The sequence below is a fragment of the Phycodurus eques genome, chromosome 12, assembly GCF_024500275.1.
Source record: "Phycodurus eques isolate BA_2022a chromosome 12, UOR_Pequ_1.1, whole genome shotgun sequence".
Lineage (NCBI taxonomy): Eukaryota > Metazoa > Chordata > Actinopteri > Syngnathiformes > Syngnathidae > Phycodurus > Phycodurus eques.
The window spans coordinates 17,081,783-17,153,871 of NC_084536.1; positions in this window are offsets into that span (position 1 = coordinate 17,081,783).

Sequence of the window (72,089 nt, forward strand, 5' to 3'; positions counted from 1 at the left end):
AATATTTTACATGAATGGAAAAAAAGAATTGCACTCCCTCCACTGTTATTGGTGGAAAGACTATTTTTATTTTATTCAATATTCAATTTACTTTTGCTGTGCAGCTGTATATTATTATATTATTCAAATACGGAAAAAACTGTCCATGCTGTTCCTTAAAACCACTGTGCTGTTTTGACTTAACTTTTAGCTCTATACAACTTTAAGAAAATATTTGGATATGATTTTTGGGCCATATCAAGCCCTAACAACTATACATTTTTAGTTCATATCTGAGGAGTGTCAGAAAGGTTCCGGGACTTGTGTCACAGAATATATATTTCTAATCCACACTGCAAATTAAACGTTTTCTCCTTCGAAGTATCCCCCATGAAGACTAACGCACTTTACGAGCCTTCTTCGCCATGCTTTCATGTACTCCTTGAAGGATTCTTCCGGAATCCTCTAACATTTCCGTCGTCACTGCAGTCTAGATGTCGTCCACGTCTTCAAAACGGGTCCCCTTGAGGACCTCCGTGAGCTTGTGGAAGAGAAAAAAAATTCACACAGAGCCAGGTTGGGTGAGTAGGGAGGTTGCTCCAGCACATCGTTGTTCTTCTCGGCAAAGAAACTGTCCGTTGCTCTGGGCATTGTGTGCAGGCACGTTGAAGCCCCCACGAGTTGTCCTGCCAGAACGCTCACCTCTTTTCTCACACCAAATGAAACAAACCCCACAAAATGTATTTGCAGACATGCCGGTTGATCGTCTGGCCCACATTATAGGGGAAAATTCATTGTTTGTCATTTTGGTTTAGTCTTTCGTCACAAGTCTTGGAACTTTTCTGACACACCTCCAAAACTTCAACCATACTGACCATCTCTTACCTCCATGTGGAGGCTTCACTGTGAGATCAAGACGGAGATTATTTGCATGCATTCATGCTGCGACTCAGTGGAGAATGATCACTGTCATCCCGCAACAATGGCGATGATTTATGAAATGTGACGAGGCTGAGACGTTCACCATTATTGATTGGTATTGTTAGCAGCCTTAAAAGAGCCATATGTCTTCATCTACTGTAATGGCATACTCGCTACAAATAAGTTTACCACACTGTGTGAGCTCAAGACCCAAAGCGAACATTTTAGCGTTTTGATACACACCACATGGTTGCTTTATTACATCTTATGCCATTATAGGGAGGTTCTTGCATGAATTAGCAAAATAAATGAATATAAAGCTCACACTTGACAAGCACATCAATAAAAACCTATTAGACAGGTGTGCACGTGTTCTACTGTTTATTATATCATAATGCACTTTTATAGTGCCGCTTAGTGAAAGAAACAAAGTGTGTGGTTTTGAGGCACATGCATCTTAGTCAAGCGTCGTTCCTCTTGGAGATGTGTTTATGAAAATGATCTAGTCTCTATTTGTTTTGGGCTGTCACCAACAGAGGTTGCATCAACATCCTCTCAAGGTTAGCGCCGTGTCTCAGATGAATGGCTGCCTGAGACCACGCTCGTATGTCAGTGTTTTGCCCATCCGTGACAGCTCTGAGGCAGTCCGCCACTTAATACCGCACACGCTGCCCCAACTGTCCCCAAAAGCAGAGGTCAAAAGTTTAGCCACTTCCTCAAGGGCCTCATCACATTCTCACCACATCTTGATTTTCAAAGCTTCGCAGAAAGACCCCACCTGTCAGGAGAGATACCGCAGGAAAAAAAAAAGACATATGATGGAACACAGGCTGAGAGTCAGGAGGTCTGTCGGCTGACGTCGCCTCCTGGCTCTCCGCACAATAAAACTCTGATTAAAAAGGTGGTGTTGTGGTCCAGATCCCGGTGGCTCGCGTCCAGCTGGACGGGGAACGGATCGTCGTGGATGCTAATGAAGCTGAAGCGCTATTAGATTGCGAGGTGAGAGAAACTGACTGATGGTTAAATAACAGCAGCTGTGTGTTAATATAGTATAGCGTCGATACTCATGGTGCCCAAATAACCTGGGAGAGTTAATCATATTAGTGGACTTGAAGATGAATATCCACTTTCATGCATCTGTCAGGAATCCAAAGAGGCCAAAATAAACTGCCTTTTAGTTATAGCCTGACGAGTACAATGGAGGTATCTGATCATTGGCCCATTGAAAATGAATTGAAATGCCATTAATCCATTGCAGCTGCCAAACACCACAAAATGTTTTTGGTTTGTTTTTAATAAAATAAAATAGTAATCTTGGATAAAACGTAATAAAAGACAATAATAATAATAATGCATTACACTTAGAGAGCACTTTTCTGGGCAATGTAAAATGTAATGCAATGTAAAAAAACTGTACTGTCTTCATGTGTTGGATGTGATGTGTAGGTGTGCCTTCAAGAGGCGTGGCCTAGTGAGTGACGTCAGGAGCTGGAGTCAGCTGGAGTCGTGAGTGTTCTCGTTTTCTATTTCTGTTTGACTTTGTATCTTTCGGTAAACAGCTAAAGGCGACTGTGGCTCTTGACCACCTGCGAGTGCATTGCAGCACTTTCATCGCTATATATTTTTTCGACTGTATGGGAAGTTTCCTTGTACGTCAGGTTTTGGCACGCAACAAAAGCAAAAAACAAAATTAACCAAGCAACGGCTCATAACTTGAGAACACCTAAGCCACTGAAAAATCTCTTGGCACAAAAACAAAAATGCAACAAAGAGTATGTATACTGAAATAATGATGATCTTGTCACAAATTCACTCACTCAATGGGAAACGTTGGCCTGTTTAGTTGAACGCAAAAGTTAAAATTCTGTCATATCAATGGCAACAGGTGGATACTCAAGCTAATTTTACATTCTGCCATCGAGTGTTAGAGCTTTTAATTACACTGCCCGTCACTATATGTTGCTGGCATAGATGGACAGACAACGATGTAATATTTGAAGTAAATAAACAAGGCCTAATCTATCATGGCACACAAATGTGCTGTGGAACAGTGTTTAGGAATCACTTCACTACACCATCCATCAGTGACCAAATATGTATTACTGTGGTTGTACTGTCTGATAAAAAGCTACTATTAGGTTTTGACTTGGCTGTTGTGGTTTTTTTGTACCCATGTCAATCAAAACTGAGCAACATGCATCTCATTAGATTGTACACGCGTACCTAATGAAACGTCCCATTCGTGTATGGGACTTCGATTAGTGGAAATAAAATGGCAAAAGTGCTAAACAGTCAATATTTGTTTTTTCTTCTTCAACATGTGATTCCCAAACTATTCTCTCTCTTGCTCAACGTGTGTAATCCCGCTGGTCATTTGTTAGCTGCTGCATCACCCACGTGGAGGAGAGGCCGCTGGCGGATCGTCGGGGAGCACGGGAGGTGAAAGCGTATAGTAGCGTATCAGAGCCGGGGGATTTGCGCTCATTTATCTCCATTTCACCGCACACGGTGTCTAGTAATAAATGCTCAAGTGAAAATTGTGTTTATCACTGGAATGACAACATCTCCCAGATGCTGCAGGAGAAATCTAGAAAATAGATAAGGCATTACTCTGCAGAGAATCCAATTAGAGGAGCCTTACATCATGATAATAAAGCAGAGGTGGACTGGTTCATTGAGGCTGCTGGATAACAGCACAGAGGGAGGTCTGGTAGGGGGAGATCATGGTTACTTGCAGTTGGACCTGCTGAATACATCAGCAGCCACTGTGGGGAGCTTTACCATCTTGTGGTTCAGGGGAGGATTACAACCTTGTGATACTGTTTCAATTAGAATTATAAGGCAGGAACAACCACGAGTTACCCATCTGAGCCATTTTAATATGCAGCTAAACCTGGCAATGTGGTGTGGTTACGGTTGTATTTGTATAAAATACAAAACACAGAGCACAGAAAACAGCAGTGCTCTATCAGACATCATTTGGTATTAAACTTGACAGATGAACTCAAATATTAGCTTGAGACATGGCAACGATCAACAGAATTTCTGTTTTCCTGGTCATATCACACATTGCAAAGCCACGTGTTGCCAGTACGTATTCAGCGCGCTTAGTCAGAACTGTCCCATGCCCATGGGAAAAATGGTATTTAGCAGTCATGTCCAATTGGATGTTTGAATGCAGGCAAACTCGGGCTGACAGTGTCCTCGAGGCGACCAGCGGAAACAGGAAGTCAGACGCACATTAATGGAATTATAGTGGTTCCATGACTTACGAGTGCCCCAATTCAATTCAGTACTAGCAAGCTTTGAATACACTGACACTGAAGTGAAGTATTCAAAACAACGGAGCAATTAAGGTACTGTAATGCCCGCACATGTGGGCAAGTTGGGCCGCAGTCGGTGATGCATTTTCAGCTGTTTATTTAACTGAACAAACGGTTAAACACACAAACACAAACTGAGAACACTCGCAAGGACAAGCTGACTCCAGCCCCTGACTTCTTTCACTCAGCCCTGCCCCTTAAAGGCACACCAGCACACCACACCTCAGCCACCCATTAATATCTTTACATTCATAAGTTTGATTTGTTTTTATACAATGCAGTGATATTCTTTTTATATGGCGGTGTTTTGGGAGTGGGGCCTGGAACAGATTAAATGCATTTCATTTCATTTGAAAGGGTAAAACTGACTTTTATACAGTGGAACCTCGATAGAACGGCCTAATAGCGGCAGGGGGTAATTCGATATAGCCGATTGTCCGTTACATTGAAGCAGTTTGGGCCTTATGCACCCATATTACTGTAGAGTACAAAATTATTGTTTGTAGGTTTTTTTCATGGCCTAAAATGCCCAGTACAGTACAAAGTTATTGTAAATAAATATAAAACAACCTTGCAAATGTTTGAATGTTTGTTCATCCAAACTTACCACGCCGGTGTGTTTGGTCACGGTGGCATTGTTGACGTACAGTACTCATCGTAGGCAAGTCGCTTTCATGAGCCGCGAGGAATTAGTGTGCTTTCTAATTCCAAATCCGTTGCCAAAGGCGAACGGCTTGACAAAAAATAACTGTTGCTGTACCAAAAATATCATGTTCCAGACACACACAAAGACTTGTGTTTTGTGCTCATAAGAGGTAACACCACAGCCAGGCCGCTCTCTCTCTGCCAGTGCTCTACGCACAATAGATTTCCCCCCCTGTCCTGTTCAGCTGCATGCACAATGGATAATAGATATAACCATCGTCACATGGCTGCCACGTCAATGCCACACATTCAACATGGCCGCCATGTAGGCACAGGAGGCATGTCTGTTAGAATTGGATCTAGTCATATTTAATGTCTGTGACCCCAAAGTATGTCAGTCCCATTCTCTGCCTGAACAGGCCCAGTAAACTGTCTTTTACAATTCTGTAACTGACAGACTTTGTCAGCGGAATTTTGAGTGACAAATGGAAACTGTTTATTGACACATTGTTCAGTCCCGCCGGTCCGTTTTGTCCGATATATACCGGGGTCCGTTTTATCGAGGTTCCACTGTACCTGTAAATTGAGTAAAGAGCTTGGTCAGAGAATGAATTCAACTTGCAAGTCAAAGTACCACTGTATTCTAAGCCAGGGGTATTATGATTGTGAAACAATCTTTTTTGATGGATTTATTTTAGAATTTATTCTGCTCACTTTCCACCGTGTGGTTGGTGCCTCGGTGCAGCGACCACCAGTGGAAATGTGTTGCTGTGTGTACTCGCATGTACAGATGTCCACCGGAGAAGAACAGCTGTTATGCTCGCTTGTGTTGTGGCATTCCGGTGGAGTGGGAGCACCCCTGGGCCAGGCTGTTCTGCTATGCTGCTTTTCTGCTGCTCAGCATTTCCCGAGTCCTCTGGAGGGGTCGACGCAGGAGACAAACCGTGTGAAGTATATAGTTGTATACATTTTAGTAGTTTATATAGTTGTATACATACATCGACAGCCCTTTGGCATTTGTCTGTGTCTTCATCACCACAATGTTCCTCAATTAAAGGTTGACACCGGCGTGATGTTTTTCCCAATGTTGATTCCGTCACATCCGTCACCTTCAAAGCGGGCAACTGCTTGCAGCAGGTGCACGTGTGGCCGCAAGGGCAAAATGGACTTTTTTGCACTCAGCCAAGCTCTCTGCTGACATCACAACTTCACGACACCCTCTATAGGGCAAGCTATGTTTCGGTCATGCTTTAACATTAACGTGAGGATTAAATGTTAAAACAAATAGTTCCACAATTCTGTGTTGTTTATCTCTTAGATTGGAAACTGCATTGACAAGAATCGAACAGTGATACTGTACGAGATCTAAAGGGTAACAGTTATTCACATTAGCTATATGTACCTACATGATCTAATGACATTCAATATCCAATACAGAGTTAGTAATGCTCATAGAGGAATTATTTTAACAATACATTTTCATTTGTGGTTGTAGTTAGTAGTGGTGATTAGCAGCACTGCATCTAATACATCACTAATGAGAAGATAATATTGTGGATAAACGCTCAACTTGATCTATGACAAAATTCAGCCACAATCACAAAAGTATTGTGAAGTTAATGCATCCCTGACGGTCCCAGTGGAACATTATCTTTTGTAAAGGCTGCAGTTTTTGACTGTACGTATGTACAATGTTTCAGTCAGTGTTGGGAAAGTTCATTTTCCAAGTGAACGAGTTCAAAGTTCAATTCACCATTGCAAAAATGAACTAGTTCATCGTTCTTTTTTGATTTTTCTCAATATGTTGCTGATGGGCTATTGCCCTTAAAATGCTGCCATTTCACTTCCCCATCTTTTCCACCCATTCAGTCCACACTAGTAGCCAGCTGCAGCTTTCACCCTACGATCTAAAAAACATGAGGAAAAATGTGTTGCTTGAATGGTGTTTTTTTAAAATGAGGAATTAAAACAAAAACGGGACTTTTGTCCTTAATGTGCAAACAAAAACACGCAACACAGTATGACAGGAACGATGGTGAAAGGACATTGATATTGATAATTTTGCATTCCTCGCAGCTCTGGCTGACTATATTAACCAAATATTTTATTTAACCTATTCTTCTATTACAAAACAAAATAAATTATCATCATGATAGTGTGACCGTACAGAGTTTTAACCAAAGACTTCTGATACAAATAATAATTTTCCAATTTTTACAATTATGTACTGTATTACAAAAGAACCACCGAAGAACACATTCGATCCCATTTACGCAGTGTCCCTGAACGCACCTCGTGTTCTCACGCAGCTGCGACGTGCCCGCCATGATTGGCGGCCGTGGCCGCACTGAATCTGTTACCAAATACAACGTTTATCTTCCGACATATGACGTCTCATCTCTAGTGTGTTCACACAGATTTAGTCCGAACAAAACCTGGCACTGTTGAATGAAAATGAACGTTTGTTCGAAAGCCGTTCTTTGACGCCAGAATGAGTGCATTCTCAATTACGTTCGACCAGGCTGAAATGAACTAAGTTTAGTTCACGTTCGCACATAATATGAACTAGTTCATGAAATTTCATTTATTGAATGAGTTCGGGTACAACACGGATTTCAGTATACATGAATTTCAAGTATTCGTGCCTATCTCTCGATATCCCAAAATATTCAGAAAGTTTTGACTTTGACTGGCCATTGGTAAGTCCTTTGACCTTTGTGAAACGTATGAGGCTGTTGGTGTGTACATTGCGACTTCGCTACCCGTCAAATACCAATTACTACTTTAGTCATTTTATTACATTTCTGCCTCAGTGATTCAGAGATACTCTCATATTTTCAATGCATGAATGGCAAAAATACTCTTATCTTTTATTGTGCAATTATTGTACCTTACATTGAGCGGCTAGCCAATACCAACTGGTAACTTCCACCACAGCAATTTGCAATTATTTGCTATTTGCCACAGGTCTTGGTCCCTAACCCCCAGGAAGTAATTGAGTTGACTGTATAAAATTGAGGTATGGTATCATATGAGCATCTAGCAATCTCTTGTGTGTAGGACTTCATTGTTTGCGATAAGTACGCAGCCTGACCTTCCACCTCTCCAGCACCCTTCTAACCCCACAGAAAGTTCACTGGAGGGTCAAAGAGTCCCTGTGCCTGCACAGACACTGTTGATGGAAGCTGTCCCCCAACCCCCTGCTCTGTAAGACTGAGACACACACACACACACATGCAGACACTCACGCACACACAGAACAAGCAAAAAATAAGCAGAACGTGCATGGCTATCATGTGAGCATGCAGGTTGAGGAAATTATTTCAGGTCTGACAGCTTTGTATCTACATCTCAAGAGTTCTCAGTCTGAACGCTTGTCAATACATGACAAAATGTCGCATGGGGGAATGATCTGCTCGTTTGTTTCTTCCAAAAAAATGACTTGATTCTGCATTTCCTTCTGTGGGGTGAGACTGGAACAGTTTAAGTGAGAGGTTAAAACAATAGCCAAACACAGAATAATTTAAAACTAAATACAAAAATCAAACGTTCACAGGGTACAGGGATGAAATTCATTATTATTATTATTGTAAGAGTAGTAGTATTGGTGGTGACTGACTTACAATTGTGACTTTCTTTCTTTCCTCATTGAAATAATTGGAAAAGCCATGAATCCATTCCAGCCAATTTGCTATCCATTATAATACATGTGGATGTACTACAAGTAGATTTGATGATGAAAAACAGAAGACTATCGCAACTAGGCTGGAGTAATATAAATGGCCTGTGAGTATCGTTATAAAAACTGTCTGCATGTGCTGCTACGGTTTGTGTTTAAAACTACCCACACCGCAATACTGATGCTCGTTTCAGCAGCGGGTCTATAGCATTTTCCTTTACGTGTTAGCATTAAGCTAGCTGACTTTTGTAAGGCACAGTTATATGGTTGGGTCAAATACACGTGTAACTCTCTTTGGTTTATGTTTAGTTATACAGTAAACGTCAGCTGGTAGTGGCAATTAACAGCTTCTTTTTTTTTTTAAGAATTGTTTGCTATCTGCCAATCTGTTGCATGGTGTGAAGTTCCTCAAATTTTTGCTCTTAAGTCAAACCGAACAAAAAAAAAAGGACCCGTATCTAAAAAATGTGTAAATTGGGTTACTCGTAAGTCAAGTCACCACTTTATTAGTACAGTAATAGTATCATCATGAATGTTTAATTTTGTTTCAACATTTAAAAAAAAAATATAAAAAAAATATATATAAAAAATATATACTGTGTGTGTGTGTGTGTGTGTGTGTGTGTGTGTGTGGTCACACAGATATAATCAAGACTAGCTGTGTTTCCATCCACTGAAGGTTTTATGCAGTTTTAGGGTACTCTGCAGCTTCAGGCACCACTGCTGGCAATGAGGTTAACATTCTTCACATGAGGGGGTCACATGCTGCTGCAAGGCAGAACATTCTAGCATGTCCTCTTAACATGCAAAACTGGAATATGGCCATCATTTCTTAAGAGATTAATACGGTTCTGAAGATATCACGGTTTCACTGCGGAGATTATTTTATGCAAAGCCAGTGCATTGACTTGACTGCGATAGTTTGTGTCAAGATCAGATTAGTCCCGGTGTCATTTTACAGCGGAGATGATAATAATGGCCGCCAGTGCCGAGATGCGTGTTGACACAATTACTCATGTGTTCTGCCACGCGCATCAATCTTCACACGCTGTACAGGCGCTCCTGAGGTGAATGAATTTTTCACTTTGGAGTTCAGAGCGAGGTCACCCAGACACGCATGCTCGGGCAGCGCAGCAGGTAAAACGCAGGACATGCGCCACTCATTTTTCTTTCTTTTCAAGCTTTCCTTCTTTCTTTCCACACTTCTTGCTTTGCTTAATCTCCTCACTTAGCAGACTGATGTGTTTTCGTGACGAGAACATCTGATTCTTGATACAGATGTATGATGCGGGCAAATTGCAGATGTTTGATCTGTGATGTGATGCCAATAAAGAACTTTAATGCAACAGTGCTCATAATTGCATGCATCTTTCATAGAAAACCATTTTCAAGCATGGATGAGAGAGTAGGTAGTACTATTTAACATGCTGTAGCCCTGAGGCATTAATTTCATGCTTTATCCTCCCAGTGTCACAGGATAAACCAATCAAGTCTTTGCATTGCAGTGGCTCTTTCCCAGTTGTAAATAAAGACAAGGAAGTAAAATGTGATGGGCTATCAGGATCTTGACGAAGGTACAGCGCACCAATATTTACCGTGGGCTATACAGTATGTTCCAGACCCAACCACGATTGATGAAAATCCACAATACATAAAGAATTTATTTGCCTCTAACACATGCTTTATACACATTTGAACCCATTAAAACCCACTTTTCAACATATTTATTAACGCCTGGTCTCAATATCTTGCTGTCAAGAAATGGGAGACAGTCGTGTAACATCACTTTGAGGAAAACGAAAAGACATGCTGGTGTACAGTAGTTCTCCAAATAAAAGGCAACGTGTGCTTGCTTCAAAGTGTTTTATTTGTCATTCCCAGTTGAAGTTTACTATAAAACTGACACATAAAGCAAAAGAGAATTAAACATTGTATTTAAATGGCCAAATGATTAACCATACAATGTAGTTTCATCTAACAAAAGTCCACTTACTTAACATATTTCAATTGTATCCATTTCTCCAGGTAAGGCAATTGAGAACAGATTATTATTTGCAAAGCTGACCCGGCAGCAGACAACACGGCAAAACAAAGCAAATACAAATACAGTACATAGATTACAAACTGTACCGTTTGATATAGTTACATTATAAATGACATTACATCATAGCACATGATAAACAAAAGGTTCAAGACAGGCAAAAAAAAAGGTGCAGCGGTTGTGTGACGATGTTATTAGGATGAATTATGTGAGATTTATCATTTTTTTGCAGTGTGTTCCAGGGTGTTGGGGCAGAAAATCGAAAAGAAAATGGACCAAAAGTGGTGTGGACTGTGGGAATGAAGAGGTCAATGAAACTGCTGAAATGGAGAGTGCGGGTGGTGGTCTGAATGGTGAGCAGTTATCGATTTATAAACATTCAAACAGCTACAACATACAACAATACAGGCATATATTCTCTCTGCTGTGGGAACAACAAACATTAAAACGGCAAAAAGTGGTACTGTATTACATTTGTACTACTGTTAATTATGCTGCATCTCATCAAGTAGAGCTAAAAAAAAACAATTGCTTAAAAATGTGCGATATTGTGGTGGCGTGAACAATGAACCGTGATATAGCGGGGGTTTACTGTACTGTATACCCGCCTGACAAGTAGGTTAAGGTGTCCCAAAGGCAGGGTTAAGTGCTGCCATCTTTGTAAAGTATGTGCAATGGGTGTGAAAAGAATCATTAGTTGTGTAGCAGGAGAATGAGCCACGTTGTCAGCTACCTGCTATTTACTTCCCCTCGTTACTGTACCGTGGCTGGCGCTGGTGGGAGTGTCAACATCATTAACACCTCTGTCATTAGTACAAGTTGGTCCTGGGGAGAAAAATGAAGAGTTATTCAGCATCAACCACTCGACTGTAGCAACCGTTGCCCCGTAAACACCTTTCACTTCGGCTTGATAGACAATATGTTGACTAAGAATAAAATGCAGAAACTCAGCAAAGGATAGGAACATTTGTGCTGTTTAGAGACAAATATAGTTTCATGTGGCAGTATAAGACGGAACGTAACAATTTGGTAGGAAATCATACAAAACGTTTAAAGAACTGGACTGTTTTTCAGCATCATGATTGTCCATAACAATGGCAGCAACACGCGCCACAAATTTGGCCGACGTGCCACACTGAAAATGGTGTTTCCAAACAAATATACAATATATTGTATTCTTACACAGAATCCTCCCATGAATAGCAGAAACCCATGTGTAATTGCACCTCCCCCGCCCCCCAAAAATGTTTAAAATTGCCTGTAGATGCAAAAAGATGGCGACAAAAAACTGCTTTTCTAATTGGCCTGACTAAACCAAGCTCATCACCTCACTTCAGCATAGTTCCTTGGCACCAAAATGCAGCAAGATGGCACCCAAGCAATACTTTTATGTTAGACAGGGTTTTGGCCTGAGCACAAAAACAGCGAATATGTGTGTAAAAGGTGTCATATTCCATTTATAATGTTGTATTTCTTAAATTCACCTGTTAAAATACAGTGGCGCCTTGACTTACGTGTTTAATTTGTTCCATGACCACACTTGTAACTCAAAACACCTGTATCTTGTACCTCACACTTGTTTCTCAAATCATCGTTCCCCACTGAGATGAATGGAAATGCCATTAACGTGTTTTTGAATATGAAAAATAGCACTCTACACTATTGTATTTCATAAAAACATACAGTAATACCACAATTTGATAGAATGTAAAGAATTAAAGACTGTGCATCATGATAATTCCAAAGGAATTTTACTGCTCATTCTGGTGTGCGGGCGCAATATGTTACGTGCACACACACACACAGATTTGATGATGAAACAGATGAAGACCATCTTAAGTAACGTATTTCCACGACCATAAGGCGCACTTAAAAGTCTTACATTTTCTCCAAAATGGACGGGGTGCCTTATAACGCGGCGTGCCTTATGTGTGCGCCGAGGTCCAAAATCTGTAAATGTTGTGTGACTTTGATGAGCGCTCCGCTTGACTGACTGGGAGCATTTCCTGCCGACAAGCTGCTTATATAGAAGAAAGGCGGACGTGACTGAGGACAGCATGTGGACGTTAAATGAAGGAGGACGCTAAAAGCACGCCCCCAGTAGGTATATAGCGCCGGTATGTGCATTGTGCAAAACAACATCGGTTTGGCTAAGGACCCCCGAAAATGGCACCTACGAAGAGACACGCCTACGAAGCACAGTTTAAACTGCAAGCTATCAGCTACGCGGAGGGTCATGGGAATCGAGCGGCTGCGAGAGAATTCGAGATCAACGAATCCATGGTTCGCAAGTGGAGGAAGCAGGAAAACGAGCTTCGCCGAGCCAAGAAAACGAAACTGAGTTTCCGCGGAAACAAGGCGAGGTGGCCCGAGTTGGAACTCGGGCAATGGATTAATGAGCAACGAACAGCCGGGAGAAGCGTCTCTACAGTCACCATTTGACTGAGGGTAATAACGCTTTTGCAGAAGAAATGAAAATCGAACATTTTCAAGGAGGTCCGGCTTGGTGCTTTCGTTTTATGAAATGGCGCCATCTATCCATCCGGGCAAGGACTACCGTGGCGCAGCAACTTCCGGCGGATTGCAAGGAAAAGCTGGCCATCTTCCGCTCCAACTGCAGAAAAAAGATTGCAGACAAACACATCCAGCCCAACCACATCACCAACATGAACGAGGTGCCGCTCACTTTCATTCACTTTCGACATCCCGGTGAACCGCACTGTAGAGAAGAAGGGGACCAGCACGGTAGCGCGGTAGCGATACGCACAACGGGGCACGAGATTTCGGCTTTTACTGTTGTGCTTGGTTGCCATGGTAATGGACAGAAACTGCCACCTATGGTGATTTTTAAGAGGAAGACGCTGCCTAAAGAAAGGTTTCCATACGAAGTCATCGTTAAGGCCAATCAAAAGGGCTGGATGGACGAGGAGAAAATGAGAGAGTGGCTGATTGAGGTGTACGTAAAGAGACCGGATGTTTTTTTCCCACGCGTCTCTGTCCCTGTTGATCTGTGACTCCACGCGCGCCCATCTCACAGCCGCTGTGAAAAACCAAGTGCGGCAAATGAACTCGGAGCTTGCCATCATTCCGGGAGGCTTGACGAAGGAACCCCAACCGCCGGACATCGGTGTAAACAGGACGTTCAAAGTGAAGTTGCGAGCGGCGTGGGAGCGATGGATGACAGATGGCGAAGACAGCTTTACTAAAACGAGGAGGCGGTGCCGGGCGAGTTACGCCACCATATGTGAATGGATTGCGGATGCCTTGGCTAAGATGTCTGCTTTGACTTTTGTCCGAGCTTTCGCGAAAGCCGGCATCATTGCTGAACAGCCCCCCGGCAACGAGACTGAGGGAACTTGGCGTGTTTGATGGAGAACTTGCCCTGCTGTTCGTTTCGGATACAGAACATGAGGACCTTGATGGATTTCTGGTTGAGGATTGATCAAAGAATAACGTGAGTACATTGTTAAATACTTCAATAAAGTACAACCGAACTCAGTTTTGCTCCCGCTGCCTTTTTAACAGCATGCATGCATGCTAGCGTATGTTTTACCGTGGCTGCGCCCAATAATAATCCGTGCGCCTTATGTATGTGTTAAATACAGAAATAGACCCCGTAACTGAGACTGCGCCTTTTAATACGGTGTGCCTTGTGGTCGGGAAAATACGGTAAGTTGCAATAATATTAGTCATGTTTTGCAGAGGATAAAGAACATACTGTATGCCTTTGAGTATTGTTGTATTCTTTGTCTGCATGTGTTGCTGCAGGTTGTATTCAAATATAAGTTGTTTAAAGGTTTTTAATGACCTCAACATTGATGCTAGTTTTGCATTGAGTGTTAGCATTAAGCTAGCACACTTTCATAAGACAACGTCAAGTGCTTTAGTTAAATGCACAACATGTAATTATCTTTGTTTAATGTTTATTTTTAAGGTTTGGCAATAAACTGATTGAAGCAAGCACTCGGCCTCTATTTTGAAGAGCGCTGCTTGTCGTGAAGTTTGCAGCTACCATAGCCAGCACTTGTAACCAAAATTCTTCCTCGCAATTCAAGACGTAAAATCGTCCAAGCGACGGCTCGTATCTTGAGAAAGTCCAGACACCCCTGACTTTGTTCTTGTAAAGGTTACAACTTTTTTCACGGAAATAAAATACAAATTATTACGACTTTTATTTGATTTCAAATGGCATTTAGGGTTACACTTGGCAGTTATGTTGAATTGGCCGTCGTGATGCAACTGATCGAAAAAGTATTTGTATAAGGCCGCTCCTCCGATGTTGCGTTGAGCTGAGAGTTGTCACCTACAGCGAGGTTTAAACAAACACGCCTCCTCACACCTTGTCATCTGTCCGACTTGGCTGGATGTTATTAAAGCCAACTTCAAGGCCTCCGCAGCAGCTGCAATCGCTTATGTCAGTCTGCCTCAGTTCTTAGACCCTCTGTGCCCTCAGCCGGGATCCCATCAGCCTCAAGGAGGGTCACAGCTTCTCACACTCTGGTTCAACCCTCGACGCCGACTGTCCTGCCTCGCTGAAATCTGCTCGACCTCGGCGGAGGTGACCGGCAAATGGCAGCGTCGGTAGTGTAGAACGTGCAGGTCCTCTTTTTGCCAAGTGATTCCAAGTGGATCAGCTTTCTTTGTTTCCAGACACAGAGCTCAAGTTCATAGTGGGCTGGGCTTCAGGTACCCTGTGCTGCCCAATGGCAGGCCTGGGATCCTTGTGTGGCACCTCTGATTTACGGCGCATCATTAAGTCTGTGCATTCCTTCTCCCAGTTGGCCCAGGTGGTGGTGGGACCCACAGGAGCGCAGCAGAGCCAAGAGGAGCAGCTGTACAACCAGAAGCCAGCTATTATATACATTCTTATATTTCACTGGCAAGACTAACTGTCCTGTTGTCAATCAATTCATAATTATGAAAGCATACCGATTTGGTGCAACAATGCAAATATACTGTAAGTGTGGAAAAGATGTCACTTGTGTTTGTGATGTGTCCCTGGTGAAAAACATTCATTTTACGAGTCATAGTAATAGTGACGGGAAGTAACAAAAGTACAAATACTTCTTGTACCGAAGTAAATGAACTTTTGAGGTGTCTGTACTTTACTTAAGTTTTTTTAAATGATTTTTTTTTTATTTGAGCTCTTGAATGATGGAGATCTTGGGGACTTATAAAGCAGAAAAACAGGGACAGCAGCAACATGGAGGAATGCCAGCCAGGGAGCATTAACGACGACAACAGATTCGGAGAAGTTCCACATTTATTGCCTCATTCAAGAGAATTGTTACCGGCATAACAACTACACATAATGATTCTAGGCTATTACATTGTGTCTAGTGCCATCTTTAAAAAAAACATGAAATCACAAACTTCTAATCTGAGGGGAAACAAAGTTGTTTTTTCCAATTATCATTAGCTCATTTGCATTTTTATATTACTTTGTTATTACAACTATGATGACATTTTATATTGATAGCATAAAAGTCAAGCCAACGCTAGCTGGCTCTTAAACAATAATATGCTTCGATGTCATGTTTTTTTATAATAATAAAAGAGGAAAACTATTTTAAACTAACACGTCTGCTTTTGCACTTAAGTACAGTTTTACTTTGAAATAAATGTGTTGATTTTTCATTTATTTATTTATCTTAACACACGTATCTGTACTTCCACTCAAAGCTCTCACAGTCTGAGAACTTTTGCCACATCTTCATGTTGACGTGTCGGAAGTATCCTGGTGACTGACGTCATCTGCCATGTCTCAGTCCCAACATGCGAGTCATGTGAGATTTTTGGGGCTGCTTTGCCCTCTAGTGGCAAGGCGACATACTGGAGTGCACCAGACCAACGTCAGCCGCCACCCACCGGCCCCTCCCTCTGTTCCTCCCATACCTCCTCCTCCAACACTCCATCCAGCCCAGCAGACAGCCAGTGCACAGGGCACATGCCCACGCTTTGAACATGCGATAAAATAATCTGCACATGATTCCAGAGTGACTGTAAATAAAACGAGTCGTCTGAGATATCCTCACTTTCCAAGATGACTTCAATATTTACAAGGCTGTACACACACACACACACACACACACACACACACACACACACACACAAAGACTCCTGGCACGCCTTGCTGCTCTGACGTAGATGAGTGACATTCTGTGAATGATGTTAACGAAAGAGGCCGTCCACAGAAAGCGAGTTTTCAGCTTGATTTATCACTTTTATCTTCTGCCATATTTACACTAACTTGAACATGTATGGTACATGAAGAAATAAAGACTGCAGGCTGAAAAGCATCAACAGTCTCATTTTAGAGGTGAAATATCTTCTGTTTATATTACATATTGAACTTCTGTTCTTGCCATTACGAGTTTATTCGGGAGACAAGAAGGTTAGAGCAGCTATTGCCTGCAGCACAGTGTTGTGATGAGGTACTCCCTGTGTGTATGTGAGTCAAATTGTTGTTGGTGTTGGTGAGAAGCTCGTCTGACAGTGGTAACGTGAGACCTGAGGAGGAGGGCCATTTGCTCGCGTCTGACTACAGATGTCAGACGTCTTGACCCGGTCAACTGGACGGGTCCAACTTTGAGCTCTGGCTTCTTTCTCTCGCACAGCATTGGTCAGTTCACACCCAATCGCTTGACCAGCACCCCCGTTTGCATATAATCGCCCAGATAGAATGCTCCCAGTCTGCAGTGATCGGTCAAGTCCAATTGGGAAACGAGTAATAATGCCTTGACTTGCCAGTTTAATTCGTTCCGTGACCAGGTTCATAACTCATCACTTGCATATCAAATGAATTTTCCCCACTGAAATTAAATAATCCATTCCAGACGCCCCCAAAAAGCACATTTTTTGTTGCATATTTTTAATAAAGACAAATAGCACTCTATTGTATAATACATTATGAAGCACAATAAAAAAAGTATAGAAAAATGAACCGGTTTCATAAAGTGTAATTGCTACATTTTTTCCCCCCACTTCACTGGAGCAGGGGATATCTGAAACTTGTCTGTGCCTCAAATTTTGGCTCACAACACAAAGCAAAATTTCGACCAACGGGTCATTGCTCAAAAAATACAGAATTTGAGGTACTTGTATGGTTGGCAAGGTACCACTGTATATACAGTATATTTATATTTCAATTTTCTGGGACTCCTCCTTCAGCTGTGAATTTACTTTGATGCAACATGCGTCCATGATGTGATGCGTACATGACGGAAGAAATTAGAAACCATGCCAATGAATGTGCATCCTTAACAATTAAAATGAAACCGTATGAAAATTTTACAAAATTATTATAGTAACAAAACATTGATCAGTGTTATCATGGTATTGCTTAAAGAAATGTCAACTTAAAAAAATAACATGGCATAACAGATAGCACCTAAAGCATTGGTACGTTTTATTTTGAATACAAATAATAGTCAATCAGCAAAACTATGCACTTTTAGTACAATAGAAATTGTAAACAGTAGATTAGTTTTCATGAATTTAAGACCCCAAGCAATTAAGTTAAATTTGACAAGCCGAAAGACAACTACTTCTCTCAGAGGCACTAAATAAGGTAGTAACAATAATTCAAATTTGTATCATCATTTTACCCCTACAACAGTCAAACAGACTTCGTCTGACTGTTTTAGTGAGCGACAAAGTTTGTGAAATCCATGCACAAAACTACAAAAAGCACTGATAGGAGTTGTCTTGGCTTTCCATCCATCCATCCATCCATTTTCTACCGCTTAGCCGAGGTCGGGTCGCGGGGGCAGTAGCTTTAGCAGGGACGCAGAGACTTCCCTCTCCCCAGCCACTTCATCCAGCTCTTCCGGGGGGATCCCGAGGCGTTCACAGGCCAGCCTGGGTCGTCCCTGAGGTCTCCTCCCGGTGGGACGTGCCCGGAACACCTCACCGGGGAGGCGTCCGCGAGGTGTCAGAACAGCCACCTCATCTGGCTCCTCTCGATGTGGAGGAGCAGCGGCTCTACTCTGAGCCCCTCCCGGATGACCGAGCTTCTCACCCTATCTCTAAGGGAGAGCCCTGCTGAGGAAACTGTCCTGGCTTTATCGCCAATATTTTACACCAATAAAATGCATAAACCAGGTAAGTCATGGAGGCAACAGGACAATGCTAGTCTCCCTTATTCAAGCCATTGTAGCTTCCAAATGATTTTACATGTGTGTTAATAATGCAACAGTGCATTTTCATGTAGGTACATAGTGACGATCATATTCTGGAATAATTTGTGCTAGCACTTAACAATTACATCGAGTTTGCGCTGAACATCACCAACTCGGCATTATTTAAATGGTTACAGTTTGTTCTACCATGGCCAACTTAAAAATTTATCTCACATTTTGACTGCCCAAAGAAATAAATCGTGCAAAAATGTTTGAACACTTATGTACAACTACTAGTTTGAATACATTTAGATTGTGATGACCACTTTTTGTTTGTTTGTTTTTTTGCGTTTTGAAAAACTGACCAAACTCAATTTATTACACCTATGCTTTACTTTGTATGCACGAGTAAAGCCTGAAACAATTATTTACTTTATGCAATAATGGGCCCATTATAATGATGAAGTCAGGCCACCAGAAAGTCTGTGACCAACTAATATAACTCCCGGAGAAAACCTTGCAAAACAGCACACACACACACCTACACACGCACACACACACACACACACACACAGATGATTCCTGCTTGCTGACACAGTAAACCAACAGCCGTCACCCAAAATTAATGTTCCGGCCAATAGGAAAGTAATATTGCAATGCATCATTTTAAGTGAGTGGACCTCTGTGCCACAACCCATGTCTCTTAACCTTTCCTTTATTTGTCTTGCTGTATGAGCTCTCAGCAACAGCAGTACTTAAATTTTAGCCTAACCTGACACCAGTGGAAAGCTGTGCATTTGGTACCTGAGCCTTCAGTGGGGACTTAATGACTCAATCCACCTCTTAGTACTACCACTATCATGTCGCATTTCAAGACCCTGTAATGTTAATTCACGGATTTGGTTGTAATTACATTATACGTGTTTGAAGACAATTGCTGAAAACATTGGGAAAGAGTGACAACTATGTAGTACTCATTTGTGCAGATTTGTGAGGGCGTGGCTAAAACGGTACCCAGTAATACACTTCCGCTTGGACATGGTCCATAAAGCCATGCTTGAATTAGTTTGGTGAAGAACAATTTGAGTTTGGGTAAGATGCAGCTGTTTTCCCTCTATTTGGTCTTTTATCACCGATAGAAACTTCCTGTTGTCATAGCGCAACTATGTTCAACAACGAGCGGTCATAATGTCATAATTGGGTTTTTGAGTTGTTGGTGTGGAGGATGTACTAAAAAACATTATTTATTTTCAACAAACAAAAAGGCAAATAAGGCACGTGGAAGCAAATACTAAATAAGTCCAAAAAAAAAACAATGTTCAAAAATAACAAATAAACATGGGGAAACAAAACACACCCCACTACAAACAGTGACAGTGACACAACAGGACTCAGGAAACGTGACGACAAAGCACCGACAAAGGCTGAAAGAAGGCAACGGACTAAATACAAACAAATTGATGAGACAACGAGGCACACCTGGACAAGATACGAGTGGCTGGAGGGAGCTGATTGATAGACACAAGGAGGAGGCCTGGCGAGAACAGGTGCGGACGAAAACCTAATGAGTAGACATGGCACGAACAAGGGACACAGGGAAAGCAAAACATAAAATGAAACAAAACCAAATATAACCCAAACGGCAAAAACACAGATCATGACAGCGGAATAGCAAATGAATAATTGCAACTTTCACTAAGTGCTTCCAGCACACTAACATCAAACGGTTCGTGCGAGCAGAGAGCTGATAAGACAGGGTCATCTCGGGGTGAAGGGGCCAGTAAGCTCCCCTAAATACCTGCAGCCATGGTCAGCATTAACCACTTCTGAAAGCCAAATGTTCATCATGCACATTCCCAGAAAAAAAAGGATCAATTCATTGGATGACAGGGCAGTGGGGCGGTACTCTCCAACGTACTGCTTTTGGAGTCTTGATAAGATACCTGCACCTTTTTGGCACTGACTGGTATTCAGTCCTATTGGGTATGTTAGAGTAGTGTAGAATGGCGGTACCTTGACCTACATGTTTTTCAAGTTACAAGCCGATCGATTTATTTGTTTTTGTTTTTTGCTTTGAATAAAATTGGATATAAATTTGGCCGACTGTATACATTTGGAATACTGACCAATTACAATAATGGTTTTTGAGGACATCGTCACATTTGCCTCGTTGTAAAAATTGCAAGCAATGACGGCACGGTGGACGACTGGTTAGCACATCTTCCTCACGGTTCAAATCCGGCCTCTTGCTTGTTGCCTGCATGGATTTTCTCTGGCTACTCCAGTTTCCTCCCACATCCCCAAACCATGCATGGTAGGTTAAATGAAGACTCTAAATCGCCCGTAGGTGTGAATGTGAGTGTGAATGGTTGTTTGTTTATACAGAATGTGCCCTGCAATTGGCTGGCGACCAGCTCAGGGTGTACCCTGCCTCTCGCCCGAAGATAGCTGGGATAGGCTCCGGCACGGCCGTGACCCGAGTGAGGATAAGCGGTACAGAAAATGAATGGATGAATGAATAACAGCAATGTTATTTATGCTCATTTGCACTATTTTGCACCATAGAGTGCTTCTTTTTAATTTTGAGTTTTGTCATGTGTGGTGCAACACTGTGCCAGAGGCAGGTTAGACTGTTATTGGTAATTTTGTAGACAAGCGCAGCCCGGTGGATCTGAGAGTGGGCGGCCTGCGCCACTGTGGGCGTGTTTACAGCCGACTTCAGTCACCACCAATCAAAGTGGCTCCTCTCATTCCCTTTAAATGTGGCGCAACTGACAGTGTCGACGGAGACATGGCAGCATTCCCTGTGCGGAAGAGGACGATGCGTCATTGCAGCGATCCGTGATTGAACGAGGCATTGTCAAAGCTCAGGTCATGGTGTGGCAATAAACAATGTACAGAATGAGCTGATGATACCCACTGGCAACTTAAATACGCTTGCGGAGCTCTGTATCTGTCTGCCTGTTCACCGATCGAATTCACGAAAATCGAGTTAGACCAGTGGTCTAAGGACGTAGACATGGACTGTACTGTGAAGGTGTACGTTTAGATCAGTTTAGTTTAGATGACTTTAGATGACCAGGCACATCTCCAAGGACACTCTCTCCGCTGCACCGGAATGCCCAAATTGCTGCAGACCTGTCTGCCAAATGGGCAAATGCATGAAAATGACGATCTGCCGGCATTTTCGCACTGCTGCAGATATGCTGTCTACGATAATAAAGCCCAGTATCCTTGTTTTTGGTGCTGTTGGTTTTTATTTTTATTTTAACTCTTTTCTTTTATCGATTTAGCTTTGCTAAGGGACTATATAATCCATTCAAAAATACCCCCATTATCATTTTTACACATTTATATCGCAATATACCGTTAACGTTATCATACACCGTTATCAAGAAGGAATATAATTTAGACTGTGATAATAATTTTAGCCTATATTGCTTAGCCCTAGTTACGAGCTTGGTCATGAAAGAAATGAAAACAATAAGTCAAGTTACCACTCTACACTGACAGCTTTTTAATTTATATCAATGTAGACTGGTGAGAGCGTCAGCCTCACAGTTCTGAGGACCCGGGTTCAATCCCCGGCCCCGCCTGTGTGGAGTTTGCATGTTCTCCCCGTGCCTGCGTGGGTTTTCTCCGGGCACTCCGGTTTTCCTCCCACATCCCAAAAGCATGCAATAATTGGAGACTCTAAATTGCCCGTAGGTGTGAATGTGTTTGTTTCTATGTGCCCTGTGATTGGCTGGCAACCAGTTCAGGGTGGACCCCGCCTCCTGCCCGATGACAGCGGGGATAGGCTCCAGCGCGCCCGCGACCCAAGTGAGGAGAAGCGGCTCAGAAAATGGATGGATGGATGTATAATAAATAAAAATGGCATCCAATTGCTCTCCATTCGTACTCAACACCTGGACACTTGTTATTTTGATAGGATTGTCGCCACAAGGAATAAGTTGTAAACTAGACAGACTCCCTGTGCAGGAAGTTTCCCATCATTGTCACCTTAAGGTTCTGATTGCAGCTTTTACAACCATGATACTCGTTTTATACTTAGAGGCCATTAAACAACACGATCGTTTACGATTCCACAAACTGATCACAGTGCCGAGAACAGTCGAATTGTTTCGGATTGGCAAGTTACATTTTTAGGGCTCGTTTATGTTGTGTTTATTCCCCTCTCGTGCCCCGGACCCTTTGCTAAGTCCAAACCTTCATTAAGCCCGATTACACCCACCACTCACTCAACATCTGGCTTGGGGGCTCACCGAATGCCTCATTTGCCCTGTTTTTTATTGCAGCCATATAGTAGGAAATTGTAGGAAGTTGTAAATGCCGATGTGCCTGTGTATTGTTGTCTGGTACGAGGACCACGCGCAAGCATGCTGATGTGCATGCTACTTTTTTTCTCGGCTTTGGCAACTTGTTGTGTTGTACAGCTTGTTACTTCCACCAATGATGCTCTGTGTGTTGTGTGTGTGTGTGTGTTCCATAAAAACAAATTATTATATATGACAGGGGGGTGGGTCCTGGTTTTCAACGGAGTTCCGTGCCTAGGACGGTGACAAACCCCGAATTTGTATGTAGGTCAGAACCTTCACTAACCAACTTTAATGCAAGAGAAAATTCTAAATTACAGTACGTACATATAAAGTAAGTTAGTAAATACAGTGGTACCTTGAGTCACAAGTTTAATTTGTTCTGTAAGGGCCATATTCTGTGTCTGGCTTGCGGACCTTTCAGCTACACGCATTCTCCTGACACCCACCGTGCGTAACCTGAAAATCTGTGCGTAACCACCAAAGAGGCGTCACTCATTGAAGTCTGAGGTTGGCTGTAAATCATGGAGCATGCAGTTTTCCTGAGACTTGTGAATGTCATAGAAATTCATTTGGAAAATATAACACACTTTAAATATGAAAATACCTTCTATGATGGATATGTCGTGGCCAGTGAGATGTGCGTGCACAGTTCATCCAACACACTACACTTTGATGGAGAGCATGTGTTTTTATTTTACTTTGTATGAAATAAATCTAAAGTAATTTCGTCAGAATACTGTGCTTTTGACTGAAAGCATGTTTGGTGGTCCATCAATCAAAAAAGAAAAAGGGATTGTGCCTGACGTTATATAGATCAGCAGTGCCCTGCAACCTTGCACCACAGACCGGGCGAGTCACTTTAACATATTGGATGACCGACATAGAAGCGAATAAAAATATTGGGATAATAATGTGAGCTTTCAAAAACGCCAAGCTGCCCGCAGCATGTTTAAAGCAGAAAAGCTCTTTGTAGAGGTGAAAAAAAAGTCAGCTGGTGCCGATATTCTTCGCCAATTAATACGCTATAATATGCTGATTTTCGGTATTGACACATTACGACCGTTGGGCACTCGGTGAGCAGTACTGAGCGTTATGGGCCAGGTGTGTGCCGCACTGTCAGCACAAGTCAGCTGTCGCTGGGCCGTCGCTTGCCCGTATGTGTGCGGTGAACCGAATCAAAATATGCAATATGATGTTTCACCTTCACAGGGTGCTAGACTTCATACAGCCTCTGCAGTACAGAAGAGGAAAAGTTGTCATGATCTGTGTTTTTGTGGTTTACATTATATTTAGTTTTGTTTCATGGTATGGGGGAAGTATGCGCTCTACTGATTACAGTCTTGTCGGAGTAGAATGACAGTTGTGAGTGACTATTGGGTGTGGGGTGCGAGCGGGCTGCTCAGCCCAGTCCCTGGCCTGTGATTGGATGAAGGTCAGGTGACGAGATAGCTAGCGTGCAGAGGGTGAGACTGGCAGCTCTATAACTCCTTCAGACAGCTTTGTCATTTGTGCCAATGACCCACCAGGGAGCCGGCCCTAATATCAAGCCCAATGCTGACGGATGACCTCGGCTCCAGCTGTTAAGACGCTGTCACGGATACACGCGCCTCCCTGGTCTCTCTGCCAAGTGTGTGTGTCTGTGATTGTGTGTGTGTGTGTGTGTGTGTACTGTTGCATGATGGGATGTTGATCAACCTTGGCGGGACTCAGTCTGCAAGTACAGGCGAAGGAAGCCGGACCCTCTCAGAGCATTGCATTCCATTTGGTACAATCACAGGAGGCAAAAGTACTCACGCTGTACTTAAGTAGAAGTATAGATACTTGAAGTACTGATTCAACCTTTACTTAAGTTAAAGTTAAAAAAGGACAGACTCTGAAATGTACTTAACTACACTGCGACACCGATGCTATTCGTTAGTTTGTTGCATTGTTTGTTAGCTAAACGGACTTATCTAAAGCAAAGCTGTGTGATTGTTTCAAACACACAATGTGGAATTCTCTGATTTACGTTTAGTTTGACCGTAAACTTCAACTGGGAGTGGCATTAAACCGCTCGAAGCCTCCTTTTGGATAACATTTAACGCTCAAGGAAAAGAAAAGTGATATGAAGTCCGCATTTAATTCTCAGGGAAATGTTCTCACCAGCTAAAGTAAGAATTGCCCAAGTCGATCTAATGTTGTGACCACTGCGTGTATTGAATTGTACAAGTGGCTCAAGCGCACCTCCCAGTGAAGGATGTGAAGTGTGAATCACCACTGAAGGGCTGGTGAGATTAATTCCGATTTCATGTGCCCACCCTACCCGCCGCGCTCGTATTGTTTCATTGTTCTGCCTCGCTTCTTTCAACACGTGTGGTTCACACTGGCCCAAGTGTACACTACACTACAGTACATGGCAGGAAGGAAGAGGGACTTGGAGGTGGGGGGTTGGGAGCAGGAGCCCAAACCATAAAACCTGGCAGCCGCCCCGCTGTATTGTTCACGCCACCATTCCCGCCCGGGTCTCAGTGTTCTCTCTCCCCATGCTTGATGTATCCTGTCCTTTCAGGGGCTGTAAATGTTGTTGTTGTTTGTCAGACACACATGATTGTAGTCCCAGCTACCTCATTTGTCTTTGTTCTGTCCACTACTACTGGACCGGTGGCAGGAAGGTGGCTGAGCCGCAAGGACAAACAAATAAATGATTAGGTTATAGAGGACGCATGCAGCATGCCTTTCACTATTGGAGCAATCAAATCAATATTGTACATAAACACAAATGAAGTCTCTCATTGGAATTTTAACACGTTCAAGTGTCTCCCTACAGCACCACCATGTGGCTATATGTTTGGAAGCATGACCTGCTGCAGTGACAGGGTGACATGTACGCTTCACATTTTTCAAAGTATTCATCCATCCATCCATTTTCTGACTAATATTTTTTTTAAATATTATTTAAGTGACCACCCTTGTGTGTGTCAGTCAATATCCAACATTGCCATTTGGTTGAATTTCACACACACACACACACACACGCGCACACACACACGCACACAAAGCCATTTTGCAGCAGCACGGTAATACTATTGGATCAGTGCCCCCTGCTGGCAGGGTACAGAGAAGGTGGGTTCAGTTATGAGGTGATTAAATATTGTCATTGAAAAATGCATAATTTAGCTGCTTCAGAAGCCTCCAACAATTTCTTACTTCTATTTCACGTGATAATTAGACCTCTTGTGCATGTAATATTTTGTCTCGTCTTCTCCCTCCTGGGTCGAGCGGAACTGTCTGTATTCAGAAGCTACAGGTCTGGGACAACTTTGATTTCTTTTTAACTTTAATAGGAGTAGCATTTCGCTTCAGGAATGTACAGTATTTTTTTTTTTTTTACATTTATCGTCATTTAGTGGTGACGGAACATTTCTACAATGAAAGATGAATTTAAGCACATTTAAGTCTCACATATTGCTGGTGTCGTGCTGAAACCTCACATCTGCAAAACAATCACTTTTCAAGAAACCCCCCCCAAAAATGGCATATTTGTTGGGTCATTAACATTGCAGCAACAACGAGAGCAAGTCATTTTCAACACTTTATATTGGTAAATAATGTATATATATATACATACCCACGTGGGGATTAGTATCGATTTGTGAAAGAATATGAAATTGACTACCTTTCGACATAGGAGGTTTCGGCCCAACGCCAGCGATATGTGACTTTTTAAAACTGACTAATGACCGATTAGACTGTTTTAGGCCGTATTTTGGGAACCCCTGTCAACGACGGGTCCAAATCGTCTCATTCCTTTCCTGGCTGCCTCAAAGTTGGCCGCAGCGCCACTTGAAGTCACGAGGGTCACGCGCTTCCCTCCGCCGTCGTTCGCCAGCAGTCTTCCAGCTGAAAAATGGACCAGAGGGCTACATGAAGCAAGATAGCTTGACACGGCCATTTGTTCGGCTCATGTGAACTCAGGCAGACGGCGACGAGGCCAGAAGCTATGCTAGACACTCCTTCTTCAAAGCGAGCGCAATACAGATACACTCGACTATCTATACGGTACTGTGGACAAGGAGACACTTTCTCTTAGCAGAGAATGCAGGTTGTAGTCAAAGATGCACACATGCATCAGGAAACTGGATGTCATGACAGGAGCATATAGTTCAGTGCAGTATACTTGCAGAGTTGACATTACAAATACTAACGATGCACAGGCTAGTTTTGTGATTTCAACCTCATGATTACTTAATTTGTTTGACTTTTACTCATGATGAGTGTAGTTTAACTTAATTTTAGTACTTGCAAGAAATGTTTTCACGTTTTTGCAAGTTGTCATACACTCATCGGCCACTTTATTAGCTACACTTACACAATTTTATGAATTCTCCTTTTAAAAAGGCAATGATCGGTTGTAATTGACACTGTCAAAGACCTTTTCTTTCTTATTGTGGACTGAATGGCACTACATCATAATGAAACTGTTTTCTTATACAGTGTTACCTCGACTATTCACACTTTTTGTTTTTAACCTATCCTCTGTTATTTGCTGAAAAACTTTCTGAAACGCCCAAAGATGCCTTAAGATCGTGCCAAAGTCTGATTTAATAGAAAAGTAGTGCTTGGGCACCATCATCTGACACCTTTTTGCCAAGGAACTATGCTGAAGTGAGGTATGGAACTTCTGTTAGACAGGTCAAGTTCGTGTCCAATTTAAAAGTAGTGCTTTAATACTTAGCGCCGGCTCCCCATTCGCATTTACCTTTTTAGCTTTATGATTGTGTCGGAATATTAAAAACAGTGCCGTTCAACGCCAAAAATAATAAGCAATGTTCAATTAAAGCAAATAAACAAACAAAATTGAAAACTGTTGTTGAATGTATCATTTTAAATGTTGCTCTCGTATTGCATCTCAGATTGTTTGATGTGCCGGTGAACCGAATAAAATCTCGAGTGCGTGTTGGCGCCATCGTCTACAATAAGCACAAATAAAGTTAACTAAAGGTGCCATGAAAGTTGTTCAAGTTTTCCAAAAAGTTTATGTATTCACTGCAATAGAATGACATAGTTTAAATATTCATCACGTGTAAATCTCCAGAGGCAAGAATGAGTTATGCCTTAACTGGTATGCTGATTGTCTCAAGGTCTCGTACCGCTGCGTGCCCGAATCAAAACAAACTGATCCGCGTCTTGTGCGGTGAATTTGAATGTGATCCCCTGCTGCTGCCTGCAGGAAATTAAATGTCCTTTGCTTAACAGCACAAATTACAGGTGGCCCGCAGCGAGACAACCTGTGCGACAAATAGATTTAGATTCGAAATGATTCTCTCTTGAATTGCTGCTGTTCAATTGTACAGAGATGAAATGACAGTGGATATTTGGAAACAGCGTCTGGATCCAGCTGTGATGAAGCAAATGTTAAGGTGGTAATGAATGTCCCATCATGAAACTACGTTACCATAAAATTTGGTCTCTTGAGCGCATTTGTATAAATGTTGCATCCACTGCATACAAAAATAAATCAGAACTTTGGTTTACTTTTGGTATGGGTTTCATTAGACACCCTGTGCTGCCCCTTCTGCTCTGCGTGCCTTGGCCTGACGGTGGCAGTAGTCTGACACAGGTCAACTTGACTGACGACGACAAGAAGAAGCATACAGTCAGCAAACTCAGCTCAACTTAAATGGGAGTATTCTATCCTGTATGTTCCATTTTTGTGATTACTGCTGTGTTCATGCTAAAGAAACGGTTGTTTGACGGCTCATTAGACGTTAGCATTAAGCTAGCTTACTTATGTTAGGCGAATGAGAGATGCTGTGTTCAAAGTACTTTGAATGAACATTTATGACAAGCAAACAGCTTGAAGCGAGAATACGTTCCCTCTCGTTGAAAGCACTGTTAGCTATGTGCTGAAATTAACACTGCACGTACATGGAGGGCAGAATACAAGCAAACAGAAATGAAAAATTGGCAACCTTAAGGGTCACATTTTTGGCATGATGAGGATGCGTGCTTGTCTATTCTTTTTGTTCCGTATCTTTTCTCTTGATTTGACGCTGGAGTTATTTTGTCCAATCAGATTTCAGCCTCTGCTGGCTTCTGTAACTTAAGCTGCATTAGCAATGGGACTGTTTCTTTAACTAATCTGATTTCAAACTTGTCACATTTCAAATTCGTCACAAATTATGTCAGCATTTTTCTGTCTTCTGACTGGTTGGTCAGAGCAAGTTCATTACAGCCAAGTTTGACTGGCAAAACATGTCTAGTGATTTGCTCTTGATGATGTCAGTATTTTCTGTCCTCTGTCAAAGCAAAACTTGTTCGAGCCAAATACGAGTGGTAAAAAAAAAAAAAAAAAACCCGCCTGTAGTGATCTGCACACATGAATGCGCTAGTTTTTGTCATCTTATTAGATAAATATTGATTCTGAGCTGCTCCAGATGATGTACGTGGCACGGATGCACGCTGTTATAATGTGTTTTTGTTGATGGTTTCTATAATTGCCTCCTGATATTGGTGGTAAAAAGAGTTTAATAAGTCTTGTAAGTCCCCACTTGAAGGCCCAGGTACCAAATGCCCCACCACCACTGCACATGCGCATAGCTTACAGTCTGAACTTTATGGTACTGTAATGGTAATGTATGGCAAATTAAGGTTTTAGAAGGATTGGAGGTCAATACTGCTGTAGGTAACAGTTTGCTGCCACAATCTTTCAACCTGTGGTGAGGATTCAGTTTACATTTTTCAGCCACAATTTGAGGTGTCAACACATAAAAGTGCCGCACAATATTACCAAAATGGTCATACAGCAGCACTTTTACTCTTTAAGTCGCCCACACGTTGTGATCGTATTAGCTCAGAGATAAATCCGTCAGTTCCAAGCAGGCAAATGTGAGCAAACCAGACTTTTACTCCGATTTAGGCTGCCTCTCCAGTGGGCGACTTGAGCCTGGTGAGTGATGAAGTGTTGGACTTCAGTAATGAGACTGTTTACAGGGGATGCTTGTTTCACATGAATCAAGCCCAGTGTGCGGTTAGATAAATACCTGCTTGGCCCTGCATGTGCCAAGCCAGTCAAACCCCGTCCTTCCCTGCAGGAAATGGCGGCCAAATTCCTGTGGAATGAATGAAAAGGAAATCTGCGAGTGGCAGCCCAGCCACAAGCGCCCTCTCTGGAAGTCGAGCGGTGGAAAAGCCGTGGCCCTTCCCCTGGCCAGGGCCTGCTAGGTGAGACTGATGGAATAATAATACACATCCTGAGTGTTCTTTTCATTAGCAACATGGCTTCGTGTTTTTCATCATTCTACTGAGAGAAATGGAGAGACCCTTATTTCTGAGCTGGACAAATTACCCTTTCCCCTGTGGGAGATGCAGCTGCATTCAATATTGCCGTGTGTGTGCGTGTCTATGTGTGTGTGTTTGTGTGTGTGTGTGTGTGTGTGTGTGTGTCACTGTGATGTAGCTGGAGGTTGTGGCTGGATACTGTGATTTCCTGAGGAAATAATTACTGTATGTACAACGCACACCACCACTGATAACAAGCACCCAAAAACATCATCTTAACTAAGCAGTCTGGATTAATTTATTCTTACATTAGATTTAATCATTTTGTGTAAGAGGAATAAGTAAAATAGCTAGACATGAAGACAGTCACTTTATACTTGACATTTCAAGGTTGTTTAAAAACAGAGTAGAACAACGAGTCACCGAAGTAAAAGCCAATCTACTGACTTGTAAATAATGGCAATTAGCATGTCCCATTTAAATGAAATGAAATCACATAAATCCATTCCAGCCCACCAAAAGCACCACAATGTTTTTGTTACATTTTACAGTAAGGACAAAAATATCACTGTATTGTATGAAAACATATTACATAATTAAAATACATATATAAAGAAATAAACTAGTCTCATGAAGTGTAATTAGGCTACATACTGTAGTATTCGTGTTTTGTATGTGTGCCTTAAAGGGGTTTGGCCAAGAGAATAACATCAAGACCTGGAGTTAGGTTGGCTGGTTACTTCGGTTTGAGCTGATGGGTGTGCTTGTGGCCTACAGCAGCTCTTCGTGAGTGTTCTCATTCTGTATTTGCGTGTTGGACTGTTTGAAGCATCGCTGTTCAACAAATGACTGAAAGTGCAACGAGACTTTGGCTGTCTTTGCCCACACGTGAGGGCATTACTTTAACTTCATTGATCTTTTTTTTTTTTTTTTATATAAAATTCACTCGAGCGGCAGCTTACTCATACCACACATTTTGGCACACAACACAAGCGAAAGCGCTTGGAACTCATAAGCTGGCCTAAGGTACCACTGTACGTCTTCAAGTAAAAAACAAAATTTTTCCCAATAGAAAACACAGTGAAAGATCAATCGTCCAACAGGTCATACAATATACAGTTGATATGATAGTTTCCTGCATTTATATTTCTGGAGGCAGACGGCAGCCGCGACAATGGATGGGAGAGGATGTTTAAAGAGTGTTTAACTCTTTTTATCCATTCCATTTTCAACACCGCTTATCCTGGTTAGGGTCGCGGGCCGCTGGAGCCTATCCCAGCTGACTTCGGGCGAAAGGCGGACTACACCCTGAACTGGTCGCCAGTCAGTCGCAGGGCACATATAGACACGGACAACCATTCGCACCCGCATTCACAACGTCACTGAGTGGGAACTGAACCCACGCTGCCTGCACCAAAGTCAGACGAGTGTACCACTACACCATCAGTGACTCTACAACTCTTTTTATAAACTAAATAAATAAAAACATATTATTATACTTGGATGACAGATAAAACGATGTCCAGCCATTTATTTTCTATCGCGCTTATCCTGTTTAGGGTCACGGGGAGCTGGAGCCTATCAGAGCTGACTTTAGGCGAAAGGCAGATTACATGTTGGACTAATCGCCGGTCAATCACTGGGCACATAACAGGACCTGACCATTCGCACTCACGTGACGGTGTCACTGGGTAGGGACTAGGGATGGGCATCGTTTGAATTTGAGCGATTCCGGGTCCGATTCCGATCCCTTATTTCGATTCTGGTTCCAAATGATTCCGATTCTTTTAGGGGGCTGGGTCAAAATAAAATTGCATGGTTTAAATAAAGGGTGTCAAAATTCTGAACATCCATTTTCTTAGCAGCCTGCAGCATAGACTAAAATTAACATTTGACTCGGGTTTTTTTTATAACCAGTATCACTAGCAAACCTGTGAACTAAAAGGCAATGTGTGTGGAACTAACCCAATTAACTTCATATTCATTAATTAATGTTTCAGCTAAAAGTTAAAAATAGCATTGTTAAAATCGTTATTTGGGACTGTTTTATCTCTTCAACTGGTTTATATTTGCACGTTTTAACTTCCTGTTTTAAGCTTGTCGCCTTTTATTTTGAAGGGTACACACCGGAACTCAGCATTGTGGCACGAAAAGTAACTTCACACTGCACTGATTTTTTACATTTTAAATTTTTTATTTTATTTTTTAAATGCATGGAACCAAATGCTATAAAACGTTGATTCCTTTCCTTACGCACCGATGAGGCACACAGTTAGTGTTTATGATACTGTGAGACAATGTTTATATGAATTTTGTCCCAATTTATTGTGATGTGCGGTGAATGAAGTTTTAGCTCGATGTTAAGCTTTTTTTTTTGTCATCGGCTCTTACGTTGGTTTGAAGACTAAAATAAACACTAAAAACCATCAGTGCAAAAGTGTAATCAACCGTTTACTGTGTTAGCTGTGTCAATGTTGGCATAGATGTATTTTATTGTTTCACTCACCCAATTGACTGAGTGTTGACTTCACTGGAGCTCTGCGCGATGTAGGCTGAGGCTCGGAGCGCGTCCGACGCAACACATCATGAAAGCCTCCTTTTCACAATATACTCTTATTCCAAGTGTTGCACTGAGCGGACTGGTATTTAATTTTAGGAAAGTTAAGACACACTTTTGTTCGCCGCCGCCGTTGGGCACAAGCATGTCTTTGTGCGTTTTTCTTCTTCATTAGTTTTCACCGCTTCTTCGTTGGTTTTCGCCACTTATTCATTGGGGCCAGAGGACTCGGTATCAACATTTTTAAATTGGAACGATTCCGGGAGAACCGGAACGTTAGTCCCGGTTCCGATCGGTTCTCGATTCTTGATGCCCAACCCTAGTAGGGACTGCAGTCGAGCGAATGAATAACCATACTGTCAGTGACTGAGGAAAACGCTTTAAAAGTGGTCTCTTCAGTTAATGAACTCTGGAACTGATTATTTCTACTTCCATGACTGCCTATGGAAACATTTGTTTCAAAATACAAACTTGACCAATATCGCGGAACAGACTGGGTTCAACCAGAGAGGTTCCACTGTACTCTTCATCCAAATGACTTGGCCACTGTATGTGCATTACTCATCTTCTTTATAACTGGACTGGTCCCAAATGAACTATCCAATCCCCCCGTGCTTTTGCCCTTTTTCAGTTTGTCTTGGTTCATTCCGAAATACATTTTTGAACAAAGTTGTTCTCCAACAACATTTTGGTATATCAAGTTAAACTTCTGTTAGGAAATTGAAAAGAACAACCTCCATTGAACATGTGTAAAAATGCCAGTCTGTTTGACGTAAGGTTAAGGACACATTTTCGGTGATTCATAACAAGCAAAGTGTCCCCTCCATTAACTCCAGAATGGACCTCATATCCTAGCTGACCTATTTTCCCAATTACCGCCGCCGTTACTCAGAACTTCCTGTCTACGGCGTCAGTCAAGATCCGCTCTCAAAGGTACTCCTCCGAAGGCCGCATTGCCACAGATCTTTCTACACCCTTATTACACGGCCCCACAGTCAAAGAATTACTGCGCCCCTCAAATGTAAGCACCGGGAGTGATAAATCTCTTGTGCTAATGCAGACGCTTCAGAGTTTCTGACTGTAAATAAAGTCACGGGAGACATAGGGTATTTACTGCACAGGAAGAGCCTTGAGCAAAGGGCTCCCCCTCTGCTAAAACCTATGGGTGTGTGGGTTTGCAGCCAATCGAGTGCACTTTGAAAATATCTTTCCCTGCGCATTTTACGGTATAGACGTATATTTGTGCCATCTGAGCTGAATTTATAGTGGTACATTGACTTACAGAGCACCAACTTACAAACTGGGACATTTGTTCTGGGCTTTGTGTTGTCAGCAAAGTTTGACCTACCAGTAGTGAGTTTTTGGTTTTTGTAACCATGATATCTATTCTGGCTTCCCTGCGCGATTCGTGTGCAGTTTGGCTGATACGGAAAAGTTCATCAAAAAAGAAGTCAAGTGTGCTTGCTTCAAGAGGTTTATTGCCACGCCTAGTTGATGTTTACTCAACTAAATATAAAGCAAAGTTAATTACATGTGTATTTAAACGAACCACTTAACTTTGTCTTGTGAGAGTCTACTAGCTTTGTGCTAACACATAAGAAGAGACATAGATAGGCTAACAAAACTAGCATCAACATCGTGGCAGTTATAAACCTTTAAACGAACTGATATTTTACCACAAATGATGCAAAGACCTACGGACAGTGTATATAACAATACTCAAAGGCATATATTTTCTGGTATGCAAAAAATGACAAATATTACTGCAGCTTAGTTGCAATGGTCTTCTTCGTGTTTCACGATTAAATCAAAGTGCATTTTATGTATGTATGCAGTATGCATGCAGTATAATGCATGCATGCATGCATGCATGCATTATACTGCCCCCTAGTGGCCAAGGCTCACACGCCAGAAGGAGCAGCACAATATCCATTAAATTAAAGCATGATCTTAATGTGTTTTTCTATTTCATTACGTTGTTGCTGCATGGGGTTTTACAGTACTATAGAATGATCTTTTTCTCAATAAAAACACTAAAAAAATGTGCAGTGTTTTTTGGTGGGACTGGAACTGACATGTTGGATTTCTATTTATTTCAATAAGGGAAGTTAATTTGAGATATGAGCTTGGTCACAGAACAAATTAAACTCATATGTCAAGGCACCACTATATGAGTGATTTTTTTTTTTTAAACATCAAAATGTGTAAATTTTCTGTCGGCGCCCGCAAGCTATCCTTCCAGTGTCAGCGTCACATGACCAATGGCGTGTCTCTTGATTGGCTGGACGGATGAATTGAGAAATGCCTTTGCTCCTCTCTGGTTAACCTGGATGTTGACCTTTCCGTAGGGTACCTGAGTTTGAATTGACATCTACACATTGATTTTATTTTTTATGCTAAATTCTTTTCAGCTGTGGAATTGTTTTACACAGATTATTATTATTATTATTATTTTTTTTATGATTTTATTTTTCCTTACGCAGATTTTTTTAGATGTATAGTTTTTTTCATATTGAATATTTAAAAACTGAAAATGTTGATGTTTTTTAAATTCCATGTTTGATTTTGAGGCAAATAAAATCAGTGTTAGAAATTCAAACTCAGATGGCACCGATAAGCTTCCATTGATTACAATAAGGAAATTGTGACTTCAGACCAGGTGACACAGAATCATTCCATCCATCCTGGTAACTCGAGTTTCACCACAAACAAAGAAAGACGTGTTTGTAATCCAGCAATAAAAAATGTCCTTAGGCAATAGTTGTTAAATAGCAAGGAGGACGGTTTATTCCAGGTCAATATAGCTTTTCCTCCTCTTCATCATCATCCAAGCGCCATCCATCTCCACGCCGAAACACCACTGACACATTAATGGCCTCTGATAATACATCCATTCTGTCACAAGCAGCTGATAATCAAGTTGTTTCCACGGCAGCCATCGACGTTTGCGCTTAATCAATGTTCATCTACTGCCACCAGAGACGTCGCGACGTTCTTTTGTGTGACCAATGCTTATGTAACATGCATCTGAAATACCTCGCTAAGAAATTTCAGAGGATCGTTTGGATCACTGCTCGGGATCAAACACCTGATCAAACGCCTGATTTCAATGTAAGTTTGCGGACCCGTGGCACGTGCCGAGAAATAACATATAAAGGTGATAACTTGACTTTAACTTGACTGAATTTAGTTGTATATCAAATACATTTTCCCCATTAAAATCTATTGAAATGTTGTTAGGCCATAGCACAATTTTTAAAATGTTTTTAAATATAGAAAAAGAGCACTGCAGTATTGTATAAGTACATAATAAAATAATAAAATAGAACTTAAAGAAATAAACTTGTTTTGCAAATTGTAATCACTATACATACTGTAGTATACGCGTGCTGAATGTGTACCTTTAAGGGATGTGGGCTAGTGAGGGATGTCAGGAGTTGGAGTCGGGTTGGCCGGTTAATTTACGCGTGAGCGTCTGGGAGTGAGTTGTGACCTAAAGCAGTTCCCTGTGAGTGTTTTACATTTTGTGGCTTTTTAATGTCAATATATTGACTGGTTGTACACATGGAAGAGCTCTTAGTGTTTTGCCTCTGTGCTTGGCTTCACAAATAATGCCATTTATTGCCAACTACTGCCTCATTCTAGTCAGACTCCACGCTGATGTCTGCATAAAAAGCTACTCATTGAAAAACAATGTAAAGCACATTGAGTTACCTTGTATATGAAATGCGCTATATAAATAAATTTGCTTTTCTTTGCTTTGCTTTGCTTAGCCAAAATCTTCAGGTGTGTAGGGAAACCCGATGTCTCCCGAGTCAGGATGCCGTGAATTGTGACGTGAAACGGAATTTAGCCAATTAAGAAGTGACCTAACTGAAGGCCATAAAATAAAAACAGACATGTCTTACCCGATATCATGTTTTATATAAGTGGGTTCAGCAGACGGCAGAAAGTCTTTTCTGAAGCAAGTCTTTTTCTTGATGAAATCACCGTTGCACAACACTCCCGCCTCCACTCCCTCAGGGAAACATCAGCACAACATCTGGGTAGAGCTTCTTCTTCTTCGTTTTTGTTAGATCACGTTTCTTCAGGCGAGATATCTGTCTTGGCGGACGAGATTCGAGATCGGTTGTGGAACAGAATCTTGATGTGTGGTGTTATTGGTTGAGATTATCGCAGCATACCACAGTACGAGCAAAACTGTTAAATGCCTGATTTTTTATTATTTTTATTATTTTTCATCTTCATGTCTGGAGTCTGTAATAGACAAACAATCTTTCATGATATAAGTGGCCTTTTATCTTTGAAGGATATATTTAATAAATAAAAGTAAAATGATCCTTATTATTTCAAAATAATGGCAAAAATTAGCCTGTATAAGACAAATTACAGCATTTCTGCAACACATCTGCCGTTTGTGAATTGTGCTGCACAAAACTTTGCTGCTGGGCTTGCGAATGTGCAGAGTGCTAATGTGAGCAGTCATGCTTATGTTGCCAGAAACAATTTTTGCAATTTTGTACAAAATTTTCATGAGGACACATTTCTCAAAATAATCCTGAAGTAGCAGGTTAACATGTGTACACACTTGTGTGAGAAATCCAAGTTAAAATGTGCAGTTTTTCAAGTCAAAGTATCTGTTGCTTGGTGGTGTTTAGTTTTTGCCTGGGGTGGAAATCACCTTCACGCAGACCATCAAGTGCTGGTTGGATCGGAATGGACCACACACAAGTATCAAGGAACAGATTCCAGATGGCTCGCCAACGACGCAAACACCCTTCCCAGTTGGTAAATGTGGCAGATGTCTTTAGCCTACGGCATCACACGTCATCTGCTGTAGACATCTAATCCCAAAAAGTGTGCTTAATCCCAAAAAGTGTGCTTTTCTTCTGTAGTTGGTTGATGTTAGTGAAGTGCCCCGCCACATGTTATCTGCATGGTCTGCATACTATCCCGACGGGTATAGTACAGATAGAGCTATTGAAGACGGGTCGCAGCATTTCTGTGCCAAACATATTGCAAAGAACAATCAATCCCATTTAGAATATATATATCTTAAATTCATAGAAAACGAGCCACTAGAGATGGGGGAAATGTGCTATAACAATACCCGCAGAGTCTCTGCTGAGGATATTTATTCAAGAAACAAGTTTGTTTTCGGCATGTTCCCGACTCCATATAAAACAAAGACAAAAAATACTGTACATTCTACAGTGTATGCACAACATTGTATCATTACTCGTTTAAACTTGTTTCTCCACAACAGTTACCATAAACTTCCATTGTGGATTGTTTCCATTCAACACCATTTGGTCCTTTAATAGGCCACCCCGACCAGTAGGAGGGGGTTGTATTTTTTTCTAGCATATGCTATCTCTCATCACGGGGTCTTTTTCCTTGCAGTGCTCTGAAGGTGTCAGGAGTTTTAGACAAAGTTGATCATATTAGGTTAAAGGTAATGCACAAATCTCATTCTAGCTACTTAATTTAATTATGTTTGTGGTGATTAACTTCACATGGAAACATCTTCTCTGCATGAGATGTGTTGTTAAAAAGGTATGGTAAGCAGTCTTATATTTGTCTGTCAAATGTATGATTTTTGCCCATTTGCACAATGATGTTTAGGGCTTGATGCCATAGTAACACAGACTGGCCAGATCGTTCCATTATACCAATTAAAAAAAAGACCTGGTGTGCAAAAACAGAATAACCTGTGCAGCCGTACACTGAATGTTTTCAGTTAAGTCTGGGCAATGATTGGGCACCAATTTTGCTTTAGAAAATATGTATTTTGCACTTTCACATTTACACCGCAGCCTAGTAAAACTCGAGAGACAATCTGACCACACATTTCTAAAAATCTGTCAGATAAGGCTTGATGCATCCATCAGTGGAAAAGCATTGTTTATCAGTGCCACAAATTTCCCCCAAAATTGCACTCTTCAACTATGTTTCATCTTATAATTCCCTTTACCGTTTAAAGACGAGCAAGCCAGCAAGATTTGAATGTAGCCTCACTTCACTAAGCCCCCCTTGAGTCTGACCAAAGCTGTGCACCTCACTGACGCACACAAGCGTGGCAATTCCTAATGACATGCAATTATGAAAGTGCACAGTTGTGAATTTTGATAACTAGTCACAGAGAATGCTGTCCAGCCTTAACAAAATAATAGCACTAGCAATTCTAAGCTAGCACAAGCCAACATTAGCCACAGCTGCTACGTTGCTAGCATGACTTATTTTTAACGGTGTGTTACTATAACACCAAAAGTTTTGTTTTGGAATGTACAATCAGTTACAAATCACAAAAAGAGGTGATAAACATACCCGTCTAGCAAAAATGTTGCTAAATCTGTGTCAATTCTGAATCTTCTCAGCTGCCTGAGGTCCTTTCGCTCTACTTCTGTTTGCTCGTCTTGCTCAGTTTTTAGCAAATGAGGGATGGGCTTTTTTTTTTTTTTTTTTACTTAATTTTTTCAGAGGTGTATTCATTATTGTTTGCTCTGTCTAATTTTCCATAGTTAAGTATGATGAGTGCATCAGCAGGTTATACAAATGTTAATCAGCAGCCGATTCTCTGAAATATGCTGACAGAGAGCTAAAGATCGCAAAGTTTGAAAACTGTGAATGTGACTCATAGCGGATATACAATGTGAGCTGGAGTGAAGATAGAGATCACAGTTTGACAAATGATTATGATGATTCTGATGTTACCCACAGACAATTCCACGTTTTCATTTCCTGGTAAATTGTGTGCGCTTACCCCCTCCCCGACTCCTGTCTTCGCTTTGTGGTTTTATTAAAGCTAACATTTGTCAGCTGAAAGATTGTTGATATGCAAAATGCGGGTGTGTACGCACCCCTCTTGCGCTTTACTAAAACTGGTTGTTTGAGAAATGACATATGAGGATTGCCCTGCTTTGACACGACAGATAAGACACATGAGTAATGTGCAGAAGATTTTAGAGTTATTACTCTTTATTATATTTATATATGTATTATTTGTACCTAGTATTCTAGGACTTATGTCACATAAGAGAAAGTAAAAACAAGCAATTCATTCATTTTCCGTACCGCTTATCCTTCCTAGGGTTGCGGGCGTGCTGGAGTCTATCCTAGCTATCTTCGGGGGAGAGGCTGGGTACACCCTGAATTGGTCGCCATCTAATCGCAGCGCACATACAAACAAACAACCATTCACATTCACACTTACGGGTAATTTAGATTCTTCAATTAACCTACCATGTATGTTTTGGGGAGGTAGGAGGAAACTGGATAAATGTGTACATTGACAATAAAATGTCATTTCCACATTAAAATTGAAGGAAGAGATTTTTGGGGGCAGCTCAGAGGTCTCGTGGTTAGTACATCTTTCTCACAGTTCTGAATTCAGCTTTTCGATCTCTCACTCCAGTTTCCTCCCACATCCCAAAAACATGCATGCTAGGTTAATTGATGACTCTAAATTGCCCATAGGTGTGAATGCCAGTGCGACTGGTTGTTTGTTTGTATGTGCCCTGCGATTGGCTGGCAACCGGTTCAGAGTGTACCCCGCCTCCTGCCCGATGATAGCTGGGATAGGCTCCAGCACGCCCGCGACCCTTGTGAGGAGAAGCGGCTCAGAAAATGGATGGATGGATGGATGGATCTCTCTCTCTGTCTGTCCATGTTCTCTCCGTGCTTGCATGGGTTGGCCCCTGGGTACTTCAGCTTTCGCCCACATTTCCAAAACATACATATTAGGTTAAGGGAAGCCTCTAAATTGTCCATAGGTGTGAATGTGAGTGTAAAAGGTTGTTTGTATACCCTGTGATAGGCTGGCGACCAGTCCGTGGTGTACACACCTCTTGCCCAAAAGTGAGTCTTTGAAAACATTTAAAATGGTCAAAACACACTTTTTAAAGTTTTTCTCGGTGCTTTTGTTATTCTACTCTTTTCAAGAAATGTGAGACTATTGAATGATATCACGTTGAGAAAATGAAAAGAAGATTCGTTCATACAGTTCTCCAAATAAAAGGCTGTGGTTGCCTCAAGCCATCCATCCATCCATTTTCTTTACTGCTTATCCTCATTAGGGTCGCGGGAGCGCTGGAGCCTATCCCAGCTATCTTCGGGCGGGAGGCGGGGTATACCCCGAACCGGTCGCCAGCCAATCGCAGGGCACATGGAAACAAACAACCATTCGCACTCACATTCACACCTATGGGCAATTTAGAGTCTTCAATCAACCTACCACGCATGTTTTTGGGATATGGGAGGAAACCGGAGTGCCCGGAGAAAAGCCACCCAGGCACGGGGAGAACATGCAAACTCCACACAGGTTGGGCCGGGATTTGAACCCCGGTCCCCATAACTGTGAGGCAGATGTGCTAAACAGTTGCCGGGTGCCTCAAGCCAATTATCTGTAATTCCTCAGTATAAGTTAAAAAAAAATAAATAATAATAGATATTTAAACATTTAAATGTTAAACTAAACCAACCAAGATCTGCTGGCTTAATGCTAACACATAATGTGAATAAAAATAAATGCTAATAGAAATTTGCATGGATGTTACGGTAATTATAAACCGCTCCTACTTTAACACACATGGATGAAGTAGCAAAGCATACAAACTGAGCATGCAATAATACTGACAGGTATATATTCTCTCAGCTTTGTGGGAACAAGTACTTTTACTGCAGTGTAGTTTCTTGTAGCTTGCTGAATTTGTAACATGCTGAATTTCTTCCAGTAGAGCTCAGTGCTGCCCAACATGTTGTGGCACATACACTGAAGGCAAGCAACTCTAAATTCCGACTTTCCTGTATACATTAAAAGCCCATAAAAACAATTGCTTCAAAATCTGCGATATCGATAACGATGAACGGCGATATAGCAGGGTTCACCGTATGCACCATCGATACAGCATGTACAGTAAGGTACATGCTGTAAGTTGTACATGTAAAAATAAATGTTAATGGTTGCCATGTGAATTAGTTTGACAGGTAGCTAGTATAGCGGTATTCATATAGTCAAAGTTTGATATCTCCTTTTTTTTAACTTCCATGTATGTCCCTTAAAGAATTGGGTATAAAGAGACACAGTTGAAAGGCAAATTCATTCCACTAAATGTAATTTCAGGTCCCGAGATGGAGCGCGAGGATCATGCTGTGTGAGGAAATTGTCCCACTAAGTGGCTCTTCCCCCTCACATTGGTTAGCACCGTCTCTCCATACAAATGGCAGGGCAGCCTATTTGTCAGGAGACACACATCACTCTCCAGATTCGGTAGCCGCAGAGCCAGGAGGCACGTCAGCAAAGGCTGCTGTTACCACTCAGAGTGGTGTTGAGCTTGTCTCCTCAGGCACTCTCTGCTCTGTACTGCAGAACGCAGTGGCCATCGTTCTGGAGACTGGCTGCTTTCACTACTGAAATAATGAGAGGAATGACAGAGGGCCCTGCTATAGATTTTGGTGCGATGGTTGCCCTTGGATTTAGTTCAGTTCATCTAGCATATGGCTTGAATAAAATGCCACAGCATTTGTTACACCAGTGCCATGTCATTTGATGCACTCCCATAACATGCAGTGAAACGCTTTAAATGCACACCAGGTTGTACAATTTCATCCAAATTTGGGGAAAATGAGCTATAAAGTCACAGAAAAACTGAGTTCAATCAACTGACTCCAGTGACCTCAATTCTGCAAGCTCACATGTAATTTACTTTTTTGTGGCTTTTTTTTCTTTTTAAAAAAAAATATATATATTTTTTAAACCTATTCCAAAATCGGAGGAGCCTGAGCATAGCGTGTAAGGAGAAGAATTCAGGTGCCTTAAATTACAATGTTGTGGAAACCTTATTTCAGTAGTTTAGTTTAAAAAGTGCAAACTCACATTATATGGATTCACTATGCAGAGAGTGGCATATTACATTATTTAACGTTTTATAATTTGATTATCAGCGGCACGGTGGACGACTGGTTAGAGCCTCTGCCTCACAGTTCTGAGGACCGGGGTTCAATCTCCAGCCCCGCCTGTGTGGATTTTGCATGTTCTCCCCGTGCTTGCGTGGGTTTTCTCCGGGCACTCCGGTTTTCCTCCCACATCCCAAAAACATGCATGGTAGGTTAATTGACAACTCTAAATTGGTGTGAATGTGAGTGTGAATTGTTGTTTGTTGTATGTGCCCTGCGATTGGCTGGCAACCAGTTCAGGGTGTACCCCGTCTCCTGCCGGATGATAGCTGGGATAGGCTCCAGCACGCCCACGACCCTATTGAGGAGAAGCGGCTCAGAAAATGGATGGATGGACGAATTTGATTATCGCTTACAGCAACGAAAACTCCAAATTCACCATACAATATTAAGAAATTAGAATGACTCATAATATAGACTTTAGGAAGGCAATGGCCTTCTGAAAAGTATTTTCCCATGTTTTATGTAAATCTGTATCATAGGTGAATTTTACGTTTAGAATTACCTAAATGAATGTTTCAACAATATTCTAATTCGCAGATTAAATTCAATTTAGTAAGGCCTCAACGTCACCATATACATATTCACGTATTATGGTAGTGTTTTTTTGTTTTTGTTTTTGACGATTTACATTCGTTAGAGTTACACTACACTGGCAAGTAAGATATTACAACATTTTATTCATCCAACTACCGGAGACAAATTCCTTGCGTGTTTTGGACATACTTGGCAAATAAAGATGATTCTGATTCTGATGATGTGCATGTAACACATTCCATCTTGTCTTTACACTTAAGTCATTCATCCTTTAGGTTAATTGTTTTTATTCTTTACTATTGGAAACTTATTTTACAATATTAACATTGTGTATGCTGGTTTGATAACAGTTTGACCATGGAGTGTAATATTTCTATTGACATGGTTTCCTATGGGCAAAATGTTTTTTTTTTTTTTAATCCAAACAAATCAGAAGTTAACCATTTTCCTATAATGGATTGTGCTCAACCTTGGGGGTTACACTATATGTTGAAAGGTGCAAGTACATTTAAAAGTAAAATACATTGAGTGTCACCTTGACAAGACGACACCTTCTTTTATGGAAGCCAGTCTGGAGAAGATTAAAAACCTCAGCATGAAGAAAAAATACGCTTGCCCCATAGCTCCCGCCTCTTCTTTCTCAAAGCATCATGATTGGTCTGATCAAACATTTCTGACCATCCAATAATATATCAGCTTCTACAATAATAGAGATTATGAATATCTGTAGTATCGCCGATCAAGCTACTTTACGAAGTTACATCCTGTCCTGAAAAAATTCCCTGAAACTTATTTTATTCAGCCATTATTAACATAACCAAATTCCCTCTGGGACTATTTGGTACTCTCCACTGAGCTGAGTTTCTCATAAAATTGCTTTTGTTTTCATAGGTATCTTTAGGTATTTAATTTTCTGTATCGTTGAATATGTTAAAAATAATTATGCAATCCACTGGAAGGTTTTTTTTCGTCTTTATTATATTGCTTTTGGTGGAGACACTGTTGATATACAGAAACATGAACATATTTCCTTACTGTTGTTTCTCTGCTTCTGTCATCTGGTAAAAATCAAACAATCACTCCATATCTCTGTGTGTATTTGGCGCACCCCTCCCCCACTCATCTCTCTACAATCATTTTTCTTGCTTACATTGTCATGACCTGCTGGAGTGTGTATTCGGGGGAGGTTTCTGACACGCTGTCCCGAGCTGCAGAATAATATAAGAGCACTGGTGTGTTGCCTCGGCGGCCGTTGGAGCGGATTGCCATAAAATATTAATGACTCGGAAGCTCGGCCACATGACAAGATGAATGTAATTGGCCCTCGCGGCTCTATCTGCGCATGTTAATGAGATGGGATGGTATTTAAATCAGTGGCGCCCCGGACGTGAAAGCCACAAACAAAGACACGGGAGGAGAGCAGGGAGGCAGTCCAGATTTGAAAATATAATTTTAAAGCAGTGCAATATTTATGCCATTTGATTGAATACATTTATTTGTGGAGAGAGAATGGAGGTTAAGGGGAGCGCCTGTATGAAAAGCCATTTGAGCATTTATTCGATACCCTTGTCACATTTCTGTCGGGCCAATTATATATTACTCGTGAACTCACTGTAGTCATCTCGCCACGCTGCACTATTTGCATATCTGTTGTTGACCAATACTAGCCACTCATGCCAGAGTAGCATCTGCTCCATTTGCACATTGATTGAGGAGTATCTGCAACATTTGCACAATCAACATTGTCCCAGATGATCGCACTACTCGTCACTTTAAACCGCATACACTCCTTGAAGTCTCGGCGCCCTTTGCACAATGGTCATTGCACCGGACTATTGCAATATTAGTCATTCGAACTGCTCCAAGTGCTAGAGGACTCTGCATCTTTTTGCACAATTGTCAAAAAAAAATTAATAATTTGTACCGGCTTTACCAGATAACTAGCAACCCCTTATTGCTCAGTGACTGTTTTTCTCAATGTCTTTATGGCTCAAAAGTGTTCTGTTGTCAAAAGTGGTCTGTTGTCGTACTAGAGCGGCTCCAACTACCGGAGACAAATTCCTTGTGTGTTTTTTGGACATACTTGGCAAATAAAGATGATTCTGATTGATATGTCTATGTACTAGTGTGATCTTTGTTCTCACTAGTAAGACAATTCAGTGCACTAATACGACTAGGGTGCACTAGTGGAATAGGTCTTACTAGTAATGTTTTTTTTTACCCACTACTGTATGACATGGCACACTAGTCGGACAACTTTGGCATACTAGTAAGACAACTTCGTGTAGTTGTCCAATGAGTATACGAGTGCATGGATCTTAAGATGGATATCCTTGATATCCAGTTATAGGTTCATGTTCTACAAGTCGTAGCACTCGTAGTAGTAGTACTTGTACATGGACCATAAGATGGATATGAAGGATATTGAATTCATGTTGCTTTATGGAAAGCCATTTGAAGATTTATTCGATATGCTTGAGACACCGCTAAAGGTCCATGTACAGTACTAGTACGCTCTCTGTCCTCACTAGTAAGACAATTCAGCGCACTAGTAGAATGTCTAGGGTGCACTAGTAGAATGACTTTGTCTAACTAGTAATGTTTTTTTCCACTACTATCTACCACTAGTAGGACAACTTTGGCAACTATGGCACAAGTAGGATAACTACAGGTCACTAGTAAGGAAAAACTGCAAGTGGGCATTTTGGTGCTACTAGTTAGGTCCAGGAGGCTACTAGTGTTTGACACATGCCTACTATTCGGGCCTAGAAGTGTTACTCGTGCAGCACAGTATTTAACTAGTAAGGTTTAATTGTGAACTAGTAGGCCAAAAGTGGCACTAGTACTGGATAAACATTACTTGTAAGACACAGTTATTCTACTCACATTCTAAATGGTCTTACTAGTGTGGACAAAGAGCGTAATAGTACATGGTAAAGCCATTTTATAAACTATTCGATATGCATGATCTTCAGCTGAAGGTTGAATAGTAGGCCCTAGTCATTCTACTAGTGGGCTGAATTGTCATACTAGTGAGGGCAAAGAGCATACTAATACATGGACCTTCATCCGGATATCTTCAATGTCGAAGAAATGCTCAAACGACTTTCAATACGCCTGCCCAAGGCAAGCCCAGCCGGTCTCCAGTGGATGAGAAGAAAGTGGTAGACTCCAAAACTATACAGTATGTCTGCTAACATTTTTAAGGAAATCAGGAAAAAGAACTAAACCTTTTGGGGAATATCTGGTGGTGCAACCCCACCAATCAAGTTTTTGTCATCATTTCAGTTCATTCATCAATCGGTTTTCTGCCTACTTAGCTGTAACGTGGTGCCTTTTGTTTACAAACATTATGAGAAAGTCTGCATCTCTTGGTGAAGGAAAGCCAGCGTGTCTTAAGCAGAAACCTGGTGTAAATGAGTGTGAGCAAAGGCTCTCTGATTCGGGGAGTGAATAAGGTGGGGGGGGGGAAAAGCCAGCAGATGGGAAACGGTGTCACTTTACTTTCATTATTTGGACAACTTTTATCTTTCATGCGAGCGCATTGTGGTCATCCTCACTCGCACCTCGTAAAAGCCCATAGCGGTCATGTGACTTTGGCGGGAACGAAGGTGTGATGCATTCAAGCTCCGGTGTCTTGGACAAAAATTCTGGCATGTTGTGTGTGTGTGTGTGTGTGTGTGTGTGGTGCTTTTTTTTTTTTTTTAATCTGGGTGTGCGTGTGTGTTTTCGTGCAGACCCTGATGGCCAAGGGTTGGGGGAGGTGGCGGCAGGAGGACAGATGGTCTCCCTCATGGTGGATGAAATAAAAGAGGGAATTAGACGACTCCAAGGTGTACACTCTGACGGCAATTATGGCAAATAGATTGGAAGTGGACCTCCAGGCACCCGGGGAGGCAGCTCCGTGGGGAAGCGCTCCACCTCACTGCATCTAGTTTGTGCGCCATCACAATAAAAGCACACACGCCGCCACACTCCTGAAGCCGAGGCCAACATTACTTGACCACGAGAGTCCTATCACCGTTTGTACATACGGTAATCACTCGCTATATTGCGGTTCACCTATTGTGTTCCTCTATAAAGGGGATTTTTTTATGTTGAACATATTACAAGCGGCCGAAATGAGTTTCCTCCGCAGGGTGTCCGGGCTCTCCCTTAGAGATAGGGTGAGAAGCTCGGTCATCCGGGAGGATCTCAGAGTAGAGCCGCTGCTCCTCCGCATTGAGAGGAGCCAGATGAGGTGGCTGGGGCATCTGATTCGGATGCCTCCCGGACGCCTCCCTGGTGAAGTGTTCCGGGCACCTCCCACCGGGAGGAGACCCCGGGGACGACCCAGGACACGCTGGAGAGACTACGTCCTTCGGCTGGCCTGGGAACGCCTCGGGATCCCTCCGGAAGAGCTGGATGAAGTGGCTGGGGAGAGGGAAGTCTGGGCGTCCCTGCTAAAGCTACTGCCCCCGTGACCCGACCCTGGATAAGCGGTAGAAAAGGGATGGATGGATGGATGGATGAACATATTTATTTTGTGCTGAAATTGTTTTACAATTTGTTTTTAAAATATATATATATATATTTAAAGAAATGTCAATGTGACATTGTCTGCCCTGCCCAACATAGTCCAAAAAAAAAAAATAGTCCGTATGCAAAATATAGAAACTTTCACTTATCCTGTAAATTATAGTTGTTCTCTGATAAAATGTAACTGTAACTGTCATAATTATTTAAAATACCAAATACAGTGGATATAAAAAGTCGACACAGCTCTATTGCCAGGGTCTGTGATACAAATAATGAGACAACATTCATCATTTCAAAACTATTTTCCACCATTAATGTGACCCATAACCTGTACAAAGACTAAAAAAACAAATCTTTTTAAGAAGTGAAATAAAAATAAACACACATAATGTGGTAGCACAAGTGTACACACCCTTTTATAACAGAGATCTGGTTGTGTTCAGAAGGAACCAATCACATTCATTTTTTACTGTAGTTGAATTACTTCATTGTAATTAAATTGGTTCACACACACCGAAACTTTAGAGCATGATTCAACAGAACGCCAGCATGTTTATGCACAACCGTTAGTGGAATCGTTTTGTTGCCTGCTTGCGAGCGGTATCGTATTAAAAGTACATGAACATACCTCAAGCAAGCCTTAAATGAACGTAATCTCCTGAGCACTGGTGACCACCAGCAGACGTTTTCCCCATTTTGTTTTTATAATACACGCGTCCCCAGTTCAGGGGACCCAAGTGAGGATAAGCGGTAATAAAAATGAATGGATGGAATACACGCGTCACGATGTCGTCGCCTTGAAGATGTACTTCCTGCGGCTTCTGAGGAAGCACGGCCTGCCACCGGAGCTGCTGAGACAGTTCTACACAGCGGTGATCGAATCAGTCCTGTGTTCTTCCATCACAGTCTGGTTTGGTGCCGCTACAAAAAAGGACAAACTCCGACTGCAACGGACAATCAAAACTGCAGAAAGGATTGTCGGGACCCCCCCACCCACCATTGAGGACTTGCACGCTGCCAGAACTAAGACAAGGGCGTGCAAAATCCTCTCGGACCGTCTGCACCCCGGTCACCGGCTCTTCCGGCTCCTTCCCTCAGGTAGGCGCTACCGATCAACGCAAACTAGAACTAGTAGACATTCCAACAGCTTCTTCCCTCTTGCGATCAACTTCTTAAACACCTAACCTATAATTCCATTACAACAAGCTGGAATTTTTTTTATTTGAGTTCGTTGTCACATTTCTGTGGGGCCAATTATGTATTACTCGTGCACTCACTGTAGTTGTCTCTCCATGCTGCACTATTTGCATATACTGGCCACTCATGCCAGAGTAGCATCTGCTCCATTTGCACACTGATTGAGGAGTATCTGTAACATTTGCACAACCATCATTGTCCCAGATGATCGCACTACTCGTCACTTTAAACCGCATACACTCCTTGAAGTCTCAGCGCCCTTTGCACAATGGTCATTGCACCGGACTATTGCAATATTAGTCATTCGAACTGCTCTAAGTGCTAGAGGACTCTGCATCTTTTTGCACAATTGTTTTTTGTCAATGTCTTTATGTCTCCAAAGTGCCGCTCTAGTACAACTGTCTGTTGTACTAGAGCGGCTCCAACTACCGGAGACAAATTCCTTGTGTGTTTTGGACATACTTGGCAAATAAAGATGATTCTGATTCTGATTCTGATTCTGAATTGAGTTGACAAGCTAAAGCCCGGTGATCGTAAAAGACGGGATGCGGTGGTATCGGAATACAAGATTTTATTGCAGTAGTCTGACAGTGCAATCGTGAAAGACCAAATTCGTCTTGTACTCTGATCCACGCATTACATGTTGTCTGTTTCAGACGTGTTGTCTGTCCGACACCGACGACATGTTTTTTTTTTTTTTTTTAAATAACTTTATTGGTTTTCAGATATTTACAGTACTACATCAAAAAACACACGACAAGGCTAAAAATAAACTAGCTTTTGAATTCAAATATACTGTACACAATGGCGACGCGGAGTAAATGTTATTAATCGGATTGCCGAATTATGACAAAGCTGATCTGAGCTTACTTGCATGGCGGTGCTTCCGAGGCCGGCCCCCCCGGGCTGGATGACTGCTTGGTGTTGGGGGTGACCTCTCATGGCTCTGGGCTGCTCCTTGGGTGAGCCCCCCCAACCCCCCCCCCGCCCCCCCGCCCCTTATTGTTCCCTTGTCGGGTGCCCCTATCCGCCCTCCTTTCCAACAAACAAGGGACACTCTCCTGCCCTCGGGCTGGGCGGGGACTGGCTGCATCGCGGGCCCTGCGGGTTGGGGGGTGGGGGGTGGTGGGGTGGTGGGGGTGCCTCTGGCTCTCCTGGAGGTTGATGGGTGGTGGGGTGGCGGGGCGTGTGGGGCGGCGGGTGGGGTGGGGTGGTTGGCTAGGGGGTGGCATTGGGTCCCTATGGCCGCCGCTGGGTGGCCGGTTGTCCTGGTTACAATTAGTGCTTTGTCTTTTGTCTTTGTTTCTTTCTCGCTTCTAGAAACTTTGTTCTGTTCGACTGATCAAGTCTGATTCTCAATAAACCTCAATTATAATACCACAGCGGAATCTTAAAAACTCGACTGTGACACAGTAAAACTCTTTCGGCATAAAAGGGATACAGATTTTCCATTTGGTGCTTGACCTAACAGCCGAACAGGAAAAAACAAACAAACAAACCAAAAAAAGACATTAAAGCTGATCAGCCCATCAGAATAAAATGCTAATTATCGGCCGATACCGATCCGATCAGGCCGATCAAATCGATGTAAAGTCTACTTTCTTGTAGGAGCCTGAAGGTTTTGCGAAAATAGCAGTCAGTGACTGCTATTTCTTTTTTTTGACTAAAGCCCCAGCTCCAGTTGAAGAAAAACAGCCCCGAAGCATAAATTAGTCAATCAATCAAACTTTATTTTGAAGCGCTTTTCTCAAAAAAAAAAAAAAAAAAAAAAGCAACACAAAGCACTTTACATAAATTAAAATATAAAAATAAATACCCGCCTGCCGCTTGTCCACAAGGACACAGACACGCAGGCATGAAGGTGCCACCTGCATGCTTCACTGGAGATGAGTATGAAGCCAGGTGTTCCCTTGTGTTTGTGCCAAATGACCTTTTGGAATTTGGACCAGAAAGTTAAACCTTGGTTTCATCGGACCATAACACATTTTTCTACATGTGTTTGGGAGATTTGAAGTGTGTTTTTGCAAAACTTTGAAATTCTAAAAGGTATGTTATGTTGGTTTCATTTCTTTTTTAATACCACAAACAGCTGGCATTTGAACAGGGGTGTGTAGGCTTTGTATACCCACTGTAGCACTTGAGCACCCCCTAAAATGGCTTTTCTTTCTCTTGTCCCTCCCCTTGTGATGACCAACTTACATATCAAATATAAAACATAAAATAAGTTTGAAATGAGGTTTTGGTATGACTTTATGTTTTTCTTGTAACTGTTACAGCATAATATCTTGCTTAGTTTATTCTTGACCAGTTAGAATAGCAGGTAACACAGCGAGCATGTACTCTTGAGCGAAAACTAACATCAGCATCAACACGTTGCTGGTTGAGTTGGACAAATCAAATTGTATATTGGTTTTATTACACTTTTTTTTTCAAGGCATTAACTGTATAAAAATGTTTTGACATAGTCTCTTTTCTAGATATACAGTATATTTTGCAGATTTACAACGTAACCCCCACAATGATCACTGTATATGTGTGAACATAAAATGTGTGTACCAAAGAGTACATGAATTTACCCAGAAGCATTTTTCTCTTTTTTTGGTAGTTGGGTGAAGGATTTACAGACAAGTAATTTTAGACATCCCCACGAGCTGTTTTGTTTAGTTATTCAGCCACCTGCAAGAGTTTGAAAGCAGTCAAATATTTGTTGTCTTGCTTGCTTCCGCCTATTGATTTTCCAACGATTTCCCTTGGCGCTCCAAGTTAGGATTTGCAACGATTGAATTATATAAACCAACACGATCAATAGAAAACATGTAACACATCCGCAGTTTTCTTTAATCGCCTGTGGAACTCTGTAGAGTGGCTAATTCCTTTCAAATGCAAATACAAATAAATGGAAAGACACATTTTATAGATCGACAGTATTTGGAATGTAAAAAAATAATTCAATGTTATTTTCCGAAGCCATGCAGAACAGTAGGGAACAGAAGAGCCCATTAAACCGAGCCCCGTGGCTGAATGAAGGGAAACACATTAGAGAATAAGTGTCTCTCACCCCAAAACCTTGTGTTCCCATCAATGCATAAATGATAAAGATGCGGCGTAATGAAACAAAAGGCTCCTTGCCAAAGGCTGTAAAAATAACATTTGGGTTGAGAAAACCTTACGTTATCCATTAACCCCCTCCCAAAAAAACACTTGTTAATTCCCACCCGGCCACATGCCCCTGAAATACACAAAAAACAAGAGAGGTAAAAACGTTTGAGCTTTACCCTAACACTTTATACCTCCAGTTGTGCAAAATGTCTAAAAGCAAAAAAAGTTTTTTTTTTTAAAGTTGATAACTGATCCTCACAATAATAAATTGCATCCTGTTGTCACCAACATGTTTTTAGTCTGTGTTCTTTGTTTACTGTGGTACAGGCTTAAACTGTATACTATTACGTCTTGTACTCTCCGGAGGATTTACACCGTATGTTTGTCGCCATGAAATGAGAAATACGTTTGTGTACTGTGTACAATGTAAATAAGGGCGACTTTTGGCCCGTGAGTTATGTCCTGCGGAACCTGCTCTGCACCCTTGTTGCATAAATTCATGAACACTAAATCATTGGTTTCTGACAAACTAAAACAAAGAGACAAAGCAATTCACAAAGACTAATTAGGCACTCCATACTGTATACTGTACATGTGTAACAAATGTAAATTACACATGTAAAACAGTTTACACACCTTTTTTTTTTTTACTGACTCAAAGTATAATAGAAAGAAAAACACAACTACAATAGGATCGTATTTGTGGAGCGCAAATATATTCAGGGATAGCAAAGAGAAGAATTAAAGATTATATAGGAGGAAATAGTTGGATATTTGAAACAAGTGTTGAGATTCGTGCTTCAGGGGTGAACTACATTTTTATAACACACATTACAATTGAGTGCTCTTTTTCCTTATTAAAAAACAAGAACAAAAATATTTTTTGGGGGGGGGGGGGCTGGAACAGGTTAATGGCATTTCCAATCATTTCAGTGGGGAAAGCTGATTTGAGATACAAGTGTTTTGAGTTATGCCGTGGTCATGGAACAAATTAAACTCTTATCTCAAGGCACCACTGTACAGTCCAAGTAAACTGACTAACGAGCTTGGTCACAGAACGCATTAAACACTTCAGTCAAGATACCATTGAAATCGATATTAAACCGTATTTTCATTTCTCCCATTTCATTTTCTTTTTTTTTTCTTTTTTTAATCAAATTGGACTCGATGTTTGTATCAATTGCTCACAGAAAAAGAATACATCTGACCTTCTGTGTATATGACTGCTTTTGTGTAACATTTGTGTTGGCATGGAAAACATTGAGGCTTGGAGAAAAGTCCCCTGATCTCAGCTCGCAAGTCATAAATCACACACGTCGTATTTCTCCACATAATTGTTAAACCTGACCCGTGGGTGAAAGTACAAAGTTGTATTGTAATTCTACATCAGTATTTCGTTTGTGGGGATTCTGAAGCTCTGATTTACTGATTAGTAGGGGAAAATAACATAAAACCCAAAATTGAATTTTGGACAAAGACTAACTAGCCAACACCAACATCGTTACACTTCAGCGTGGCGTGATAATCTAATGTGCTTTAATGAAGACTGATAGATTCAGTCTAATATGCTTCCTCCACTCAACAGAGGGCAATCATTTATGCACATTTTTCTCTTTAACCTTATTCGTCTCTCCGCGGATAACAGCAAAGTGACTACTGGACATTAGTATTTATGGTATTTATGGCACAGTCCAATAAAGTAGGATCTCCCAGTGATTAATGTAACATCTCAATGACAGTGAACTATTAATTTGCATCCAAACTAAGAGCAGCAATACAGTCGCATTGATCGTCCATTGTTCTTATGCAAACCGTAATCGCAAAACAGTTAGCCAAACGCAGAAAGCAACTTATCGGATGTTTGAAGTCTTTTTAAGAACTATTTAATATCCTCCATGAATGATTTTAATAGAGTGAGCCATATTTGAGGTGGCCTGCGTCTCAGATTTTATCGCTGCTCAACATTTTTCACCTGTCAAATTATTTTCCTCCTCGCATGTCGTGTTCATTTGTCAAAAGAACCTTGCTCAAACTCGTCTGCTGCTTCACGAGCGACTAAATCAGATTTTGGGGGTGGGAGGAGGTTGTTGTGTCATATTAATGATAACACTTTAGTAATAAAACTACAGACCTCTATAAATGGCATGTATCTAAATCATAATGTATTATAATAACTAATGACTACTGTAAAGTGAAAATGAGTCAATGTTTCCGCAGTGACTGGTACTTCAATTCAGAATTAGCCACCAGACAGATGTAATTATTGTCATAATCCAAATCAAAAGATCATTTTATAAGTAGGGAATGCAGTTTCTGTGGATGTGAATACTGAAAAGCTGAAGCTGAACTGAAATGCTGAGTAATGAATTGAATTGTTGGGATGTGAGACTTGAATGGTATGAATCGGCCAGAAATGTGGAAGAGGGTAAAATATGTCTTAATTTGGGAATTTTATTGTGGAAAAGTGTGAAATTATGCAAATGCAAATTATTGAAATGTGGAAAACAGTTTCCAAGATGTCTTGAATGAGCTGAAAATGTTAAAGTTAGAATTGTTTTTAATTGGTCAAGAAATTTAGAAGGAGGGGATATATGTAAAATATCTCTGAATTTGGAGAATGTGATAGGTAGTTCCAAAGGTGTCCTGATTTCGCTAAATACTTTGAAGTTAGAATGGTTTGAATAGGTTGTGAAATGAGTTTCCTCCGCAGGGTCTCCGGGCTCTCCCTTAGAGATAGGGTGAGAAGCTCGGATCTCAGACTAGAGCCGCTGCTCCTTCGCATCGAGAGGAGACCCCGGGGACGACCCAGGACACGCTGGAGAGACTACGTCCTTCGGCTGGCCTGGGAACGCCTCGGGATCCCCCCGGAAGAGCTGGATGAAGTGGCTGGGGAGAGGGAAGTCTGGGCGTCCCTGCTAAAGCTACTGCCCCCGCGACCCGACCTCGGCTAAGCGGTAGAAAATGGATGGATGGATGGATGGATGGATGGTTGTGAAATATGAAAGGATGTATCTATTCATTTAAATGCAAATTACTTTTGATTACTTTCGTTTGTATGGTCTTATTTGGTGGCAAAATGCGGAAGAAGTACAAGAGTGAAAATTATAATTTTGGTGCGAAACAACATATCGTCACTGTCGAGCGCAAACCTTGTATATCCAAATATGATCAATTTAATATACTTTCACAAATCGATACTATTGATCCGTCCCCACGTTGTCGGTTATTTTTGCACATTACTAACCAATTTTTAAGTATTGAAAATAAAATCTATTAACTCTCTTGAATGAACAACTGCTCAAACTGTAGTAAAACTCCGCCTCCTCCCTCAATCTGCGGGAGCTGTGCGTGCGGGATTATGTCGCCTCAAGATTGAAAGTCTGAATGTTTTGTAGACAATAACTCGTGAAAATAGGGTATATGCATTTTAGTAAACCTGTTTTTTTGTGGATCGCTGTACTGCTTTGGTGCAGAAGGAACTGGTCAGCCACAAAGGTAAATGCGTAGAGATTCATTTCTGCCTATGAAACCACTCGGTCGGTTCATCACCTCAAGGCTCTAAGACTATTGAGAAAGTGTTTGGAAAGATGATGTAATCACATTCGTCTGCTTTTGTGAAGTGTTAAACTCATTTGTCTGGTTGGAGGGGTCGGCGTGAGTGTATACCTTGATGTGGATGGCTGACGAAGTGCTGGTGACATGTCCTACCTTACATCTTGAATTAGCGACAGTGTAATAAATTTGCTATTTTTTTTGCATATTAAATTTGTTAGTTAAATTAACGATTGATCATGATTTTGGGAGTGGTGCTGATTTGATGTTAGTGTGCAACAGCTAATGAGACCAATATAAGGTATAATACCAACTTGAACGATGCATTGTTTGGTAACTCAAGCAAGATGGCATTTTTTTTTTTTCTTCCTGAAAACTATTGATTTTAGAGATGAAATAATTCGACCCAAGAGCGACAATATATAGTTCTTCCGTAGTCACACAATGAGTTTATTTGTTGAAGTTAGGTAAATAAGACCTGAATTTAGCCACAGTCCAGACCACCAGGCGATTCCCAGAAGTCGACGCCAAGTTTTTTAAACATTTAAATATTTCCACAGTGCCTGATCAACTATTTCATCTTATTCTTCCAGCTACTTAAATGCACATGACTTACGGTCGTGCATGCTATGCACATTTATTCTTCCCTCCTGACAGTTTTATGGAAGTCATTATCCGCTTTGTGGCTATGGCTGTAAATGGAGAACCTGTAGGGGTTTTTATGTGTAGCCAGTAGCTCTTCCATTCAGCACATTTAATATCCTCACACACTCATGCACAAAAAAAAAGGCAGGTTAGCATTTGAGGACGTGGTTGGTGTGTTGGTGCTAGTGTAGGGGTGTGTGCATGGTATCCAAGCCTTGAGCAGTGCTGACACACACAGTGCCAGTCTTGGCCGTTTGGATGTGAGGGAGTTTTATTTAGCTCAGGTGCAAAGGCTCATTATGGCGGCGTTAATGAGCAGCAGATGTAGCTGAGTGAGGCGTGGAGGGGGGGGTCTGCGTGAGGCCGGAGGAATGAGGTGTGGCCTGTCTGTGGCGAGCCTACACGGGGGTCCTGTCCAGGGATTCCCAAATCCCCCTCCTAACTGCAACCATTGCACCCGCTCTTCATTTGTTACTATCGACTCAGCAACGGCTATTAGCCGGCCCTGAAATCTGCCTACTGCTGTGATTTAGTGGGCATCTCCCAACCTTGGCTATGTGCATAGCCTCTACTGGGATATTAGTGTGCTTGGGAAGGATTTTGACCTGCTTTGAATGAGCTGCTTTAATTGGAATATAAGATGATAATCTGCATTTTTATGATTGGCCACAAATAACTCTATACCAACAGCAAATTGTCTTGAAAATGTAATTAGAAGCCTTTTAATACAAATTAAAACTTCCAGGCCCGCGTTTTAAAAAATTATTGGTCCTCCTGATGTGTTATGGTCTGATTTAATCAGGATTGATGCTTTGACTTTAAAATTCATGCTGGGCCCTTGGTTAAGGTGACGGGATTTTTGAATTTCACTTCTCGGCATAACAATGATCCAAGCAATAATGAAAATCAACAAGTGAATACCATCATGGAAACATTTATTGAAAAAATTTGTTAATTACCAAAAGGTTTTAGAATAGTCCAACCAGAGGCCATACCTAAATCCAGATGAAAATATGCGGGATGAGTTGGAGGGAGCGTTGCCAATCTGGCAGATTTGAAGCATTTTTGCAAGGGCGCGTTGGCAAATATTACCACATCCACCTGTTGGATCCCACTTTTTTACAGACTGATACCCATCCATCAATCCATTTTCTGAGCCGCTTCTCCTCACTAGCGTCACGGGCGTGCCGGAGCCTATCCCAGCTATCATCGGGCAGGAGACGGGTTACACCCTGAACTGGTTGCCAGCCAATCGCAGGGCACGTACAAACAAACAACCATTCGCACTCACATTCACACCTACGGGCAATTTAGAGTTGTCAATTAACCTTCCATACATGTTTTTGGGATGTGGGAGGAAACCGGAGTGCCCGGAGAAAACCCACGCAGGTACGGGGAGAACATGCAAACTCCACACAGGCGGGGCCGGGGATTGAACCCGGGTCCTCAGAACTGTGAGGCTGACGCTCTAACCAGTCGTTCACCGTGCCGCCCAGACTGATACCAGTAAGAGTATTCCCTCATGAGTACTTACCAATTCTACTTTTGGTACATAAAATTTCAATTAACACAATTACATATAATTCTGACCAAAGAGCTTTCTGTCTTTCTGGTGTACATGATGATACGCAGATGTGTCAAACAGCCACAGTGTTGCGCCAACTACTAGCCAGGAGGACTTATTCAATGTCCATCCATCCATTTTCTGTACCACTTATCCTTGATTTTTTTTTTTTTTTTTATTTATTTTTTACCTCGTGTCTGTGGCTGGTATCGGCAGCCTTCACGAGTACCTGATATCTGGGTTTGAATCTTGGCTATGGCCTTGTGTGGAGTTTGCATGTTCGTGTGTGGGCTCCCTCGCATATTTAAAAAAATGAAACATGTTGCTACTCGGTTTATTGAAGACTAAAGTGTCCATAGGTGTGAATGATGATTGGTGATTTCTTTGCCCTGAGATTGACTGGCGACCAGTGCAGGGTATACCCCGCCTCTCACCCAAAGTCAACTCGGATAGGCGCCAGCTCATCTACGACTCCAATAAGGATAGGTACCGTACAATGTCGAAAACAAGTACAAAAAACATTTACCAAATGCACTTAAATAAAGTGACTTATAAGAAGCAAATAAAATGACTATACTGAGCAAAATTGAAACACTAAAAATGTAACAGTCCTGACCTTAACAACAGTATATTTTCAGGATGTTTCAAGCCTTAAGCTTCCCAGCATGAATCTTATCGAGTAAGTCTTGAGTAACAGATCGCCATGTGGACCAGAATCATCTTTGGACCCAGTCAAACCTCCACTGGGAGAGTCTCGTCCACCCTGGGACAACATCCAGCACCGAAGCCTAAAGCTGGCCCGCCCTTTTTAAAAAAAAAAAAAAAAAAAAAAAAAAAATGTTTTTATGGATTTGGCCTTCCCCTTGCTGGTGAGGCAAATGTTGGCCATCAAACAAAACAATTTATGAGCCAGTCTAAATTTGACCTTGGTCCTCCTTAACTGCCATTGTCTCCTCCCCAAGCAAGTGTAGGAAAAAACACACACACACGCACACAAAGTTGCAAGAGGTTGCATGTGATGAATGTGGCTGAGAGCCTCAAGAGAAGTGACGTCTACTCTTGTCGGCTTCCTGATGCAACATGATGGCGGCCTGCCAGAGCAGAGGAGGTTATTTACTGCCTCGCATTCTCCTCCTTCACCATCCCGTTTGGATGTCCTTCTCTTGCCACACTCACTAGTTTATAGCAGCACAAAATCACAGGGTAGATGCCACATTTGCAGTTCTCTTCACCTCCTCCCAACTGTTTGGTCTTAACCACTACCACAATGTTTGTGTGAATGAATATTCAAAGATGCAACAACAATGTAGCTTGACAAAACCTCACATTGAAAAAGAAATATCTATCTCCATTTTTCTTTTGACAGAACAACATATGTTAATAAATTCAAACTCATGCACATCAGGTACAATATAAATTGAAAAAAGAGGTTTTAAAATTTCTGGTTTTACAATGATAAAGTTGCATTTCAATAAATTACAGTATCATGGAAACGATGATTTATTTAATTTCAGTAGTTCAGTTCAAAGAGTGAAACTCAATGAGTAAAATATTTCATGAATTTGTGTTTTTTAATTTTATGATTACAGCTTACAGCTACCAAAAAACAAAAATTTGCCATTTTAAGAAATCGGAATATTACGTTAAAAAAAAATAAAAAGAATAATAATTTTTAATACTGAAACGAGGTAGAAATTGCCCATCTGAAAGGTATTTCTTCTGTATCTGAATCTGTATAATACAGTGATAACTCTTCACTCGTATTTCATATCAATATTCCCCACTGAAATGAATTGAAATACAGACGGGGACGGAGACGGGGTACACCCTGAACTGGTCGCCAGCCATTCGCAGGGCATATAGAAACAAACAAACATTCACACTCACATTCACACCTACGGGCAATTTAGAGTCTTCAAGCAACCTACCATGCATGTTTTTGGGATGTGGGAGGAAACCGGGGTACCCGGAGAAAAGCCACCCAGGCACGGGGGGAACATGCAAACTCCACACAGGCGGAGCTGGGATTCGAACCCCGGTCCTCAGAACTGTAAGGCGGATGTGCTAACCAGTCACGTGCCGTGCTAATCATTATTGTTGTTGTTTTTATTTACATTTTACACAACATCCCGACTTCATCGGAATTGAGGTTAGTAATTAAAATGATTACAAAAGCGTTCACATTAAATTGAAGCTATCGCAAAACAGCCTATGTATTGGCTCTCATCAGACAGTGCAGATGTACCTAATGAAGTGTCTGTTGACTGTATGTTTAGTGAGCGAGAAGCGCGGACGATCCACTATGGCTCCCCACCTCAACGGCATTCGTATTCCTCTCACGCATTTCCCAGTGAGACGAGGGCTTCTGTAATGTGTATCCTTTAGTGAGAGAACCCCATGGAGATGCATTAAAGAGATAAATTGGTATCATCCCCAACGTGACAGACTCCTCATCTGTCTCTGCTCTCCTCCATTGATCACAATTTATTTTATTTGTGTTGTTTCATTATTAGGCGGAAGACAAGCGTTGCATTAATAAAGCCCTGATTATAAAGTTAAACAGATATGGTTACGCAGGAAGCGCGGAAGGCTCCAGCGTCCCTGCTCTTGTATCTTCTTACTCGCTGGATATCGCAGGTGGGTGCCACTGATTGGTCACTGTCCATCTAATTCACTTCGTAACGATTAACAGTCACTCCTGAACTGGACACTCTTCTTTAACGAATCCTCTCAAGTCCTTTCTCAGACTCTTTTTGACAAAGCACTGGGATGACCTGTCTCAATATTGTTATTACAGAACAGTATTCAGTAGGATATTTATTGTCGCTCACTAATTAACATACCCATTTAAAAAGTGAAACTGATAGCTATAAATGTTCAACAGTCGCTTTATTGCATGTGTGTGCAACTCGAGGCCTGTGTAGCAGATCCAGCCCGCCATCATTTTATGTGGCCCGCGAAAGTTTGGCATGTTTAAAAACTAGCCATAAAAATGACAATAACCAAATGCAGGGGCAATAATGTAATATGATGGGGAAACTGCCATTTTAAATGGCTTCATCCAGGATCCTCAGATGGAGCAAAAGCAATAACAAATGCCATTATTAATGTTTTTATAGCATAATAATTCAGACTGTTTGTCATGATCTGTGTGTTTTTGTCAGATTTGTTTTGATTAGATTTAGTTCGGTTCATGTTAGGTCAATTTTTCGTGCATCCCACGTTCATGCTTATTTGGTTTTCGTGTCCACCTGTTCTCATACATTGTCTTAACCAATCAGTTCCCTCCAGCCACTCGTGTCTTGTCCAGATGTGCCTCGTTGTCTCGTCAATTAGTTTGTATTTATTTATTTTTTTTTATTCATTTGTCACCTCATTGTTGCTGCAAGTCGTGTGTCGTTTTGTCATGTTTTTTTTGTCATGAAGAATTTTTTGTTGGGTTAGTTGGCACACTGTCCTGTCCTGTGCTCAACTGAGGACACATTGCTTCAGTAAAACCTGCAGATCTTGTTTTATACGACTACTCATCACCGTAGTGTTATCATCATCAAAAAAGGGGTGTCAACAAAATCCTTTCGTCATCGTTGACGAAAACAGCTAAAGTTCAGCTAAAAAAATTGACCTGTAGCGAATTCACTTTAAATTACTTTCTTTTTAAAAAGTATAATACAAATTGTAAAGTCTTAAAGGTCCCGTATTTTGGCTATTTAGACCTCCATAGAGTAACTCTCTAACATGGACTTAGTATAAAAGTATCAATTTCATTTCAAAAAACACCTTGGTTTTGTTATATGAGTGTCCACAAAAGATTATTGTGACAGTTACTTTTGTTTGACCCAGTTTTGTATCCGCCGCCTTTCCTCTGATTGGTTGCCTCCATGTAGAAGACCTACTTGTGAGAGCGCACGTTTTTGTTATGTTTACAGCGTTGGCTCGGGAGCAGAAAGCAGAGAGAGAGCAGAGATCTTCGTTAGAGATGTGGAGAAGCTCGTGATATTGAAATGACCTGATTATAGGCCTTTCGGCAGAAAAACGTCTGGAACTCATGATTGCGTGGACGATTTTAATTCAAATGGCACCATAGAGACAATATTACATCCCAAATATGAGAAAAGTTAATTTGGCAACAAAAAAAAATTCCCCCTGATATAAATATTTTTGTTGTTATTTTGGTCATCTTGGAGTTTGTGATATTCATAATCAATGGGGCAAAAACTCTGTTTTCGATCCAAAATGATCCTACATCATTAATGCCTCATAAGGACAAAACGATTCAGGCTGAAAGAACAACAATAATAATATTAGTGCTTTGCTATCAAATAAAATATCACTGTGACAGGCAATCATTTATATTGAATTGAAGTGCACATCAAGTGTTTATTTATCATCCCCCCTTGAGTGGCTCAAAAGTCAATGGAAGTCATTTCTGGCAAATAGCACAGTTTTTGACGTGTGAAACAATGCTAACATGGCCAGTGAGGATGTTGGGCGTGACTGCGCGTGTGGCGAACGGTGGGATGCGGGCTCCCACACGTCACTTGCGGACAGGCTTCTATTAAGCTTGTTTTTAACTGCGGCACCTGGAGGTGTTTCACACTTGTTCTTTTCCCTGAGCACGGTCGCGTGTGTATGTGGGTTCACAGCAATTAAGATTGCGCCTTCATCTTCTCCCAGTGCACAATTAGTGCTCTGCTGCTGTTTGCTTTAATTGCTCTTTCTGCAAGGATTGGTGCAAAGCCAATGATTGGGATGGTGAGGGGTTTATCTGCTTTCCTTTACTCTGCCCCCTTAAAAAAAAAAAAAAATCATTTGTAAACTCCCTGGTGTAATTACAGACTCCCATGATTAATTGCCTATTGAAATTAGCACGGATCTGGGTTTCATTTTCACTGCAACAAATATTAATTAATGTTAACGCTCCCCTTGCCTCGCCCTCCGCCTTCCTTTTTTTGAATATTCATTCCAGCCGTGAGCTGCGGGCATCAATTCAATAAGATGGGTGGGACTGACACTCGCTATCACAAAGTATCTGGATTTTAAAAGACGTGATGTGTTTTAGGCCATGAATATTATCTGCAGGAGAATGACAGGTAAAGAAAGCCAAGCAGATGATTTAAATGATGTCTCATCTGTTAGTCACAAGCTGTCAGGAATACACAAAGCAGCAGCTCAGCTTTTGTTTACTTTACAGAGGCAAGAATAGTCACATTTAATTGACGTTGTATTTATTTAATCTGTTCTGTGCGATAAATGACAAGTTGAATAAGTGCCATAAAATCATATTCAGCATATTATCATACCATAATGCAAAGAATGCAATGTCACCTTGAATAAAGCATGCAGCCCAGGAATACATTTGGGTAATAATATGTACATTTTGCGGTCTGAATTCGAATATCTCCATACTCTATCAAATAGGAAACATTGGCTTGAACGAGAACCTCTCATTGTATAACTGTAAACTATATTTCTAGGTCTCAAAACCAACTAGTCAAATGCTGAATAGAAAGTGTCATATTTTTTCTTCTTACTGGAGAAATAGAGACGAAATCAAAATGTTTACATTTTGCTGATTTAAATATCTCATATCACCATTACCCATGTTTTATTGAGACTAACTCAACAACACAACACTGTGGTCTACCATCACAGTTTTTTGGTTTTGTTGACGTACTTAACATACATGCAAATGTTCTCCAATTTCTCAGGCAACCGTTTTCAGCGTTTACAAAGGAAACCATGAAATTCAATCTTTTTGTAAACCTTGTACTATGAAATAAGTTCTCAAAACTCACCGTTATCAGGCTCCATACACAACCTTGTCATATAAATGTCAAACCATAATGATGTTTTACCCATTTTCGGTGAAAAACAGTACTTTGTAAATCATACTCGGTGGGTTTCTTGGTTATAATAATAGCCCGACATTGATAGTTTTCACACAAGCTCACGACTGATTAAAAACCTTATGGTTAAAGACAGTTCAGAGGCAAATGGACACTTTCACACCTGCTGTGTCACACAACGATAATATTCAGGATTCAATGACATGCCTTTAATCTTGAAGAAGCTGCTGAATTAACAGCGTTCTCTTAAAAATATAGAATCATTGCATACATGAAGCGGAATCATCGAATCACTGTTTTCCAACCTTCTTTGAGCCGAGACATATTTTACATTTGAAAAAAATCTCATGGCAACATAAATGTCACAAAAAGTGGATGCACAGCCTAATTGGGAGCTGGAGCGGATTCATGGAATTTCAATGGGGAATAATGATTTAATATACAATGTTGCCTGGAGTTTTTACAAGATACGAACCGTTGGTCGGACCATCTTTTTTGCTGTGAGTTGCGAGTGCAGACTTGACATACAAGAGTTGTATGGTACTCAACTCACATCTTATTGTATTTTAGTCTTTTTAGGTTTTACTCCGGGGTCTCCTCATGGGATCCTCCATGCTGGAAGGTGCGTTCGGTCTGCCCGCGGGGATGGCATCCTGCAGTTTCCCTGAGCTGTGGTGTCTGGGGGGCTCTGCACAATGTGGGGAGTCCCCCCCCCCCCCCCCCCCCCCCCCCCGTGGAAGTGAATGTGTTCGTCTGGGCGTGTTTGCATTTATATGTGGGGATGGGAGGGGTGGGCCTTTGTATATTTCCTGCAATTTTGTCTGTTTTTACCACGGTGAAGCGCTTTGGGTTGCATTTTTTATGTATGAAAAGTGCTATAGAAATAACATTTAAATGATTGATTATTTATGTCATAACTGTATGTTTTTATGAAGAACAATATTATGGAGGGCTATTTTGCCTCATTAAAATACACAAGGCTAGAACGGATAAATGGCATTTCCATTCATTTCAATGGGAAAAGAAGATTTCAGATATGAGTGTTTTAAGTGACTATCATGATCATGGAACAAATTAAACTTCCATCTCAAGGCACCACTGTACAAGTAAATTGAGTTCCGAGCTTGGTGATGGAGCAAATCAAACTTGTGAGTCAAGGTACCACTGTACATTTGTTGTATGGTATTGGATTTGAATTAACACTTGATGATCTGTCAAAGCATGGAAGCACCACTCTAAATCGATGAAGAATTTTTGTAGGATTAGTTGGCACACTGTCCCGTCCTATGCTCAAATTCTTTTTTTACTCAAAACACATTGCTTGAGTAAAACCTGCAAATCTTGTTTTGCATGACTACTCAGTCACCACCTTTACATATATTGCACGTTATCTACGAATGTACCAAGGAAGCCGGTCGACCTTCATCCGGCCTTCCTCAATCCATGTTCAGATAAAGGGATCACACCTGGCAGATCAAACGAATGCCTTCACGTCTCAGCATCTTTGGACGGCCGCGGAATAAAATCGCAGCGGCCGTGAAACAAGTGTGACATAACTTGATCCAGGCATTGATGGCACACACCACCGCTTCCACTCGGCAATACATCAGTGCCAGGAAATGCCGGACGTAGAGACGCTCTGATTGAATCAGGGGCTATGGCGGCTCAGGGGAGAGTTCATCTGTAGCCAAGCAGCGGGCTCCTCTTTCCTCTGTCTGGATCTGTCTTAACAATGTTTAAGGACTTTCAGGTCATTTAGTCAACGTCTGCCTGACTGAAGACACAAAAGAAAAGACACACAAATGCACGCACTGTTGACACTTTATGTAATGTCTACATTTTTGTGCTTACTTTTAGTGGATCGTTGTTCTAATGCAGTGAGTTCTCGCTTTACTATGGTGTTTGTTTCTAGGTGACAAACGATTCGCAATGAACTAGTTTGCGAAATGGAGTAAGAGTACATGTTTTCACGGCACAAAAAGGGCGGGCTTAGTTACAACCGTACTTATTGTTTTTCATTAGTTTTTTATTCATGACCTATGTATATCAAACAAATTTTCTTTAGACTGCTTATCAATCCGATCAATTCCTTGTTGATTCTCTTATTGATTCCCATTGGTAAGGGAATTATGTCATATCAATATATATTATAAATTGTATATTATAGATAGAGGTATATGTACCATATATATCATTATATGGTATGATAATACCAAAGCGTTGCTGGTAGCCCCAGTATCATCTTTATCGCGTAAAATATAGCCAAACCTTAGAGTGCTTCTGTTTTGACACCATGTTGGAAAAGTTCAGAACCAAAATACACAAAATGCATGTGATTACAGCACTCATTTGTGTTTTGCAGTTCTCAGAGTTAACACTGCCGCCATGCTGCTCTCTCTCTGCCAGTGCTCTACATACACTAGACAATAGATATAATCACCACGACATGGCCGTCACATCAATGCGCCGCATTCAACATGGCTGGCACGTAGGAACGTCTTTTGGAACTGGCTGCATTGCGCCACAGCGCCAGTTTACAACAGCTGCCAATTCTGAAACTAACAAACGTTGTCAACGGCAGTTTAAGCGACAAATGGACAAAAATTTTGGACACATTGTTCAGTCCCAACGGTCTATTTTATTCGATATGTATGATATCAAGGTCTGTTGTATCGAGGTTCCACTGAATATGATAAAGACAACTGGTTTTAGAACTGACCCCTGCGGAGCACCAAACGGTGAAGGCTGGTTATTACATTATAATATAATTCATATTTGGTAGATATTTATTAAAAACAGCTGTTGACTATCAAACAAACCCAATGAAAGAGTCAGTGTGTATAGTTATTTCTCAGGGCACATGATCACATGAATCAGATTATGCTAAAACATTGACTATTTCATTGTTTGTGAAACCTCTATGAAAGTCTAACTTTACAAGAGCCTCAACAATCCTCAGCATAACACAGGTATAGGTTTACAATCACAAATTCCCTATTTTGTTTTTGTTAAAACACCACCTTATTCTCCTACTGTGACACACAATCATCGTTCCAGTTGCACTGCTCTCAAGTAAACCGTGTTGCCATATTTACCTCCTTCTGCCGACCTTGTAAGGTCACCAGCTGGTCGAGCCCTTTCCTCACAAGTGTGTTCCTTCAGAGCTCTGTGTGTAAATTGCCTCAGCCTACTGTGCAAATGCTCAATTATGCTTGCTTGAAGAAAATGATTTGTTGTAACAGCCGGCTCTCAACTTGCGACATCAGCGTTGCCGGGGCAACATTGGCTGATTGCACAGCCTGGAATTAGGTATTGATCAGAGAAGTGGGCCCAGTGCGGGTGAAGGTACGGGAAGTGGTCCGCCAGTAGGATTTACAGAGCCGAGGGGTGGGGGTGAACAACCTGCACACTTTGCCCCTGCTCAGAGAGCTGAAAGGCCCTCAGGAACCAATTTACACAGCGCTACAGTGCAATATCTGCTGCAGTCAATAATGGAAATCTGATGGCCCCTGTGCCATCAATGTGACCGCTCCTCTCCCTCTCGTTAGAGCACCTTGAACGTTCTAGGGCAATCCTTACACACAATGGATTTCCAATGCAGCAGGCATATTTTGACTGCTATTCTCTGTGTAATTACATCTCTAAATAAGGTTGCTGCCTTCTTTCAGTCGCTCCCATTCCGGTCACCTCAATTTGTCAGTTCACTAGTCACCGTTTGGAAGAGAAATTGCTCAGCTTCTCGAATGAAAAAACTCTTAGTATTCCTTGACTTTTAGTTCACTGAAGTTTGATTCATTCCGTAACCAAGCTCGTAACTCAATTTACCGGTATAGCAATTCAATTTTCCACATTAAAATTAATTGAAATGCTATTAATCCATTCCATCCCGCCAAACAAAAACATTTTCTTCCAATAAAGAGAAATAGCACTGTTTTGTAAAATAAAAACACAAAAAGTGTAACTAAGCCGAAGGTTGCTCACATACAGCCGTGTTTTCTGTGCGTTTGAGTGAGTGACATCATGAGTGACATCGGGATCTGCAGTCATGCAGTTAGTGCAGTGTTAGCGTCTGCTCCATGCTCTTTGCAAGTATTCTGATTTTGTATGTGTGTGTTTGTTTGTTTGTTTCTCAAAAGTGTGCTTGTAACTACAATTTTGCTTGTCGGGACTGGATCACAGAACGCATGATTATCAATGATGGATTTAAAACCTTATTTGAAGAGTGACTTTTCATATATGTGGGAATTTTGTTTAAATAGTTTCCATGAGTCTGAGCTGCCCGTAATTTACTCAGCGGCAGAGAGTGTCAAGCGTTTCTTTGAAGTACGGCATCTATTTGGCTGCATGCTTGTTGAAAAATGTGGCTTCAGTAAAGGTAAATACAGCTGACTAGTGGCACCAGCTATTATTTAAAGATGTTGAGGCATGGTCTTGATTTATTTATTGAAGTGGTTGAGGCATGGTGTCGAATGGAGAGGAGACCATAGTCTGAAGAAATGGACTATTCGAAGTATACTTGTATGGGTAAATGGATCTCACGCTGGGATGTTGTTGGCAAGTAAGGTGGTCTCATAACTAAGTTCTCCAATTTGAGCAATTGGGACTTGCTTCGCAAAATCTTGTGAAAGACTCAACTTGATTGGTATTCATGAGACTCGACTTGCAGGTCTGGCCGATTTATATTTGAAAATCTGCAGTTTCAAATGGTGTGAAGAAAGAAAATTATTTTTTGTGTAGCATAGCCATAGCCGGTCAAACATTAAGTGATCTTCATATCAATTGTGCGTTTAATTCAGAAGATGATAAAGTCATACTGTAGACCAGTGGTTCGCTTAGTGTGAACATTATGATTAATGATTCAATATCATTAATCATAATGATTGCACATAAAAGTAAAATAAAAATTGTACCTAAATAATTGTTTGAAATTAGTAGCTCTAAATGGTTGAATGCAGATTTATTGTTTATTATTGTTCTTCAAAATGAAATACAACTGAATGTATTGTACTGGATTGAAAACACAAATTAAAGCGACTGTAACATTATCCGCATTTTGAACATTTAATTCAGCGATTCTTTCGCGTACCACTAGAGGCAGCCTGCATACCACTAGTGGTGCTCATACCACTGCTGTAGACAATGTGGAGACTGCTTAGGTTTGGTTTGGTTTGGTCTTTTCAGTGTACAAAACAATCGCTATACTATAGTAAACGACTGTATGTAGAAGAATACAGAATGAATTGAAATATAACCACTATTCGACCGCTACTTGTGCACTTTGTGCACTGGGCCACATTCATGCTGCAATAGAAGGGTTCTTCCCAAACTCTTCCTACAGTTGGAAGCATATCGTTGTCGACAATATTTTGGTAAGAGGAATGATTAACATTCAGGGGAACTTGCCCAATTCAAGACAGAATTATTTATTGCTTAAGAGGTGTGTCTCAAAACATCTTCCCGACTCAGACAAGTCATCCAGAGAAGAAGCACACCCTCTCTTGGCAGTGTTTCGCAGGGCCAATGAGAAGCAACACATCCTGACATCTGAGGACATTTAACGCCGCAGCCTCATTGTAGCCAAATTTCCTCAATTTTCATGTAGAAATGGAGGTGCCTCCTACGTAACACAGACCTGGGGGATGTCCGCCACTTGTCTCATCACTGGCTGCTATTATGAAGTAACGTTTGCCAAAATGCGCGATATACATATTAAAGTAAGACCTCAAAGGCAATTGAGTTTTCTGAATGCAATCCAACTACCACCAGGAGTAAAATTTCAAGTTTATGATGTCATGGAAAATCTCCCTGTCTGGATTCCCCCAATGCCCTTTTGTAGAATATGAAAAGAGGATTTGAAGAAGTTGCTCCAATGTCAAACTGATGTCATTGCGCCGATTTATTTGTTGCTGCTGGCTGCAGAGTTATGAGTCATCATCTGTAATGCATTGCGTGTCAATCCTTTGATTTGATCAGTTAGGCCTAAATAAACCACCACTAGATTGTGAAGGGTGGAGCAGCAGCAGGAGGAACTAGAATGTGACGCATCCACAACGGTTGAGATTGGGTGCTGAATGCTGATGCTAATAGCAAAATGACAAAATGACATCCGTTTTTTGGCATGTGTTCGTGAATGGGTGCCATATGGTGTAGATAAAGTGCTATAAAAGTGCACTCCATGTACCATGTTGTCAATACAAAGTAACCTCCCAAGTGGGGCTGGGCCCTAAACTTAACTTTTTTTTTTTTACCCACAAAAATAAACATTTCTAATGCTTCGCTTATAGGTAATAGCAAATGGCAACGGCATGCAGTAACTCATAACAACCTTTGCTCTTTTTCTTTTCTCTTCTGGGATTTGTTTCATTATTTTTATCATACGTTTTCCCCCGGCATTAACTTGCGGAAACTCAACTCACCTGATTTCAAATTTTATTTATAGAGCACTTGAAAAACAAATGCAGCTTGAACAAAGTGATGTACATAAAAATCGAGCATAAACCTTAAGACAATTGAACATAATTGAAAAACTAAAAAGTACACTAAAAGCTCATGAACGTCTCATGCAATGTTGAAAGCAGAGGAATAAAAATTATCTTTAAGGCTGGATTAAAAACAGTGAAGGGGCTTGTCTAATGTGCACCGGTATGTCACTCCATCATTTGGGACTAGCAACAGAAAAAGCTCTATCTCTTCGCCGTAGACTTTGGTACCTGAGGCACCGGGCACGAGTGTAGGAATGGAGCAGCTCAGAGAGGTAAGGCGGGACAAGTACATTTAGAGATTTGAAAACAAATAGCTGAATCTTAAAACTGAAGTGCACAGGCATCCAGTGAAGTGAGGCCAGAATAGGAGTTATGTGCTCCCTCTTCTGTGTTGCAGTTCAGAGGCGAGCAGCAGCATTTTGAACGAATTGCAGACATTAGAGGGAGGACTGGTTGTCTCATGTTTAACAATTGAATGTCATAAAATGCAACACCTTGGCTTAGCTGGTCCATATGTCAGTTGTCCAAGAATCACACCTTATCCAGCTCTCTCAGTCTTTTGTCTTGTTAATTTGCACAACTGAGGTTTAGGTTACTTTATCCGTACTTATAGGTCCACCTCTGCAGTATATTTGCACCTTGGAAGCACATACTTTGGGTCAAAAGTTTCCAACATGTCGATAAATCACTGCTTTTGCAATGTATAAATGGACACCATGGGGTCTATTTTCGTGGTGCAAAAGCTGGTGTATCTTGATTTTCATAAGCATAAGGCTCGCTACACATGTTCGCCAATTTGGCAGATCGGTCTGCGACAACCTTGGCGAACCGGCGCAACTAGGATGTGTCTTTTGGACATGCGCCCAGCGCATGTGATAATTTGGTGGCCGAAAGTTGGTCTAAACTTACACTGGCTGGGACCACGTCTGAGTCTGGCGCAGTAGGTATTCCGCTGGTCTAACGCGTTTTTTGTTGAATTTGATCAGGGCACCGGCAGACAGATTCTGAGCTCCGCGGACGTGTGGCGGTCAGCTCGAATCCATTCATAAATATGTGAACAACGGGCATCAAACCCTTCAATCATTGTAGAAATCAATTCATTGTACACATTATTATTATTATCATCATTATTATTTTGTTTAATCCTCCCACTGGCCGGCACGCGGTTATGTGGGTGGCGCATGAACGATCACTCCTTGTTTTGCATTTAAAGAGAATGAGAGGAGCCTCTTTGATTGGTGGTGAATTAAGTCGGCTGCTCTCACAGCGAGGCAAACCGCCCTTTAAACGAGTAGCTCGACGGGTCAGTGAAAGTTGCTTAATATAGCAACCAAATCGCTAAGTTGTAACACACTGCTTTTGTAAACTAGCTCCACTCTGTTTGCAACCATCTTGTTGGTGGAAGCAATGCAAGTCAGCAGGGACACTGTTTGAACGACGAAAGCTGCAAAAAAAAGAAAAATCTAGATTCAGATATGCTCAGGTTTTGCATTATATCGTGCACGACGCTAGTTCCGGTTCAACGATTTTGTTCCACGAACTGAAGGCTATCTTTACTGAAAAATTGTGTTAATTCAATATTTTAGTGCCCTCTGATTGACTGGCAACCAGTCCAGTGTGTAGTCTGCCTTACGCCCAAAGTCAGCTGGGATAGGCTCCAGTTCACCACAATCCTGCCTAAACAGGATAAACGCTTTAGAAAAGTGATGGATGGACACAAATTGTACAACTTCTGGTGCATTCGCTGCAATTTCTGGTTCACCTGTATTTGAAATCTAATAGAGGAATAAAGATTGTTGTTTTTATAGCAGCATTACAGTGCCATACCTCTCCCACCCTGCTCATCAATCT